Raw genomic sequence first — 72,089 nt, 5'->3', positions numbered from 1 at the left:
TATTTATCTAGAATCCCTCTAAATAGTATGTGGGGATAACACCATAATTATCAGAAATTAAACCATATTTGTGAAATAACCAATTGCATTTGGATTTTGGTATCTATATAAAATCTTTATAAACAATTTACATATCGGTATCACATCCCTATAAGATCCACAGAATTTCCATAGACAATACAACATCTGAATAAAATATAACATGCAGTGGGTCTTGCTACATTAGGACTGCACACAAGCCTCATATCTATACCTTATATATGTCCTACTATGATTTCACAGGGTCTACAATACAGTTACATTAGGACTGCACACAACAAGCCTCATATCTATACCTTATATATGTCCTACTATGATTTCACAGGGTCTACAATACAGTTACATTAAATCAGAAATGCACCTAAGGACATAGGGGTCTATTTATTAACAATATTTTTACTAAAATAATGTGAAAAAGGGTGTTTTCACACCCCTTTCACATTATTTTAGTATCACCTGAATGTATTAAAGGGCATTTGGAGCAGTTTTCATGAAAGACTGCTTCAAACCTTGCATTCCCCCTACTTATAATGGGAAATGTGATGTGGCCAAATTTACTAAAAAAAAAGGTGGAAAAAAAACGCAGTGTGCCCTGTGATAATCTCGCCAGCTCAGGCTGGCGAGTTTACAGGGCAGCACTGCGATAATGTGGCATTTGCCCAGCTTTATCTGCCCCTGGCAGAGAAAGCTGAGCGGGGACCCTGCAGAGTGATCAGCTATGTGTGTCCAAAGGACACACAAGCTGATTACAGTGTAAAAAGTTTTTTAAAAAAAGTAAAAAAAAACAAAAACCATACTCACCTGTCCAGGGAGCCGGTGTCCACTGCTCGGATGAGCGCTGCCGGGCGCCGAGTCCCCAATGTGCTGCAATGTGACCCTGGTGCAGTAAAGTGACACTGCAAAGTGGCAGCACACTTTACAGCACCAGGAGTCACCGCAGCGCACAGGATCCGGCGCCGGGCAGCCCAGCAGAAGCAGCGCGGACCGGCTCCCTGGGGGGCGGGAGACAGAGCTGCCATACATATAGCGGCCGCATGACTGACTGAGGGGTGCCGTCCCCCTCCTCCTCTTCCTAGTGGCCTAGCTCTGACTCTGTGATTGTGACTCTGCCCCCAGCATTAGCCACACAGGGGGTAATTCCAAGTTGATCGCAGCAGGATTTTTGATAGCAACTGGGCAAAACCATGTGCACTGCAGGGGAGGCAGATATAACATGTGTAGAGAGAGTTAGATTTGGGTGTGGTGTGTTCAATCTGCAATCTAATTTGCAGTGTAAAAATAAAGCAGCCAGTATTTACCCTGCACAGAAACAATATAACCCACCCAAATCTAACTCTTTCTGAACATGTTATATCTGCCTCCCCTGCAGTGCACATGGTTTTGCCCAGTTGCTATCAAAAATCCTGCTGCGATCAACTTGGAATTACCCCCACAGTCACAGAGTGACAGATCTGGGCAATTTTATAGGAGATTACTTACAAGTGTAAGGACTCTCTGGCAGCCATTTATTGCGTGCTCCCGGTGATCACAGCTCACTTCTGGTTTTGGGCGTGATGTCATCCCAGAACTAATGCCCGCCGGGTCACATGACTACTGCTGCACAGGTCTCCATGGTGATGCAGCAACAAAACGCTCACCCAGAGTACCTGTTTGTAAACAATAACAGTGCATATCTGTAAATTTTTATTTAATACACAAATTATAACAATGGCATAAATATTAGAGATGAGCGCCGGAAATTTTTCGGGTTTGTGTTTTGGTTTTGGGTTCGGTTCCGCGGCCGTGTTTTGGGTTCGACCGCGTTTTGGCAAAACCTCACCGAATTTTTTTTGTCGGATTCGGGTGTGTTTTGGATTCGGGTGTTTTTTTTCCAAAAAACCTAAAAAACAGCTTAAATCATAGAATTTGGGGGTCATTTTGATCCCAAAGTATTATTAACCTCAAAAACCATAATTTCCACTCATTTTCAGTCTATTCTGAATACCTCACACCTCACAATATTATTTTTAGTCCTAAAATTTGCACCGAGGTCGCTGGATGACTAAGCTAAGCGACCCTAGTGGCCGACACAAACACCTGGCCCATCTAGGAGTGGCACTGCAGTGTCACGCAGGATGGCCCTTCCAAAAAACACTCCCCAAACAGCACATGATGCAAAGAAAAAAAGAGGCGCAATGAGGTAGCTGTGTGAGTAAGATAAGCGACCCTAGCGGCCGACACAAACACCGGGCCCATCTAGGAGTGGCACTGCAGTGTCACGCAGGATGGCCCTTCCAAAAAACACTCCCCAAACAGCACATGACGCAAAGAAAAAAAGAGGCGCAATGAGTTAGCTGTGTGAGTAAGATAAGCGACCCTAGTGGCCGACACAAACACCGGGCCCATCTAGGAGTGGCACTGCAGTGTCACGCAGGATGGCCCTTCCAAAAAACACTCCCCAAACAGCACATGACGCAAAGAAAAAAAGAGGCGCAATGAGGTAGCTGTGTGAGTAAGATAAGCGACCCTAGTGGCCGACACAAACACCGGGCCCATCTAGGAGTGGCACTGCAGTGTCACGCAGGATGGCCCTTCCAAAAAACACTCCCCAAACAGCACATGACGCAAAGAAAAAAAGAGGCGCAATGAGGTAGCTGTGTGAGTAAGATAAGCGACCCTAGTGGCCAACACAAACACCGGGCCCATCTAGGAGTGGCACTGCAGTGTCACGCAGGATGGCCCTTCCAAAAAACACTCCCCAAACAGCACATGACGCAAAGAAAAAAAGAGGCGCAATGAGGTAGCTGTGTGAGTAAGATAAGCGACCCTAGTGGCCGACACAAACACCGGGCCCATCTAGGAGTGGCACTGCAGTGTCACGCAGGATGGCCCTTCCAAAAAACACTCCCCAAACAGCACATGACGCAAAGAAAAAAAGAGGCGCAATGAGGTAGCTGTGTGAGTAAGATAAGCGACCCTAGTGGCCGACACAAACACCGGGCCCATCTAGGAGTGGCACTGCAGTGTCACGCAGGATGGCCCTTCCAAAAAACACTCCACAAACAGCACATGACGCAAAGACAAATTAAAGAAAAAAGAGGTGCAAGATGGAATTGTCCTTGGGCCCTCCCACCCACCCTTATGTTGTATAAACAGGACATGCACACTTTAACCAACCCATCATTTCAGTGACAGGGTCTGCCACACGACTGTGACTGAAATGACGGGATGGTTTGGACCCCCACCAAAAAAGAAGCAATTAATCTCTCCTTGCACAAACTGGCTCTACAGAGGCAAGATGTCCACCTCATCATCATCCTCCGATATATCACCGTGTACATCCCCCTCCTCACAGATTATCAATTCGTCCCCACTGGAATCCACCATCTCAGCTCCCTGTGTACTTTGTGGAGGCAATTGCTGCTGGTCAATGTCTCCACGGAGGAATTGATTATAATTCATTTTAATGAACATCATCTTCTCCACATTTCTGGATGTAACCTCGTACGCCGATTGCTGACAAGGTGAGCGGCGGCACTAAACACTCTTTCGGAGTACACACTTGTGGGAGGGCAACTTAGGTAGAATAAAGCCAGTTTGTGCAAGGGCCTCCAAATTGCCTCTTTTTCCTGCCAGTATAAGTACGGACTGTGTGACGTGCCTACTTGGATGCGGTCACTCATATAATCCTCCACCATTCTTTCAATGGTGAGAGAATCATATGCAGTGACAGTAGACGACATGTCCGTAATCGTTGTCAGGTCCTTCAGTCCGGACCAGATGTCAGCATCAGCAGTCGCTCCAGACTGCCCTGCATCACCGCCAGCGGGTGGGCTCGGAATTCTGAGCCTTTTCCTCGCACCCCCAGTTGCGGGAGAATCTGAAGGAGGAGATGTTGACAGGTCGCGTTCCGCTTGACTTGACAATTTTCTCACCAGCAGGTCTTTCAACCCCAGCAGACTTGTGTCTGCCGGAAAGAGAGATCCAAGGTAGGCTTTAAATCTAGGATCGAGCACGGTGGCCAAAATGTAGTGCTCTGATTTCAACAGATTGACCACCCGTGAATCCTTGTTAAGCGAATTAAGGGCTCCATCCACAAGTCCCACATGCCTAGCGGAATCGCTCCGTGTTAGCTCCTCCTTCAATGTCTCCAGCTTCTTCTGCAAAAGCCTGATGAGGGGAATGACCTGACTCAGGCTGGCAGTGTCTGAACTGACTTCACGTGTGGCAAGTTCAAAGGGCAGCAGAACCTTGCACAACGTTGAGATCATTCTCCACTGCGCTTGAGACAGGTGCATTCCACCTCCTATATCAGGCTCAATTGTATAGGCTTGAATGGCCTTTTGCTGCTCCTCCAACCTCTGAAGCATATAGAGGGTTGAATTCCACCTCGTTACCACTTCTTGCTTCAGATGATGGCAGGGCAGGTTCAGTAGTTTTTGGTGGTGCTCCAGTCTTCTGTACGTGGTGCCTGTACGCCGAAAGTGTCCCGCAATTCTTCTGGCCACCGACAGCATCTCTTGCACGCCCCTGTCGTTTTTTAAAAAATTCTGCCCCACCAAATTCAAGGTATGTGCAAAACATGGGACGTGCTGGAATTTGCCCATATTTAATGCACACACAATATTGCTGGCGTTGTCCGATGCCACAAATCCACAGGAGAGTCCAATTGGGGTAAGCCATTCCGCGATGATCTTCCTCAGTTGCCGTAAGAGGTTTTAAGCTGTGTGCGTATTCTGGAAACCGGTGATACAAAGCGTAGCCTGCCTAGGAAAGAGTTGGCGTTTGCGAGATGCTGCTACTGGTGCCGCCGCTGCTGTTCTTGCGGCGGGAGTCCATACATCTACCCAGTGGGCTGTCACAGTCATATAGTCCTGACCCTGCCCTGCTCCACTTGTCCACATGTCTGTGGTTAAGTGGACATTGGGTACAACTGCATTTTTTAGGACACTGGTGAGTCTTTTTCTGACGTCCGTGTACATTCTCGGTATCGCCTGCCTAGAGAAGTGGAACCTAGATGGTATTTGGTAACGGGGGCACACTGCCTCAATAAATTGTCTAGTTCCCTGTGAACTAACGGCGGATACCGGACGCACGTCTAACACCAACATAGTTGTCAAGGCCTCAGTTATCCGCTTTGCAGCAGGATGACTGCTGTGATATTTCATCTTCCTCGCAAAGGACTGTTGAACAGTCAATTGCTTACTGGAAGTAGTACAAGTGGGCTTACGACTTCCCCTCTGGGATGACCATCGACTCCCAGCAGCAACAACAGCAGCGCCAGCAGCAGTAGGCGTTACACGCAAGGATGCATCGGAGGAATCCCAGGCAGGAGAGGAATCATCAGAATTGCCAGTGACATGGCCTGCAGGACTATTGGCATTCCTGGGGAAGGAGGAAATTGACACTGAGGGAGTTGGTGGGGTGGTTTGCGTGAGCTTGGTTACAAGAGGAAGGGATTTACTGGTCAGTGGACTGCTTCCGCTGTCGCCCAAAGTTTTTGAACTTGTCACTGACTTATTATGAATGCGCTGCAGGTGACGTATAAGGGAGGATGTTCCGAGGTGGTTAACGTCCTTACCCCTACTTATTACAGCTTGACAAAGGCAACACACGGCTTGACACCTGTTGTCCGCATTTCTGTTGAAATACTTCCACACCGAAGAGCTGATTTTTTTGGTATTTTCACCAGGCATGTCAACGGCCATATTCCTCCCACGGACAACAGGTGTCTCCCCGGGTGCCTGACTTAAACAAACCACCTCACCATCAGAATCCTCCTGGTCAATTTCCTCCCCAGCGCCAGCAACACCCATATCCTCCTCATCCTGGTGTACTTCAACACTGACATCTTCAATCTGACTATCAGGAACTGGACTGCGGGTGCTCCTTCCAGCACTTGCAGGGGGCGTGCAAATGGTGGAAGGCGCATGCTCTTCACGTCCATTGTTGGGAAGGTCAGGCATCGCAACCGACACAATTGGACTCTCCTTGTGGATTTGGGATTTCGAAGAACGCACAGTTCTTTGCGGTGCTACTGCTTTTGCCAGCTTGAGTCTTTTCATTTTTCTAGCGAGAGGCTGAGTGCTTCCATCCTCATGTGAAGCTGAACCACTAGCCATGAACATAGGCCAGGGCCTCAGCCGTTCCTTGCCACTCCGTGTGGTAAATGGCATATTGGCAAGTTTACGCTTCTCCTCCGACAATTTTATTTTAGGTTTTGGAGTCCTTTTTTTACTGATATTTGGTGTTTTGGATTTGACATGCTCTGTACTATGACATTGGGCATCGGCCTTGGCAGACGACGTTGCTGGCATTTCATCGTCTCGGCCATGACTAGTGGCAGCAGCTTCAGCACGAGGTGGAAGTGGATCTTGATCTTTCCCTAATTTTGGAACCTCAACATTTTTGTTCTCCATATTTTAATAGGCACAACTAAAAGGCACCTCAGGTAAACAATGGAGATGGATGGATACTAGTATACAATTATGGATGGACTGCCGAGTGCCGACACAGAGGTAGCTACAGCCGTGGACTACCGTACTGTGTCTGCTGCTAATATAGACTGGATGATAATGAGATGTAGTATGTATAAAGAAGAAAGAAAAAAAAACCACGGGTAGGTGGTATACAATTATGGATGGACTGCCGAGTGCCGACACAGAGGTAGCTACAGCCGTGGACTACCGTACTGTGTCTGCTGCTAATATAGACTGGTTGATAATGAGATGTAGTATGTATAAAGAAGAAAGAAAAAAAAAACCACGGGTAGGTGGTATACAATTATGGATGGACTGCCGAGTGCCGACACAGAGGTAGCTACAGCCGTGGACTACCGTACTGTGTCTGCTGCTAATATAGACTGGTTGATAATGAGATGTAGTATGTATAAAGAAGAAAGAAGAAAAAAAACCACGGGTAGGTGGTATACAATTATGGATGGACTGCCGAGTGCCGACACAGAGGTAGCTACAGCCGTGGACTACCGTACTGTGTCTGCTGCTAATATAGACTGGATGATAATGAGATGTAGTATGTATAAAGAAGAAATAAAAAAAAACCACGGGTAGGTGGTATACAATTATGGATGGACTGCCGAGTGCAGACACAGAGGTAGCTACAGCCGTGGACTACCGTACTGTGTCTGCTGCTAATATAGACTGGATGATAATGAGATGTAGTGTGTATAAAGAAGAAAGAAAAAAAAACCACGGGTAGGTGGTATACAATTATGGATGGACTGCCGAGTGCCGACACAGGGGTAGCTACAGCCGTGGACTACCGTACTGTGTCTGCTGCTAATATAGACTGGCTGATAATGAGATGTAGTATGTATAAAGAAGAAAGAAAAAAAAACCACGGGTAGGTGGTATACAATTATGGATGGACTGCCGAGTGCCGACACAGAGGTAGCTACAGCCGTGGACTACCGTACTGTGTCTGCTGCTAATATAGACTGGTTGATAATGAGATGTAGTATGTATAAAGAAGAAAGAAAAAAAAACCACGGGTAGGTGGTATACAATTATGGATGGACTGCCGAGTGCCGACACAGAGGTAGCTACAGCCGTGGACTACCGTACTGTGTCTGCTGCTAATATAGACTGGATGATAATGAGATGTAGTATGTATAAAGAAGAAAGAAAAAAAAAACACGGGTAGGTGGTGGTATACAATTATGGATGGACTGCCGAGTGCCGACACAGAGATAGCTACAGCCGTGGACTACCGTACTGTACTGTGTCTGCTGCTAATATAGACTGGATGATAATGAGATGTAGTATGTATAAAGAAGAAAGAAAAAAAAACCACGGGTAGGTGGTATACAATTATGGATGGACTGCCGAGTGCCGACACAGAGGTAGCTACAGCCGTGGACTACCGTACTGTGTCTGCTGCTAATATAGACTGGTTGATAATGAGATGTAGTATGTATAAAGAAGAAAGAAGAAAAAAAACCACGGGTAGGTGGTATACAATTATGGATGGACTGCCGAGTGCCGACACAGAGGTAGCTACAGCCGTGGACTACCGTACTGTGTCTGCTGCTAATATAGACTGGATGATAATGAGATGTAGTATGTATAAAGAAGAAATAAAAAAAAAACACGGGTAGGTGGTATACAATTATGGATGGACTGCCGAGTGCAGACACAGAGGTAGCTACAGCCGTGGACTACCGTACTGTGTCTGCTGCTAATATAGACTGGATGATAATGAGATGTAGTATGTATAAAGAAGAAAGAAAAAAAAACCACGGGTAGGTGGTATACAATTATGGATGGACTGCCGAGTGCCGACACAGAGGTAGCTACAGCCGTGGACTACCGTACTGTGTCTGCTGCTAATATAGACTGGCTGATAATGAGATGTAGTATGTATAAAGAAGAAAGAAAAAAAAACCACGGGTAGGTGGTATACAATTATGGATGGACTGCCGAGTGCCGACACAGAGGTAGCTACAGCCGTGGACTACCGTACTGTGTCTGCTGCTAATATAGACTGGTTGATAATGAGATGTAGTATGTATAAAGAAGAAAGAAAAAAAAAACCACGGGTAGGTGGTATACAATTATGGATGGACTGCCGAGTGCCGACACAGAGGTAGCTACAGCCGTGGACTACCGTACTGTGTCTGCTGCTAATATAGACTGGATGATAATGAGATGTAGTATGTATAAAGAAGAAAGAAAAAAAAAACCACGGGTAGGTGGTGGTATACAATTATGGATGGACTGCCGAGTGCCGACACAGAGATAGCTACAGCCGTGGACTACCGTACTGTACTGTGTCTGCTGCTAATATAGACTGGATGATAATGAGATGTAGTATGTATAAAGAAGAAAGAAAAAAAAAACCACGGGTAGGTGGTATACATTTATGGATGGACTGCCGAGTGCCGACACAGAGGTAGCTACAGCCGTGAACTACCGTACTGTGTCTGCTGCTAGTATAGACTGGATGATAAATAATGATATAAAAAATATATATATATCACTACTGCAGCCGGACAGGTATATATTATATAATGACGGACCTGCTGGACACTGTCTGTCAGCAGAATGAGTTTTTTATAGAATAAAAAAACACCACACAAGTCACACGACGAGTGTTTAACTTTTTCAGGCAGACAATCACAATATACTGGTGGTCAGTGTGGTCAGGTCACTGGTCAGTCACACTGGCAGTGGCACTCTGGCAGCAAAAGTGTGCACTGTTTAATATGTACTCCTGGCTCCTGCTATAACCTATAACTGCTCCCCAGTCTCCCCCACAATTAAGCTGTGTGAGCACAGTCAGATATTATACATAGATGATGCAGCACACTGGGCTGAGCACAGATATGGTATGTGACTGAGTCACTGTGTATCGTTTTTTTCAGGCAGAGAACGGATTATATTAAATAATAATAAAACTGCACTGGTGGTCTCACTGGTCAGTCACTAGTATAACTAACTAACTACTATCAGCAAAATTCTGCACTCTCTGAGTACTCCTCCTAAGCTCCAGTAAATGAAGTGTCTCACTCTCACTCTCCTATCTATTTCTAAACGGAGAGGACGCCAGCCACGTCCTCTCCCTATCAATCTCAATGCACGTGTGAAAATGGCGGAGACGCGCTGCTCCTTATATAGAATCCGAGTCTCGCGATAGAATCCGAGCCTCGCGAGAATCCGACAGCGTGATGATGACGTTCGGGCGCGCTCGGGTTAACCGAGCAAGGCGGGAAGATCCGAGTCGGTCGGACCCGTGTAAAAAAACATGAAGTTCGGGCGGGTTCGGATTCAGAGGAACCGAACCCGCTCATCTCTAATAAATATTAGTGTTAAAAGCCTTATTGTGCATATAACAAACAACAGACATATGCCCAACTCTGTAAACAAATAAACCAAGGTTGCCATCTAGTGGACATTTGTTAAAAAAACAACCACATCAAAACTTCTGCATATAAACACCTATATATTAATTGCCATGGTCAGATTTCATGCAATTGCTCCGCCCACCCTGTCCCTCTGTTTTTGACGAGGAAATCCGTTCTGCAGATGTGCATAATATAATATTTAAATATTTAAAAAAATACTTTTTCAACTTTATTAAATAAAATGCATTTTAAAAACCAATGTTGTTAACGCTTTTGAAGGGAAAAATCGTCAGTTAAGTGGATATAGTGCTAATTCCTTAAGACATTCCGAGTTGTTTGCTCGTTGCCATTTTTCGCAACGCAGCGATTAGGTGGAAAATGCGAATGCGCATGATACGCAGCGCGCATGCGCTAAGTTATTTAACACAAAACTTAGTAGATTTGCTGGTGTTCGTGCGGCGCTTTTCAGTTGCACTGCTGATCGGTGCGTGATTGACAGGAAAGGGGCGTTTCTGAGAGGTAACTGAGCGTTTTCCGGGAGTGTGCTAAAAAATGCAGGCGTGCCAGGGAAAAACGCAGGAGTGGCTGGAGAAATGGGGGAGTGGCTGGCCGTACGCAGGGTGTGTTTGTGACGTCAAACCAGGAACTAAACAGACTGAGGTGATCGCAATCTAGGAGTAGGTCTGGAGCACTCAGAAACTGCATGAAAATTTTTAGTAGCAATTCTGCTACTCTTTCGTTCGCAATTCTGCTAAGCTAAGATACACTCCCAGAGGGCGGCGGCTTAGCGTGTGCACTGCTGCTAAAAGCAGCTAGCGAGCGATCAACTCGGAATGAGGGCCATAGATGCATATATAAAATGTATTATGTGTCAATAAGTGCTGGATATTTTTAGGTGTGTCATATTGTTAAATGTAAACTGCTATGTGCATATAAAATGTGCCTGGTCAGTGTGTCACACGCCGGCCTCAACATGTATCTGACCTTGACCAGAAATTATATTATGTGCAAAAAAAGTTAACAAAAAAATATAAATAATGAAAATGGATCCAGGTTTGTTACATGCTCCACCAACAGTCATGATATATGATACTACCAATGTATTTATAAAAAAACAACTAAGATTCAGGCCTTCATTTAGTCCATTTGGACTCACAGTTTTTAATATATGAATCCATTTGCTTTCGAGTTGTAGCAAACGCTTTGCCCTGTCACCCCCTCTCATAGATGTAGGTACCTGATCTATAATACGATATCTGAGGTTGGCCATATAGTGCTTAGCCACTGCCTGTTTATTATTACCTTGAATGATAGCGGCTCTAATGGCAGCCCTACAGTATGTGTGTCATCCTCTCCCTGAACTGCCTTTAGGTTTTGTCCACATAGCACAACCGACATGGGCAAGACAAGAGATAAACAACATATTTGGATGAACATGTTACTGGGTACTTGATGAAGAGCGTTTTGCCTGTATGAGGGTGAGAATATTTGTTACCTGGAACCATAAAGCTGAAGGTGACACATCCAGTGCATTTGTAACAACCCCCTTCGCGGCTCAAGAAATGAGTTTTAGTACCTCCTATACCAATTATATCTGTGCGTACCAGTAATACCTCTTTCACACTGCAACCTCTGAACACGGGTTTTTGGCATATGAATGTGCATAAACCGTGTTCATTAGAGATGAGCGCCGGAAATTTTTCGGGTTTTGTGTTTTGGTTTTGGGTTCGGTTCCGCGGCCGTGTTTTGGGTTCGACCGCGTTTTGGCAAAACCTCACCGAATTTTTTTTGTCGGATTCGGGTGTGTTTTGGATTCGGGTGTTTTTTTCAAAAAACACTAAAAAACAGCTTAATCATAGAATTTGGGGGTCATTTTGATCCCAAAGTATTATTAACCTCAAAAACCATAATTTACACTCATTTTCAGTCTATTCTGAATACCTCACACCTCACAATATTATTTTTAGTCCTAAAATTTGCACCTAGGTCGCTGGATGACTAAGCTAAGCGACCCTAGTGGCCGACACAAACACCGGGCCCATCTAGGAGTGTCACTGCAGTGTCACGCAGGATGTCCCTTCCAAAAAACCCTCCCAAAACAGCACATGACGCAAAGAAAAAAAGAGGCGCAATGAGGTAGCTGTGTGAGTAAGATAAGCGACCCTAGTGGCCGACACAAACACCGGGCCCATCTAGGAGTGTCACTGCAGTGTCACGCAGGATGTCCCTTCCAAAAAACCCTCCCCAAACAGCACATGACGCAAAGAAAAAAAGAGGCGCAATGAGGTAGCTGTGTGAGTAAGATAAGCGACCCTAGTGGCCGACACAAACACCGGGCCCATCTAGGAGTGTCACTGCAGTGTCACGCAGGATGTCCCTTCCAAAAAACCCTCTCCAAACAGCACATGACGCAAAGAAAAAAAGAGGCGCAATGAGGTAGCTGTGTGAGTAAGATAAGCGACCCTAGTGGCCGACACAAACACCGGGCCCATCTAGGAGTGTCACTGCAGTGTCACGCAGGATGTCCCTTCCAAAAAACCCTCCCCAAACAGCACATGACGCAAAGAAAAATTAAAGAAAAAAGAGGTGCAAGATGGAATTGTCCTTGGGCCCTCCCACCCACCCTTATGTTGTATAAACAGGACATGCACACTTTAACCAACCCATCATTTCAGTGACAGGGTCTGCCACACGACTGTGACTGAAATGACGGGTTGGTTTGGACCCCCACCAAAAAAGAAGCAATTAATCTCTCCTTGCACAAACTGGCTCTACAGAGGCAAGATGTCCACCTCATCATCATCCTCCGATATATCACCGTGTACATCCCCCTCCTCACAGATTATCAATTCGTCCCCACTGGAATCCACCATCTCAGCTCCCTGTGTACTTTGTGGAGGCAATTGCTGCTGGTCAATGTCTCCGCGGAGGAATTGATTATAATTCATTTTAATGAACATCATCTTCTCCACATTTTCTGGATGTAACCTCGTACGCCGATTGCTGACAAGGTGAGCGGCGGCACTAAACACTCTTTCGGAGTACACACTTGTGGGAGGGCAACTTAGGTAGAATAAAGCCAGTTTGTGCAAGGGCCTCCAAATTGCCTCTTTTTCCTGCCAGTATAAGTACGGACTGTGTGACGTGCCTACTTGGATGCGGTCACTCATATAATCCTCCACCATTCTTTCAATGTTGAGAGAATCATATGCAGTGACAGTAGACGACATGTCCGTAATCGTTGTCAGGTCCTTCAGTCCGGACCAGATGTCAGCATCAGCAGTCGCTCCAGACTGCCCTGCATCACCGCCAGCAGGTGGGCTCGGAATTCTGAGCCTTTTCCTCGCACCCCCAGTTGCGGGAGAATGTGAAGGAGGAGATGTTGACAGGTCGCGTTCCACTTGACTTGACAATTTTCTCACCAGCAGGTCTTTCAACCCCAGCAGACTTGTGTCTGCCGGAAAGAGAGATCCAAGGTAGGCTTTAAATCTAGGATCGAGCACGGTGGCCAAAATGTAGTGCTCTGATTTCAACAGATTGACCACCCGTGAATCCTTGTTAAGCGAATTAAGGGCTCCATCCACAAGTCCCACATGCCTAGCGGAATCGCTCCGTGTTAGCTCCTCCTTCAATGTCTCCAGCTTCTTCTGCAAAAGCCTGATGAGGGGAATGACCTGACTCAGGCTGGCAGTGTCTGAACTGACTTCACGTGTGGCAAGTTCAAAGGGCATCAGAACCTTGCACAACGTTGAAATCATTCTCCACTGCGCTTGAGACAGGTGCATTCCACCTCCTATATCGTGCTCAATTGTATAGGCTTGAATGGCCTTTTGCTGCTCCTCCAACCTCTGAAGCATATAGAGGGTTGAATTCCACCTCGTTACCACTTCTTGCTTCAGATGATGGCAGGGCAGGTTCAGTAGTTTTTGGTGGTGCTCCAGTCTTCTGTACGTGGTGCCTGTACGCCGAAAGTGTCCCGCAATTCTTCTGGCCACCGACAGCATCTTTGCACGCCCCTGTCGTTTTTTAAATAATTCTGCACCACCAAATTCAAGGTATGTGCAAAACATGGGACGTGCTGGAATTTGCCCATATTTAATGCACACACAATATTGCTGGCGTTGTCCGATGCCACAAATCCACAGGAGAGTCCAATTGGGGTAAGCCATTCCGCGATGATCTTCCTCAGTTGCCGTAAGAGGTTTTCAGCTGTGTGCGTATTCTGGAAACCGGTGATACAAAGCGTAGCCTGCCTAGGAAAGAGTTGGCGTTTGCGAGATGCTGCTACTGGTGCCGCCGCTGCTGTTCTTGCGGCGGGAGTCCATACATCTACCCAGTGGGCTGTCACAGTCATATAGTCCTGACCCTGCCCTGCTCCACTTGTCCACATGTCCGTGGTTAAGTGGACATTGGGTACAGCTGCATTTTTTAGGACACTGGTGACTCTTTTTCTGAGGTCTGTGTACATTTTCGGTATCGCCTGCCTAGAGAAATGGAACCTAGATGGTATTTGGTACCGGGGACACAGTACCTCCAACAAGTCTCTAGTTGGCTCTGCAGTAATGATGGATACCGGAACCACGTTTCTCACCACCCAGGATGCCAAGGCCTCAGTTATCCGCTTTGCAGTAGGATGACTGCTGTGATATTTCATCTTCCTCGCAAAGGACTGTTGGACAGTCAATTGCTTGGTGGAAGTAGTAAAAGTGGTCTTACGACTTCCCCTCTGGGATGACCATCGACTCCCAGCAGCAACAACAGCAGCGCCAGCAGCAGTAGGCGTTACACGCAAGGATGCATCGGAGGAATCCCAGGCAGGAGAGGAATCGTCAGAATTGCCAGTGACATGGCCTGCAGGACTATTGGCATTCCTGGGGAAGGAGGAAATTGACACTGAGGGAGTTGGTGGGGTGGTTTGCGTGAGCTTGGTTACAAGAGGAAGGGATTTACTGGTCAGTGGACTGCTTCCGCTGTCACCCAAAGTTTTTGAACTTGTCACTGACTTATTATGAATGCGCTGCAGGTGACGTATAAGGGAGGATGTTCCGAGGTGGTTAACGTCCTTACCCCTACTTATTACAGCTTGACAAAGGCAACACATGGCTTGACACCTGTTGTCCGCATTTCTGTTGAAATACTTCCACACCGAAGAGCTGATTTTTTTGGTATTTTCACCAGGCATGTCAGTGGCCATATTCCTCCCACGGACAACAGGTGTCTCCCCGGGTGCCTGACTTAAACAAACCACCTCACCATCAGAATCCTCCTGGTCAATTTCCTCCCCAGCGCCAGCAACACCCATATCCTCCTCATCCTGGTGTACTTCAACACTGACATCTTCAATCTGACTATCGGGAACTGGACTGCGGGTGCTCCTTCCAGCACTTGCAGGGGGCGTGCAAATGGTGGAAGGCGCATGCTCTTCACGTCCAGTGTTGGGAAGGTCAGGCATCGCAACCGACACAATTGGACTCTCCTTGTGGATTTGGGATTTCGAAGAACGCACAGTTCTTTGCGGTGCTTTTGCCAGCTTGAGTCTTTTCAGTTTTCTAGCGAGAGGCTGAGTGCTTCCATCCTCATGTGAAGCTGAACCACTAGCCATGAACATAGGCCAGGGCCTCAGCCGTTCCTTGCCACTCCGTGTGGTAAATGGCATATTGGCAAGTTTACGTTTCTCGTCCGACAATTTTATTTTAGGTTTTGGAGTCCTTTTTGTACTGATATTTGGTGTTTTGGATTTGACATGCTCTGTACTATGACATTGGGCATCGGCCTTGGCAGACGACGTTGCTGGCATTTCATCGTCTCGGCCATGACTAGTGGCAGCAGCTTCAGCACGAGGTGGAAGTGGATCTTGATCTTTCCCTAATTTTGGAACCTCAACATTTTTGTTCTCCATATTTTAATAGGCACAACTAAAAGGCACCTCAGTTAAACAATGGAGATGGATGGATACTAGTATACTTATGGATGGACTGCCGAGTGCCGACACAGAGGTAGCTACAGCCGTGGACTAACGTACTGTGCCTGCTGCTAATATAGACTGGATGATTGATAATGAGATGAAATCAATATATATATGTATGTATATATAATATCACTAGTACTGCAGCCGGACAGGTAGATAATATATTTATTAGGTAATGATGACTGATGACGGACCTGCTGGACACTGTCAGCTCAGCAGCACCGCAGACTGCTACAGTAAGCTACTATACTCTATAGTAGTATGTACAAAGAAGAAAGGAAAAAAAAAAAACACGGGTAGGTGGTATACAATTATGGATGGACTGCCGAGTGCCGACACAGAGGTAGCTACAGCCGTGGACTAACGTACTGTGTCTGCTGCTAATATAGACTGGATGATTGATAATGAGATGAAATCAATATATATATGTATGTATATATAATATCACTAGTACTGCAGCCGGACAGGTAGATAATATATTTATTAGGTAATGATGACTGATGACGGACCTGCTGGACACTGTCAGCTCAGCAGCACCGCAGACTGCTACAGTAAGCTACTATACTCTATAGTAGTATGTACAAAGAAGAAAGAAAAAAAAAAACCACGGGTAGGTGGTATACAATTATGGATGGACTGCTGAGTGCCGACACAGAGGTAGCTACAGCCGTGGACTAACGTACTGTGTCTGCTGCTAATATAGACTGGATGATTGATAATGAGATGAAATCAATATATATATGTATGTATATATAATATCACTAGTACTGCAGCCGGACAGGTAGATAATATATTTATTAGGTAATGATGACTGATGACGGACCTTCTGGACACTGTCAGCTCAGCAGCACCGCAGACTGCTACAGTAAGCTACTATACTCTATAGTAGTATGTACAAAGAAGAAAGAAAAAAAAAAAACCACGGGTAGGTGGTATACAATTATGGATGGACTGCCGAGTGCCGACACAGAGGTAGCTACAGCCGTGGCCTAACGTACTGTGTCTGCTGCTAATATAGAGTCTAGACTGGATGATAAATTATTGATAATGAGATGAAATCAATATAATATCACTAGTACTGCAGCCGGACAGGTACTATATATATTTATTATGTAATGACTGATGACGGACCTGCTGGACACTGTCAGGTCAGCACAGCACCGCAGACTGCTACAGTAAGCTACTATAGTAGTATGTATAAAGAAGAATGAAAAAAAAAAAAACCACGGGTAGGTGGTATACAATATTATATATATATATATATATTATATACAATTATATATATATATATATATATATATATATATATTAAACTGGTGGTGATTGATTATTAAACTGGTGGTCACTTCAGGACAGGTCACGTTGCAACTTGCAACTAGTACTCCGAGGCCTAAGCAGACAATCACAAAATATATTATTATACTGGTGGTCAGTGTGGTCACAACAATGGCAGTGTGGCACTGACTCTGGCAGCAAAAGTGTGCACTGTACGTTATATGTACTCCTGAGTCCTGCTCTCAGACTCTAACTGCTCCCCACTGTCAGTGTTTCCCCCACAAGTCAGATAATACACTTACAGTCACACTATCTAATCTATAAATATCACTTCAGCAAGTAGTATAGTAGTATACAGTAGTACTCCTCCTAATAATGCTCCCCGAAAATACTGTGTCTCTCTCTTCTCTAAACGGAGAGGACGCCAGCCACGTCCTCTCCCTATGACTCTCAATGCACGTGTGAAAATGGCGGCGACGCGCGGCTCCTTATATAGAATCCGAGTCTCGCGATAGAATCCGAGCCTCGCGAGAATTCGACAGCGTGATGATGACGTTCGGGCGCGCTCGGGTTAGCCGAGCAAGGCGGGAAGATCCGAGCCTGCTCGGATCCGTGTAAAAAACCTGAAGTTCGGGCGGGTTCGGATTCAGAGGAACCGAACCCGCTCATCTCTAGTGTTCATGTGCAGTGTGAAAGGTGCCAGGGTTGAAGCTGGATCACTGTGCGGTGTGAACGGGAGCCGGGTCAATGCGACCCGTTTCCCGTTCACTCTCTATGTACGGGCGGTGCTTGCAGATCATGTGATCTCCAAGCGCCGCCCCAGCTGCATCACCGGTGATGTCAGCAACCCGGCAATATGCCGGGCTGCTGACTGCGGTGTGAAAGGTGCCGGAGGATGGGTCGCACCCTGGGAGCTCCCATATAAGGCTCCCGGGTACGACCCCCCTCAGGCGGTGTGAAAGGGGTATAAGCAGTGCTTAAAGTGGTCCTAGCGAGATGGTGGAGCTCCCCCCACCCCCTAACTCTCCCCCCCCCCCTTTACCGGGGCTACATCACTAGCCCCTGCCAGATTCCACTAGAGATGAGCGGGTTCGGTTTCTCTGAATCCGAACCCGCACGAACTTCATGTTTTTTTTCACGGGTCCGAGCGACTCGGATCTTCCCGCCTTGCTCGGTTAACCCGAGCGCGCCCGAACGTCATCATGACGCTGTCGGATTCTCGCGAGACTCGGATTCTATATAAGGAGCCGCGCGTCGTCGCCATTTTCACACGTGCATTGAGATTGATAGGGAGAGGACGTGGCTGGCGTCCTCTCCATTTAGATTAGGAGAGAGAGAGAGAGATTGACCTGAGGCTGATACTGTAGAAGAGAGTGCAGAGTTTAGTGACTGACCACAGTGACCACCAGCAGTGCAGTTGTTTTATTTAATATACCCGTTCTCTGCCTGAAAAAAACGGTACACACAGTGACTCAGTCACATACCATATCTGTGTGCACTGCTCAGCCCAGTGTGCTGCATGCCTGCATCATCTATGTATATATTATATATCTGACTGTGCTCAGCTCACACAGCTTATAATTGTGGGGGAGACTGGGGAGCACTGCAGTGCCAGTTATAGGTTATAGCAGGAGCCAGGAGTACATATTATATTAAAATTAAACAGTGCACACTTTTGCTGCAGGAGTGCCACTGCCAGTGTGACTGACCAGTGACCTGACCACACTGACCACCAGTATAGTTAGTAGTATACTATATTGTGATTGCCTGAAAAAGTTAAACACTCGTCGTGTGACTTCACTTGTGTGGTGTTTTTTTTTTTTATTCTATAAAAAACTCATTCTGCTGACAGACAGTGTCCAGCAGGTCCGTCATTATATAATATATATACCTGTCCGGCTGCAGTAGTGATATATATATATTTTTTATATCATTATTTATCATCCAGTCGCAGAAGACACAGTACGGTAGTTCACGGCTGTAGCTACCTCTGTGTCGGCACTCGGCAGTCCATCCATAATTGTATACCACCTACCCGTGGTTTTTTTTTCTTTCTTCTTTATACATACATACTACTACATCTCTTTATCAACCAGTCTATATTAGCAGCAGACACAGTACAGTACGGTAGTTCACGGCTGTGGCTACCTCTGTGTCGGCACTCGGCAGTCCGTCCATAATTGTATACCACCTAACCGTGGTTTTTTTTTCTTTCTTCTTTATACATACATACTACGACATCTCTTTATCAACCAGTCTATATTAGCAGCAGACACAGTACAGTACGGTAGTTCACGGCTGTGGCTACCTCTGTGTCGGCACTCGGCAGTCCGTCCATAATTGTATACCACCTAACCGTGGTTTTTTTTTCTTTCTTCTTCATACATACATACTACGACATCTCTTTATCAACCAGTCTATATTAGCAGCAGACACAGTACAGTACGGTAGTTCACGGCTGTGGCTACCTCTGTGTCGGCACTCGGCAGTCCGTCCATAATTGTATACCACCTAACCGTGGTTTTTTTTTCTTTCTTCTTTATACATACATACTACGACATCTCTTTATCAACCAGTCTATATTAGCAGCAGACACAGTACAGTACGGTAGTTCACGGCTGTGGCTACCTCTGTGTCGGCACTCGGCAGTCCGTCCATAATTGTATACCACCTAACCGTGGTTTTTTTTTCTTTCTTCTTCATACATACATACTACGACATCTCTTTATCAACCAGTCTATATTAGCAGCAGACACAGTACAGTACGGTAGTTCACGGCTGTGGCTACCTCTGTGTCGGCACTCGGCAGTCCGTCCATAATTGTATACCACCTACCCGTGGTTTTTTTTTTTCTTCTTTATACATACATACTACTACATCTCTTTATCAACCAGTCTATATTAGCAGCAGACACAGTACAGTACGGTAGTTCACGGCTGTGGCTACCTCTGTGTCGGCACTCGGCAGTCCGTCCATAATTGTATACCACCTACCCGTGGTTTTTTTTTCTTTCTTCTTCATACATACATACTACGACATCTCTTTATCAACCAGTCTATATTAGCAGCAGACACAGTACAGTACGGTAGTTCACGGCTGTGGCTACCTCTGTGTCGGCACTCGGCAGTCCGTCCATAATTGTATACCACCTACCCGTGGTTTTTTTTTCTTTCTTCTTCATACATACATACTACGACATCTCTTTATCAACCAGTCTATATTAGTAGCAGACACAGTACAGTACGGTAGTTCACGGCTGTGGCTACCTCTGTGTCGGCACTCGGCAGTCCGTCCATAATTGTATACCACCTAACCGTGGTTTTTTTTTCTTTCTTCTTCATACATACATACTACGACATCTCTTTATCAACCAGTCTATATTAGCAGCAGACACAGTACAGTACGGTAGTTCACGGCTGTGGCTACCTCTGTGTCGGCACTCGGCAGTCCGTCCATAATTGTATACCACCTACCCGTGGTTTTTTTTTCTTTCTTCTTTATACATACATACTACTACATCTCTTTATCAACCAGTCTATATTAGCAGCAGACACAGTACAGTACGGTAGTTCACGGCTGTGGCTACCTCTGTGTCGGCACTCGGCAGTCCGTCCATAATTGTATACCACCTACCCGTGGTTTTTTTTTCTTTCTTCTTCATACATACATACTACGACATCTCTTTATCAACCAGTCTATATTAGCAGCAGACACAGTACAGTACGGTAGTTCACGGCTGTGGCTACCTCTGTGTCGGCACTCGGCAGTCCGTCCATAATTGTATACTAGTATCCATCCATCTCCATTGTTTACCTGAGGTGCCTTTTAGTTGTGCCTATTAAAATATGGAGAACAAAAATGTTGAGGTTCCAAAATTAGGGAAAGATCAAGATCCACTTCCACCTCGTGCTGAAGCTGCTGCCACTAGTCATGGCCGAGACGATGAAATGCCAGCAACGTCGTCTGCCAAGGCCGATGCCCAATGTCATAGTACAGAGCATGTCAAATCCAAAACACCAAATATCAGTAAAAAAAGGACTCCAAAACCTAAAATAAAATTGTCGGAGGAGAAGCGTAAACTTGCCAATATGCCATTTACCACACGGAGTGGCAAGGAACGGCTGAGGCCCTGGCCTATGTTCATGGCTAGTGGTTCAGCTTCACATGAGGATGGAGGCACTCAGCCTCTCGCTAGAAAAATGAAAAGACTCAAGCTGGCAAAAGCAGTAGCACCGCAAAGAACTGTGCGTTCTTCGAAATCCCAAATCCACAAGGAGAGTCCAATTGTGTCGGTTGCGATGCCTGACCTTCCCAACACTGGACGTGAAGAGCATGCGCCTTCCACCATTTGCACGCCCCCTGCAAGTGCTGGAAGGAGCACCCGCAGTCCAGTTCCTGATAGTCAGATTGAAGATGTCAGTGTTGAAGTACACCAGGATGAGGAGGATATGGGTGTTGCTGGCGCTGGGGAGGAAATTGACCAGGAGGATTCTGATGGTGAGGTGGTTTGTTTAAGTCAGGCACCCGGGGAGACACCTGTTGTCCGTGGGAGGAATATGGCCGTTGACATGCCTGGTGAAAATACCAAAAAAATCAGCTCTTCGGTGTGGAAGTATTTCAACAGAAATGCGGACAACAGGTGTCAAGCCGTGTTTTCCCGTTGTCAAGCTGTAATAAGTAGGGGTAAGGACGTTAACCACCTCGGAACATCCTCCCTTATACGTCACCTGCAGCGCATTCATAATAAGTCAGTGACAAGTTCAAAAACTTTGGGTGACAGCGGAAGCAGTCCACTGACCAGTAAATCCCTTCCTCTTGTAACCAAGCTCACGCAAACCACCCCACCAACTCCCTCAGTGTCAATTTCCTCCTTCCCCAGGAATGCCAATAGTCCTGCAGGCAATGTCACTGGCAATTCTGACGAGTCCTCTCCTGCCTGGGATTCCTCCGATGCATCCTTGCGTGTAACGCCTACTGCTGCTGGCGCTGCTGTTGTTGCTGCTGGGAGTCGATGGTCATCCCAGAGGGGAAGTCGTAAGCCCACTTGTACTACTTCCAGTAAGCAATTGACTGTTCAACAGTCCTTTGCGAGGAAGATGAAATATCACAGCAGTCATCCTGCTGCAAAGCGGATAACTGAGGCCTTGACAACTATGTTTGTGTTAGACGTGCGTCCGGTATCCGCCGTTAGTTCACAGGGAACTAGACAATTTATTGAGGCAGTGTGCCCCCGTTACCAAATACCATCTAGGTTCCACTTCTCTAGGCAGGCGATACCGAGAATGTACACGGACGTCAGAAAAAGACTCACCAGTGTCCTAAAAAATGCAGTTGTACCCAATGTCCACTTAACCACAAGTGGAGCAGGGCAGGGTCAGGACTATATGACTGTGACAGCCCACTGGGTAGATGTATGGACTCCCGCCGCAAGAACAGCAGCGGCGGCACCAGTAGCAGCATCTCGCAAACGCCAACTCTTTCCTAGGCAGGCTACGCTTTGTATCACCGGTTTCCAGAATACGCACACAGCTGAAAACCTCTTTCGGCAACTGAGGAAGATCATCGCGGAATGGCTTACCCCAATTGGACTCTCCTGTGGATTTGTGGCATCGGACAACGCCAGCAATATTGTGTGTGCATTAAATATGGGCAAATTCCAGCACGTCCCATGTTTTGCACATACCTTGAATTTGGTGGTGCAGAATTATTTAAAAAACGACAGGGGCATGCAAGAGATGCTGTCGGTGGCCAGAAAAATTGCGGGACACTTTCGGCGTACAGGCACCACGTACAGAAGACTGGAGCACCACCAAAAACTACTGAACCTGCCCTGCCATCATCTGAAGCAAGAAGTGGTAACGAGGTGGAATTCAACCCTCTATATGCTTCAGAGGTTGGAGGAGCAGCAAAAGGCCATTCAAGCCTATACAATTGAGCACGATATAGGAGGTGGAATGCACCTGTCTCAAGCGCAGTGGAGAATGATTTCAACGTTGTGCAAGGTTCTGATGCCCTTTGAACTTGCCACACGTGAAGTCAGTTCAGACACTGCCAGCCTGAGTCAGGTCATTCCCCTCATCAGGCTTTTGCAGAAGAAGCTGGAGACATTGAAGGAGGAGCTAACACGGAGCGATTCCGCTAGGCATGTGGGACTTGTGGATGGAGCCCTTAATTCGCTTAACAAGGATTCACGGGTGGTCAATCTGTTGAAATCAGAGCACTACATTTTGGCCACCGTGCTCGATCCTAGATTTAAAGCCTACCTTGGATCTCTCTTTCCGGCAGACACAAGTCTGCTGGGGTTGAAAGACCTGCTGGTGAGAAAATTGTCAAGTCAAGCGGAACGCGACCTGTCAACATCTCCTCCTTCACATTCTCCCGCAACTGGGGGTGCGAGGAAAAGGCTCAGAATTCCGAGCCCACCCGCTGGCGGTGATGCAGGGCAGTCTGGAGCGACTGCTGATGCTGACATCTGGTCCGGACTGAAGGACCTGACAACGATTACGGACATGTCGTCTACTGTCACTGCATATGATTCTCTCACCATTGAAAGAATGGTGGAGGATTATATGAGTGACCGCATCCAAGTAGGCACGTCACACAGTCCATACTTATACTGGCAGGAAAAAGAGGCAATTTGGAGGCCATTGCACAAACTGGCTTTATTCTACCTAAGTTGCCCTCCCACAAGTGTGTACTCCGAAAGAGTGTTTAGTGCCGCCGCTCACCTTGTCAGCAATCGGCGTACGAGGTTACATCCAGAAAATGTGGAGAAGATGATGTTCATTAAAATGAATTATAATCAATTCCTCCGCGGAGACATTGACCAGCAGCAATTGCCTCCACAAAGTACACAGGGAGCTGAGATGGTGGATTCCAGTGGGGACGAATTGATAATCTGTGAGGAGGGGGATGTACACGGTGATATATCGGAGGCTGATGATGAGGTGGACATCTTGCCTCTGTAGAGCCAGTTTGTGCAAGGAGAGATTAATTGCTTCTTTTTTGGGGGGGGTCCAAACCAACCCGTCATATCAGTCACAGTCGTGTGGCAGACCCTGTCACTGAAATGATGGGTTGGTTAAAGTGTGCATGTCCTGTTTTGTTTATACAACATAAGGGTGGGTGGGAGGGCCCAAGGACAATTCCATCTTGCACCTCTTTTTTCTTTTCTTTTTCTTTGCGTCATGTGCTGTTTGGGGAGGGTTTTTTGGAAGGGACATCCTGCGTGACACTGCAGTGCCACTCCTAAATGGGCCCGGTGTTTGTGTCGGCCACTAGGGTCGCTAATCTTACTCACACAGTCAGCTACCTCATTGCGCCTCTTTTTTTCTTTGCGTCATGTGCTGATTGGGGAGGGTTTTTTGGAAGGGACATCCTGCGTGACACTGCAGTGCCACTCCTAAATGGGCCCGGTGTTTGTGTCGGCCACTAGGGTCGCTAATCTTACTCACACAGTCAGCTACCTCATTGCGCCTCTTTTTTTCTTTGCGTCATGTGCTGATTGGGGAGGGTTTTTTGGAAGGGACATCCTGCGTGACACTGCAGTGCCACTCCTAAATGGGCCCGGTGTTTGTGTCGGCCGCTAGGGTCGCTAATCTTACTCACACAGTCAGCTACCTCATTGCGCCTCTTTTTTTCTTTGCGTCATGTGCTGATTGGGGAGGGTTTTTTGGAAGGGACATCCTGCGTGACACTGCAGTGCCACTCCTAAATGGGCCCGGTGTTTGTGTCGGCCACTAGGGTCGCTAATCTTACTCACACAGTCAGCTACCTCATTGCGCCTCTTTTTTTCTTTGCGTCATGTGCTGATTGGGGAGGGTTTTTTGGAAGGGACATCCTGCGTGACACTGCAGTGCCACTCCTAAATGGGCCCGGTGTTTGTGTCGGCCACTAGGGTCGCTAATCTTACTCACACAGTCAGCTACCTCATTGCGCCTCTTTTTTTCTTTGCGTCATGTGCTGATTGGGGAGGGTTTTTTGGAAGGGACATCCTGCGTGACACTGCAGTGCCACTCCTAAATGGGCCCGGTGTTTGTGTCGGCCACTAGGGTCGCTTATCTTACTCACACAGTCAGCTACCTCATTGCGCCTCTTTTTTTCTTTGCGTCATGTGCTGATTGGGGAGGGTTTTTTGGAAGGGACATCCTGCGTGACACTGCAGTGCCACTCCTAGATGGGCCAGGTGTTTGTGTCGGCCACTAGTGTCGCTTAGCTTAGTCATCCAGCGACCTTGGTGCAAATTTTAGGACTAAAAATAATATTGTGAGGTGTGAGGTATTCAGAATAGACTTAAAATGAGTGGAAATTATGGTTTTTGAGGTTAATAATAATATGGGATCAAAATGACCCCCAAATTCTATGATTTAAGCAGTTTTTTAGTGTTTTTTTAAAAAAACACCCGAATCCAAAACACACCCGAATCCGACAAAAAAAATTCGGTGAGGTTTTGCCAAAACGCGGTCGAACCCAAAACACGGCCGCGGAACCGAACCCAAAACCAAAACACAAAACCCGAAAAATTTCAGGCGCTCATCTCTAGATTCCACACCCCTTGTCACTTTCCTTCAGTCATGCTAATTTTTTTTGCTGTTGTCTGCCCCTGCGCAAGGGTATTACTGCAATCTGCAGAATGGCCTGTTGTACTGTAGAAGTTTATTTACATACAGTGAAGGGAGGGTGGGAGCAGGTTGATCACATGTTGTGTGGGAGATGGTGGTGCAGCAGTGGGAGCAGGGTGATCACATCCAGTGGGGGTTGGTGGGGTGCAGTGGGAGCAGGGTGATCAGATAAGAGCGAAAAGTGGGTGTAGTGTGATTACATACAGTGGGTGCAGTGTGATTACATACAGTGGATGCAGAGTGATTTGAACACATAAAGTGAGTGAAGGGGGCAGAAATATAGGGAGGTCACATACAGTGAGGGAACAGAGACAGCAAGGTGATAACATACTGTACAAAGTAAGCAGGGAGATTATGGCCCTCATTCCGAGTTGATCGCTAGCTGTTTTCGTTCGCAGCAATTAGGCAAAAAAGTGGCACTTCTGCGCATGCGTGACGTACTTTCACAACAGCCGAAGTAGTTTCACACAAGGTCTAGCGACGCTTTTCAGTCGCACTGCTGGCCGCTGAGTGATTGACAGGAATGGGGCGTTTCTGGGAGGTAACTGACCGTTTTCAGGGAGTGTGCTTAAAAACGCAGGCGTGTCAGATACAAACGCAGGCGAGCATGGGAAAACGCAGGCGTGGCTGGCCGAACACAGGGCGTGTTAGTGACGTCAAAACAGGAACTAAATAGTCTGGAGTAATCGCAAGCTAGGAGTAGGTCTGCAGCTACTCAGAAACTGCTCGAAAATATTTTGGTGCCGCTCTGCGATCCTTTCGTTCGCACTTCTACTAAGCTAAGATACACTCCCAGAGGGTGGCGGCTTAGCGTTTGCACGGCTGCTAACAGCAGCTAGCGAGCGAACAACTCGGAATGAGGGCCAATGGTGGTCATTCCGAGTTGTTCGCTCGGTAATTTTCTTCGCATCGCAGCGATTTTCCGCTAATTGCGCATGCGCAATGTTCGCACTGCGACTGCTACAAGTAAATTTGCTATGCAGTTAGGAATTTTACCCACGGCATTACGAGGTTTTTTCTTCGTTCTGGTGATCGTAATGTGATTGACAGGAAGTGGGTGTTTCTGGGCGGAAACTGGCTGTTTTATGGGTGTGTGTGTAAAAACGCTGCCGTTTCTGGGAAAAACGCGGGAGTGTCTGAAGAAACGGGGGAGTGTCTGGGCGAACGCTGGGAGTGTTTGTGACGTCAAACCAGGAACGAAACTGACTGAACTGATCGCAGTTGCCGAGTAAGTGTGGAGCTACTCAGAAACTGCTAAGAAGTGTCTATTCGCAATTCTGCTAATCTTTCGTTCGCAATTTTACTATGCTAAGATTCACTCCCAGTAGGCGGCGGCTTAGCGTGTGCAAAGCTGCTAAAAGCAGCTTGCGAGCGAACAACTCGGAAAGACCACCAATATACGGAGGAGAGTATAGACAGTGGTTACAGGTAGAGATGTGCAGTGTGCATTTTTCGTGTTTTGGTTTTGGATTCGGTTCCATGGTCGTGTTTTAGATTCGGACGCATCTTGGCAAAACCACCCTTTCGGATTTTTGGCGGATTCGTATGCATTTTGGATTCGGGTGTTTTTTCTTTTCAAAAAACCCTCAAAAACAGCTTAAATCATAGAATTTAGGGGTAATTTTGATCCTATAGTATTATTAACCTCAATAACCATAATTTCCACTCATTTCCAGTCTATTCTGAACACCTCACCCTCACAATATTATTTTTAGTCCTAAAATTTGCACCGAGGTCGCTGGATGACTAAGCTAAGCAACCCAAGTGGGCAGCACAAACACCTGGCCCATCTAGGAGTGGCACTGCAGTGTCAGACAGGATGGCACTTAAAAAAATAGTCCCCAAACAGCACATGATGCAAAGATAAATAAAAAAAGAGGTGCAAGATGGAATTGTCCTTGGGCCCTCCCACCCACCCTTATGTTGTATAAACAGGACATGCACACTTTAACAAACCCATCATTTCAGCGACAGGGTCTGCCACACGACTGTGGCTGAAATGACTGGTTGGTTTGGGCCCCCACCAAAAAAGAAGCAATTAATCTCTCCTTGCACAAACTGGCTCTACAGAGGCAAGATATCCACCTCATCCTCATCCTCCGATTCCTCACCCTTTTCACTGTGAACATCCTCCTCGTCCCCACTGGAATCCTCCATCACAGGTCCCTGTGTACTTTCTGGAGGCAATTGCTGGTAAATGTCTCCACATCATCTTGAGGAAGTATCCTCCTACGTCGATCGCTGACAAGGTGACTGGATGCACTAAATACTCTTTCGGAGAACACACTGGAGGGGGGGCAACTTAGGTAAAATAAAGCCAGTTTATGCAAGGGCCTCTAAATTGCCTCTTTTTCCTGCCAGTATACGTACGGACTGGCTGACATGCCTACTTGGATGCTGTCACTCATATAATCCTCCACCATTCTTTCAATGGTGACAGAATCATATGCAGTGACAGTAGACGACATGTCAGTAATCGTTGGCAGGTCCTTCAGTCCGGACCAGATGTCAGCACTTGCTCTTGACTGCCCTGCATCACCATCAGCGGATGGTTTTGGAAATGTTATCCTTTTCCTGGCAGCTCCAGTGGCGGTAGAAAATGAAGGAGGAGCTGTTGGCGGGTCACGTTCCGCTTGACTTGACAATTGTCTCACCAGCAGGTCTTTGAACATCTGCAGACTTGTGTCTGCCGGAAAGAGAGATACAACGTAGGCTTTAAACCTAGGATCGAGCACGGTGGCCAAAAGGTAGTGCTCTGATTTCAACAGATTGACCACCCGTGAATCCTGGTTAAGCGAATGAAGGGCTCCATCCACAAGTCCCACATGCCTAACGGAATCGCTCCGTTTTAGCTCCTCCTTCAATCTCTCCAGCTGCTTCTGCAAAAGCCTGATGAGGGGAATGACCTGACTTAGGCTGGCAGTGTCTGAACTGACTTCACGTGTGGCAAGTTCAAAGGGTTGGAGAACCTTGCAGAACATAGAAATCATTCTCCACTGTGCTTGAGTCAGGTGCATTCCCCCTCCTTTGCTTATATCATAGGTGGATGTATAGGCTTGAATGGTCTTTTGCTGCTCCTCCATCCTCTGAAGCATATAGAGGGTTGAATTCCACCTCGTTACCATCTCTTGCTTCAGATGATGGCAGGGCAGGTTCAGGAGTGTTTGCTGTCTTCGGCACGTGGTGGCAGAATGTCGAAAAAGTGGGCCGCAATTTTTCTGTTCACCGACAGCATTTGCTGTACGCCCCTGTCATTTTTCAAATAATTCTGCACCACCAAATTAATTGTATGTGCAAAACATGGGACGTGCTGGTATTTGCCCACATGTAATGCACGCACAATATTGGTGGCGTTGTCAGATATCACAAATCCCCAGGAGAGTCCAATTGGGTAAGCCAATCTGCGATGATGTTCCTCAGTTTCCGTAAGTTGTTGTCAGCTGTGTACCTCTTATGGAATGCGGTGGTACAAAGCGTAACAGGCCTAGGAACGAGTTGGTGTTTGCGAGATTCCGCTACTGGTGCCGCCGCTGTTGTTGCTGCGGGAAGCAATATATCTACCCAGTGGGCTGTCACAGTCATATAGTCCTTAGTCTGCTCTGCTCCACTTGTCCACATGTCCATGGTTAAGTGGACAGTGGGTACAACTGCATTTTTTAGGACACTGAGGACACTTTTTCTGACGTCTGTTTACATTCTCTGTATCGCCTGCCTAGAGAAGTGGAACCTAGATGGGATTTGGTACCGGGGACATACTACCTCAAGCAATTCTCTAAGTCCCTGTGAACTAACGGTGGATACCGGACGCACGTCTAACACCAAGATAGTTGTCAAGGCCTGAGTTATCCGCTTTGCAACAGGATGACTGTTGTGATATTTCAAGTGGTCTTCCGACTTCCCCTCTGGGATGACGATCAACTCCCAGCAGCAACAACAGCAGCGCCAGCAGCAACAGCAGCAGTAGGCGTTCCACTCAAGGATCCATTGGAGGAATCCCAGTTTAGGAGAGGACTCGTCAGACTTGCCAGTGACATGGCCTGCAGGACTATTGGTGCACTGTCGAAGGAGGAAATTGACATTGAGGGAGTTGGTGGCGTGGTTTGCAGGAGCTTGGGTACAAAATTTTTGAACTTGTCAATGACTTCTGATGAATGCGCTCCAGGTGATGTAAAAGGGAGGATGTTCCTAGGTGGTTAACATCCTTACCCCTACTTATTACAGCTTGGCAAAGGCAACACACGGCTTGACAAATGTTGTCCGCATTTCTGTTGAAATAATTCCACACCAAAGAGGTGATTTTTTTTTTTGTATTTTGACCAGGCATGTCAATGGCCTTATTCATCCCACGGACAACAGGTGTCTCCCCGGACGCCTGACTTAAACAAACCACCTCACCATCAGAATCCTCCTCGTCAATTTCCTCCTCAGCGCCAGCAACACCCATATCCTCATCCTGGTGTACTTCAACAGTGACATCTTCAATTTGAATATCAGGAACTGAACTGTGGGTTCTCCTTCCAGCACTTGCAGAGGGCGTGCAAATGGTGGAAGAAGCCACCTCTTCCCGTCCAGTGTTGGGAAGGTCAAGCATCGCAACCGTCACAATTGGACTCTCCTTGGGGATTTGTGATTTAGAACGCACAGTTCATTGCTTTGCTTTTGCCAGCTTAACTCTTCTAATTTTTCTAGCGGGAGGATGAGTGCTTCCATCGTCATGTGAAGCTGAACCACTAGCCATGAACATAGGCCAGGGCCTCAGCCATTCCTTGCCACTCCGTGTCGTAAATGGCATATTGGCAAGTTTACGCTTCTCCTCAGACGATTTTTAATTGAGATTTTTGGGTCATTTTACTGAACTTTTGCTTTTTGGATTTTACATGCTCTCTACTATGACATTGGGCATCGGCCTTGGCAGATGACGTTGATGGCATTTCATCATCTCTACCATGACTAGTGGCAGCAGCTTCAGCACTAGGTGGAAGTGGATCTTGATCTTTCCCAATTTCACCCTCCAAATATTTGTTCTCAATTTTTTAATGTGTGGAATTATATGCCAGCATCTGGAATCTGGAATTAGACGGCAGTAATGTCTGGAATTAGATACCACTAGATAGATACCAGATACCACTGTCTGTGACTGGACTGATGATAACCTATGCACAGTGACAGGACACTACCACCGCACCCTACAGCAGCAAGATGCAGCACAAGACAATGAGCAGTGATACTGAGCACTGATGATGATACTACTGAGAACTGACACTGAGCAGCAAGATGCAGCTGAAGACACTGGACTAGTATTAGTAATGTACTGTAGTAGTAGTAGTAGTAGTACTGAGCACCGCAATGCAGCACAAGACAATGGGCAGTGATGATGATACTACCGAGAACTGACACTTAGCAGCAAGATGCAGCTCAAGACACTGGACTAGTATTAGTAATGTACTGTAGTAGTAGTAGTAGTACTGAGCACCACAATGCAGCACAAGACAATGAGCAGTGATACTGAGCACTGATGATGATGATACTACTGAGAGCTGACACTGAGCAGCAAGATGCAGCTCAAGACACTGGACTAGTATTAGTAATGTACTGTAGTATTACTGAGCACCACAGTGCAGCACAAGACAATGAGCAGTGATACTGAGCACTGATGATGATACTACTGAGAACTGACACTGAGCATCAAGATGCAGCTCAAGACACTGGACTAGTATTAGTAATGTACTGTAGTAGTAGTAGTAGTAGTAGTAGTAGTAGTAGTAGTAGTAGTAGTAGTAGTAGTAGTAGTACTGAGCACCACAATGCAGCACAAGACAATGAGCAGTGATACTGAGCACTGATGATGATACTACTGAGAACTGACACTGAGCATCAAGATGCAGCTCAAGACACTGGACTAGTATTAGTAATGTACTGTAGTAGTAGTAGTAGTAGTAGTAGTAGTAGTAGTAGTACTGAGCACCACAATGCAGCACAAGACAATGAGCAGTGATACTGAGCACTGATGATGATACTACTGAGAACTGACACTGAGCAGCAAGTTGCAGCTCAAGACACTGGACTAGTATTAGTAATGTACTGTAGTATTACTGAGCACCACAATGTAGCACAAGACAATGAGCAGTGATACTGAGCACTGATGATGATACTACTGAGAGCTGACACTGAGCAGCAAGATGCAGCTCAAGACACTGGACTAGTATTAGTAATGTACTGTAGTATTACTGAGCACTACAATGCAGCACAAGACAATGAGCAGTGATACTGAGCACTGATGATGATACTACTGAGAACTGACACTGAGCAGCAAGATGCAGCTCAAGACACTGGACTAGTATTAGTAATGTACTGTAGTATTACTGAGCACCACAATGTAGCACAAGACAATGAGCAGTGATACTGAGCACTGATGATACTACTGAGAACTGACACTGAGCAGCAAGATGCAGCACAAGACACTGGACTAGTATATTAGTAATGTACTGTAGTATTACTGAGCACCACAATGTAGCACAAGACAATGAGCAGTGGTACTGAGCACTGATGATGATGATACTACTGAGAGCTGACACTGAGCAGCAAGATGCAGCTCAAGACACTGGACTAGTATTAGTAATGTACTGTAGTATTACTGAGCACTACAATGCAGCACAAGACAATGAGCAGTGATACTGAGCACTGATGATGATACTACTGAGAACTGACACTGAGCATCAAGATGCAGCTGAAGACACTGGACTAGTATTAGTAATGAACTGTAGTAGTAGTAGTAGTACTGAGCACCACAATGCAGCACAAAACAATGAGCAGTGATACTGAGCACTGATGATGATACTACTGAGAACTAACACTGAGCAGCAAGATGCAGCTCAAGACACTGGACTAGTATTAGTAATGTACTGTAGTAGTAGTAGTAGTAGTAGTAGTAGTAGTGAGCACCACAATACAGCACAAGACAATGAGCAGTGATACTGAGCACTGATGATGATACTACTGAGTACTGACACTGAACAGCAAGATGCAGCACAAGAGAGACACTGTACTTGTATTACTGAGCAGCAATAAGCACTGATACTGAGCACTGATATTAAGATTTGCCACTGAGAGAACGTAGCCACATCCTCTCTGCTCTCTCTACAATGCATGGGTGAAAATGCCAGCTACGCACGGCTCTTTATATGGAATCCGAATATCGCGAGAATCCGACAGCAGGATGATGACGTTTTCCCTCGGTTTTCCGAGTGAGGCGGGAACCACCGAGCCTGCCTCGGACCCGTGTAAACCACGTGGAGTCCGGGGAGGGGGGGGGGGGGGGATTGTTCGGTTCTCGGAGAACTGAACCCACTCATCTCTAGTTACAGGGTGTTCACAAATAAGGGGGCTAAGGGAGCAGGGAAATCACATATAGTAGAAGTAACACCTAGGGTCAGTGACGGTTACAATAAACAATGTTGAAAATGTTAAAATAAGCATAATGAGATTAGTCTCATATAACTTAAATGTAACTATATAAGCCATAATTAGCATTTAGTGTAGCTGCACTGCAGCAGACTCAATATACTGTATCATAGTCATACTACTAGTGCAAGGAAGGAGCACAGTAACTAGCTCTGATGACAAATCTTTCAGAGATTATATCTTGGTGTCCGCGTGGGTCTTCTTAGGCCGTCTCGTCCTCATGCAGCAGCTGCAGGAGACACAGACTTGTGATGACGTCACTATGCTGTCATTCCCGTTGCCACAAAAGAGGGCCAAATACATCACTGTATGTAGCGTTGCGCTGCCCAACCACTAAATCTAGTGATATGGATGGCGCACAGCGGTGTAGCCAAAGGGAAGCCAGCCTAAGCCTCCTCTGCACCCTGCTTAATATGTTAGGCAGCATCATCAGCTGTGGCTGGGTAAGGTGGGCGGACACTAGGTGGAAGCGGGGGAGCCAGATACTGTAGAAGCCTGTGCAGAGCCGACTCCCGAGTTTAGTGTCCAGTCCTTCATGATAATGTGTCCAATCTGCCTGGTAATTAGAAGTGGTGGGCGGGCAGGGGCATTCACTTTATGGTCGCAGAATGGAGTACATAGGGTTGGCCAGCTGATGGGGAGGGGGGTCTTCTTTCCCCTTTCTGCCGACTAAATGGAACCTCCCTCAATCTGAGATTTGGAGATATCTACAATTAAAACATTTTGTGCAAAGTGGGGAACTGCGTATGGCTTCCATTAGACCAGGGGTGGGGAACCTTTTTTCTACCAAGGGCCATTTGGATATTTATAAAATCTTTCCGACCCATACAAAAATGATCAACTTAAAATTTAGCCTGCCCACAGTAGTTATGCCTCAGTAGATTTGCCCCCACTAGTTATGTCCCAGTAGTTATGCCCCAAGTCAGTAGTTATGCCCCCAGACAGCAGTTAAGCCCCCAGTAGATATGTCCCATTAGATACACCCTCAGTAGTTATGCCCCCAGTAGATATGCCCCCATAGTTATGCCCCAGTAGTTATACCCCAGTTGTTATACCCCAGTAGTTATACCACCAGTATTTATGCCCCCAGAAGTTATACCCCCAGTAGTTTTGCCCCAGTCAGTTGTTATGCCCCTTTAGATATGCCCCCAGTCAGTTGTTATGCCCCATTAAATATGCCCCCTGTAGTTATGCCCCATTAGATATGCCCCAATCAGTATGCCCCCTGTAGTTATGCCCCATTAGATATGCCCCATAGTGGCGCCGCTTACACACACATATTAAAAGGAAAAAAAACACAATACTCACCAGCTCCGCTCTTGCTTCTGGGCCGCCCGCTCCTCGGAACTATGGGAGAGACGTCATGACGTCTCTCCCATAGTGCCGCACACTGCCTGAGCCAGAAGTCGGAGCTCAGGAGTGAGCACCTGCCTCCGGCTGCCGCTGAGAGGAAGGAGCCGTGCGCCTGCTGGTAACAAAATCTCAGCAGGTGCCCGGCATCTCCCTTGGTTAGGTGAGCCTGACCAGGTCAGAACAAGTGGCTTTGTGAGCCTTATATGGCCCACGGGCCGGAGGTTCCCCACACCTGCATTAGACCATTGACCCCTTTTGAGAACATGTGTCTGACACCTATACGCCCAGCGCACTTTCTCTTGAAGGGGTATGGACTCCTGATTCAGCATACGCATTCTGCCCTCCCTAACTTCGCCAAAGATTGGATGCATGACCTACACGTAGATTTAGAGTGGACTAAAATCTTTCAGAACATATTTGCTAGTTTGGTTATTCTGTTAGCGAATCTCAATTTAAGGTTCTATCACGCTGTTATTGGTGTCTCCTTTCTTTTGCTATGATGTACCCAGGGGCGCCAGACACCTGCTGGCATTGCAATGCAGAGGTTGGCTCCCCTCTGCACATTTGGTGGGACTGCCAATGCCCACAGCATTTCTGGGACCAAGTAATATCCATCTCAAGGCTGATTGTGGGTGCAGAGGTCCCTTCTACCCATTGGCGTTTCTATAATGGGTGTAATGTGTGCGGTGTACATGGGCCCCTGAGTCCAGGGGGGGCCCACACCGCACACATTGCACCCATGTTAATACTTACCTTGCCGGAGTCCAGCATTGGGTGTTGCGATCACGGCGGAAATCCCCACCTCCTCTCTTCCCTCCCCTCTGTCACAGCAGTCTTCAGCACCGCCCCTCCCTTCTTCCCTCCCTGTCCCCTTTCATCAATGGTGGATTCAGGTAGGGAGAAAGTGTGGGGGGTATAAAGCAGTGAGCCAAATGGCTCAGGAGGCACTGGCTAGCACCAGAGCAAGATTTACATGCAATATATGAGCCAAAGGGTACATCTGGACATTATACAAAGGTGCTGCAGTATAAACTCCTGGAAATTTGAATAGTTTTGATCAGAGATGTGCGGAAAAGATAGACAAGTGAGGCGCTGCCTCACCTGCCATAGATTTTTTACTCCAGAGTTTTGGCTATAAAAATTATTAGAATAATGCAAAGAGGATATTTCAAACAATATTTTTGTATTTTTCATATACTTTATACAGTCAAAACTCTTGCACAAACATTAGTATGACAGGAAAGGCTCTGCTTCACCTGCCTCACCTGCCTCACCCCACCGCACGTCACTGGTATAAAGTGCCATTTCACTGTTTGTTATGGTGAGGGGATATAAATTGGTATGTTACTGTGTGCTGGGGTGGGGGTGGGGGGGTATAAATTGGTATGTTATTGTGTGCTGGGATGAGGGGGTATAAATTAGTATGTTACTGTGTGCTGGGGTGGGGGGGTATAAAGTGCCATTTCACTGTTCGCTGGGTGAGGGGATATAAATTGGTATGTTACTGTGTGCTTTGGTGGAGGGGTATACATTGGTTACTGTGTGCTGGGGTGGGGGAGTATAAAGTGGCATGTTACTGTGTGCTGGTTTGGTGGGTATAAAGGGGCATATTAATGTGTGCTGGGGTGGGGGATAAAAGTAGAATATTAGTGTCTGCTGGGGTGGGAGGTGTATAAAGTGGCATATAAAGTGTGATGGGTAGCGGCGGTAGTGTAGTGTGTGCGGGGAGTGGGCTGCAGGGTAGCTGTTGAGGGGGAATTCATTGCTTAATTAGTTATTGGGGGAGGTAGATGAAAGAAATTTCCTTATAAGCCATGTCTCGCACAGGCTTATCACGGCTTATTGAATAGCGCCCCCAGAGACACAATTGCCAGCGATCAATGACCACCATACTGTATGTTGTGTAAAGGTCACTAGGAGTGACCGATTTTACTTATGGGCTACAGGGCGGCATTCCCCCAGTAAAATCTGCCACCCGCATGGACTGCCTAGCTGTGGCAGTGACTTCCCATAGGAAGCACTCCCTGCAAATCACAGCCAGACAGGCAGTCCAAGGGGGAAGTGTTTTATCTCCGTAGGACTGTTAGTCCGAACTTGTTATGTTCATATTTTTTTAATGTTTAATGCAGTTTTTCCACTTCCTGCCACCCGCTGCCTCTCCACAGCCGTCGCCTCTCTCTCCTCTCACCCACTCACTATCATCCTCTCCCCATAACCTCTCTCTCCTGTCACTTTTTCCCTGTCACCCCCAGCCCATCACCTTTCTCTCCAGTCACCGTCTCCCTGTCATCCAACCCTCTCCCCCTCACCTCTCCCTCTTGTTACCCTCTCCCTATCATCCACCCCTCTCCCCATCACCTCTCTCTCCTTTCACCTTCTCCAAGTAACCCACCCCTCTTTGCATCACTTCTCTCCCCTGTCGAACTCTCCCTGTCACCCACTGATTCTCACCTTTTCCCCATCACCTCTCTCTCCTGTCACCCACTGACTCTCACCCTCTCCCCGTCATTCTTTTTTCTCACCCTCTGCTTGTCACCCTCTACCTTTCATTGTCACCTTCCACCTGTCACTGTTACCCACTGCCTCTCCTTAGCTTCACTCTGTGCCCGACTCACACTATCTCTCCCTGTTACTCCGTAGTTACTCTCTCCCTGTCACCCACTGACTCACACCCTCTACCCGTCACCCTTTCTCTCCTGCCATCCTCTCTCTGTCACACACTGACTCTCATCCATTCCCTGTCACCCTCTAACTCTTTTCACATTTCAAACTATGAAACATTGTAAAGAGACATGTCAAAAGGACAGATAGATGTTTTCTTTCTCAGCTTAAAGGCTAATCATGGCAAATGACACTTGTTTGTCATGATAAGCTTGCCTGTGAGTATGCGTAGGTGTGCATGCACCCGTGATCCATACGATCGCATGGTGTGTGCACTCCCACGAACTGGATGCAGCGATATGGCTGCTTGTTGGTAGGATGACAGTGGCTACATATGTATTTGTCAGAGGGCGCAAAATTTAGAGTTTGCAGGAGGGCGCCGAACATCCTAGCACCGGCCCTGCTAGCATATATGCCATAGTAATGAGCGACACCACCGTCATGGCATTACTGCATGCAACACTGTGTCCACACTGGCTCTTCTATTCCACTCGCTGCTACCAAGGTCACTGAAAAGCAGAAGGAAACCAAACTATGCTTGCAACATGACTTGGTTGCATACTCCTTACCCACCCCTTATGCTTAGTGTAATACATGTATATTTATTTCATTCCATTTTAAGATTATATATACATAAGTGTACCAAACCACAAGATTTCTGTTGATGTGCCTGGGTATGTGGCACACAGCCTGGAGCTGATGGTGGAGTTTGCTGTGTGTGGCGCACAGCCTGAAGCTGGCATTGGAGCTTGTAGTATATCGCGCTAAACCTGGAGCTGATAGTGAAGCTTGCTGTATCTGGCACACAGCCTGGAGATGACAGCAGGAGACAACACACGCACAGGAACTAGAACTGGAACTGTTGCACAGGTACACTGCCAGGAGCTTGGAAGTAGTTCTAGCAATAAGTTCACTGTCAGAGCTGGTTTAAATAGGGTGCTCTTGTTCCAAATTGGCTGAGCAGACCATGTGTGCAGGCAGTAGACTATGGTTGGTAGTTTGTCAGTCAGGTGATATTGGCCAAGATGGCAACGCCCATACTCAGATGGTGTATGACTCCAGTATGGATGCCAACCATCCAGCTGGTTGGCAAGCATGAAGCTCAGGGGTGTCTCCAGCAGCCAGAAGTATGATGATGAACCATGATGTGTGACAACCTCTTCTTTATGTAACACCAGCAAATCATTGTTATTACTTGTCCAGTATTACCTTAAACCATTTATTTGTCTTCCTGCCTACCCTCAGCTCTAAGATAATCAAAGATCTTGGTGAAATACTGGGGGTCAGCATTGATGTGCAGCATCTTTGAGCTTATCTGGTCAATAACAGAGAGGCAACAGCTCCAAAAGGCTTCCTTCTAGCTATCGACTAGGATAGGCTTCAGTGGGTAAGAGGTATCACTGCCCACGTATACGTATGCCAGATACAGACATGTTGACAGAGATGCCAGTAGTTCCAGCTCACTGTCCAGCTGTAATTGAATGATCTCTCAGCAGTGCATGTAGAGAAAGAGTACATTTGTCGGGGTGATGAAGCCTATATCCTGCATGCATCCAATGAGAGACTGGTCTATACTCATCAGCCATAGAACAATATCTGCAGGTGACAGATGCTTCAGCTTATTACCTCTCTGACAGATGTACTCCCCGAGACAGCTCAGCAGCTCGCTGGTGGATGATTGCACCATCAGGAATTTTGGATACGAGCACTCTTGCTGGCCTTTAGCTGTCTCACAGACATTAGATGCAGGCTTCTTAGCAAGAAGAATTGTGGGAGACCTGTGTGTAGGTTGATAAATCAACACAGGATAGGGAATCCTTCAGGCTCTCACTGATGAGGTGGGTAACATTGGTTTGGTCATTTTTTTTTTCATTGTCTCCTTTTAGCCATAAATAGCTAAAAAGTGCCAGAGGAGTGAATGTCTCTCAAAAGATTTTCTAGGCTTGCTGTTTTGGACAGCAGTGCAATGCGCTCCACTTGATGGGTCTACATCTCACTTGGGAAACAATACACATTTAATATTTGAAGTGCCGCTAATATGAAGTGCACTTAATATTAGTGCTGCCTTAAATTGCCTCCTACAGATTAAATGCACAGCACAAGAAAATACAGGTTTATATAAGTTAAGAACAACGGGGGGTCATTCCGAGTTGTTCGCTCGCAAGCTGCTTTTAGCAGCTTTGCACACGCCAAGCCGCCGCCTACTGGGAGTGAATCTTAGCTTCTTAAAATTGCGAACGAAAGATTCGCAATATTGCGAAAAGACATCTCTGTGCAGTTTCTGAGTAACTCGAGACTTACTCGGCATCTGCGATCAGTTCATTGCTTGTCGTTCCTGGTTTGACGTCACAAACACACCCAGCGTTCGCCCAGACACTCCTCCGTTTCTCCAGCCACTCCCGCGTTTTTCCCAGAAACTGTAGCGTTTTTTCGCACACACCCATAAAACGGCCAGTTTCCGCCCAGAAACACCCACTTCCTGTCAATCACATTACGATCACCAGAACGAAGAAAAAAACCTCGTAATGCCGTGAGTAAAATACCTAACTGCATAGCAAATTTACTTGGCGCAGTCGCACTGCGGACATTGCGCATGCGCATTAGCGACTAATCGCTCCGTTGCGTGTAAAAAAATAACGAGCGAACAACTCGGAATGACCCCCAACGCTTTTTGGCCTATCCCTTTTCTTCATCCCATTATAGACTATGACACCACCACAGGTATTGCAGATCCAGTATGTGTCCACCATCACTAAAAATCCAAGAGACACAATACTCCATGAGACTTCAGATTACATAGAACACAGACTCCTCCTACAAGAGCTCATAACTGATACACCCAACCCATAAATAATGCACATCTACCAAATGATTCAAAGCATCAGCTCTTTTCCATAGGAAGACTCCTAAAATGAATGAATTATTTGGCATCAATCCTATAAGAAGGTTCTGTATACATACTTAATAGGACTAACATTTGTTCTGCTCTATTTATTCTCAGAAGCATTCCATTTCAAAATCAGTGTTTACAGAGTTTGTAAATGCATTTATTTTTGATTCAGCTAACGCTTTCTTTTTATTATCTGACTAATTATAGCCAGTATTAATTAAGGTGACTATAACACAGTAGTTAATGCCGTATAGTATTACACCAGATTGTGTAGATCACCCTGTGTGATTTTGACCTACAGTACGCAAACTGAAAAGGTGAATGCAAGTATAAACCCAACTGCAAACTTGTGCACACCTGACTCTTTCCACTCTGTAGAAAACAGCAGAGAAAAGGAGCATTCCCAAAAAAGCCCATGGGCCTGATTCACTATCGATAGCTACTGAGGCTGAGATAGCGATGTTCACAAATCTGCTCTTGCTAAAATTTGTGTGTGAAGAGCTGCACAGGGGGTTTGTCATTGTTTTCCCATACAGACAGGCTGGACATGATGAGGTAAATCAGGCAATGTATTAAAGATGTGGGGTCACTGCCAGGTCACTGTCTACTCAGGGCCTGGTTAACAATGGGGGTGAGGGTGCACCTCCAACCCCCATATGTACCTCCCCTTCATCACCCCCATACGTATGTCCCCTCCGTCACCCTGTGTGTACGTCCCCTCCATCACTCCCGTACGTACATCCCCCTCCATCACTCCCGTACGTACATCCCCTCCATCACTCCCGTACATACATCCCCTTCGTCACCCCTGTGTACGTCCCCTCCGTCACCCTGTGTGTACGTCCCTCCGTCACCCCTGTGTTTACGTCCCCTCCGTCACCCCTGTGTGTATGTCCCCTCCGTCACCCCTGTGTGTACGTCCCCTCCATCACCCCTGTGTGTACGTCCCCTCCGTCACCCCTGTGTGTACGTCCCCTCCGTCACCCCGCGCGTGTGTCCCCCAGCGCGTGTGTCCCCCCTCCGTCACCCCGCGCGTGTGTCCCCCCTCCGTCACCCCGCGCGTGTGTCCCCCCTCCGTCACCCCGCGCGTGTGTCCCCCCTCCGTCACCCCGCGCGTGTGTCCCCCCTCCGTCACCCCGCGCGTGTGTCCCCCCTTCGTCACCCCGCGCGTGTGTCCCCCCTCCGTCACCCTGTGTATGCGCGCCACTGTCACCCTGCATGACAAAAAAGAGGGATGTGTTTCGTGGGGATGGCATATCCTGAGAGACCACACCCCTTGGAGTGAAACCACACTGCTCTTCTGTCAGCACACGCGCCTATGGCGAGTGCAAATATACCTAGAATTGGTCAACTCGCCCTTGCCCTGTCATACTGCTCCTACTGTAATTTTCTTCTGGATCTGCCCCTGCTCCCAACCCCCACCCCTCCCTTTCTGCTACTCCTGGCTGCACCTGTAAATTGCTGCAGCCCTGCTGGAGGGAAGTTAGGCAGCCACCGGTCACTAAGACCCAGCGGCTTGCTGGAGTCCCAACAGGCGCAGCCTGTTTACAATGGCAGTTAACTCCAGCTAGCGGTACACATAACATTAGACCCCGCACAGACAAGAAACACACTACAGTGGTAGCCGACCAGGTCAGTGGCTACTGGGGTGAGGGGAAAATTGTGTCCATGTGCACTGTTTGTCCCTCTGTCATCCTACATATATGCTCTACCTGGTGCAATGTGTATAACGTGCTCTGTATGGTGCAATGTGTATAACGTGCTCTGCATGGTGCAATGTGTATAACGTGCTCTACCTGTTGCAATGTGTATAACGTGGTCTACCTGGTGCAAGGTGTATAATTTGTTCTGCCTGGCGCAAAGTGTATACCATGCTCTACCTGGCGCAAAGTGTAGACATGCTCTATCTGGTGCAATATGTACAACATGCTATACCTGGCACAGTGTGTATAGGAGTTTCTACCTGGTGCAATGTGTATAAGCGGCGCTACTGTGTGGTGTAATGTGAATTGGCACTATTATGTGGCCACGCCCCTTCCCCACGAAGCCACGTCCCTAAAATTTTGTGGCGTGCGCTTTACTTTCCTGCGTTTAATTAGGCCTTCTGGGCAGTAATCCCGCCCACTTCACAGACTCCACCCCTCAACAGAACCCCACCCCTATTAGGGCTGCTTCCATAAATTTCCCTGGCTGGTTTTCGATCCCAATCCGTCCCTGGACCTGCCTATTTCTACAGTACCTAGGAAAGATTACCCCAGGGAGCATGGACACATACTACGTCCGTTGAAGCTTGAAGAGGGCTATTTGCACCAAATGCTGTGCAGAGATTATCAATTTAATTATAATAACCCCTACAAGGATTACAAATATTCAATTTCACACAGCAGGATCCCTTGGGAATAATAAAAGGAATAAGCCGCACAGTGCTGTAACTGGACATTTTAGCCCTGTGTGCAAGAAACACCATTGGTGCCCCCCCCCCCCCCCAACCTATATTTAAAAACGGGCCAGTGCACAGCGTAGGCGCGCGCCAAAATTATAGGGGCCTTACACACATTATACCAGGTAGAGCCTCTGTCACACATTATGGCAGGTAGCGCCCCCTTTTATACATTATGGTAGGTAGAGTCCCCCTTTTTATACATTACAGCAGCAGAGTCCCCCTTTTTACACATTACAGCAGCAGAGTACCCCCTTTTTTCACATTACAGCAGCAGAGTCCCCATTCTTACACATTACGACAAGCAGTGTCCTCTTGTTACACATTACAGCAGCAGTCCCCCTTTTTACACATTACAGCAGCAATGTCCCCCTTTTTACACATTACGGCAGCAGTCCCCCTTTTTACACATTACGACAAGCTGAGTCCCCCTTTTTACACATTACCGCAGCAGAGTCCCCCTTTTTACACATTACGACGGGCAGAGTTGTCTTTTTACACATTACGGCTGCAGAGTCCTCTTATTACACATTACGGCGGCAGAGTCCCCCATTTTACACATTACGGCGGCAGAGTCCCCCATTTTACACATTACGGCAGCAGAGTCCCCCTTTTTACACATTATGGCAGCAGAGTACAAGGGGGGGGGGGCGCAACCAACATATATAGACCAAAAGAGGTGGCACTTTAAGGGACTTAGAAATCACAAGAAACAGCAGTCAAAGCCCACCCCCCATTCCCCAATCTGCCAGCCCAGCTACCTGTTTTTGTGGAGAGATGTAAGGGACATCAAAGCCTGCTCCCCGCCGGGGATCAGACACCACGATCTCTCATCCCAGGCGGCTGCTGTAGGTCTCAGAGAGGAGGAGCCAGGGGTGGAGAGGGGCGGGGAGGAGAGGATCCCCCTCCTCTTCTCATGCTGAAAATCCCCCATTATTCTGCCCGCCCGACTCCGGCATACTTTAATGAGAAGCAGAAGCTGTCGGCGGGTGCGGCAGCACTCCCTTGTAGCAGCGGCGGCCGATGGTAGTAAGTGTGCCATAGTGGCCGTGCGGGTGTGCTGCCAGATGGTGCGCTCTCAGTGCATTTGCGCTGTGGGCAAGGCACTATTGGCACACATCTAGTTATGGCCCTAAAGCCGTATTTTGCGCATCCACCGCAGACTGGGAATCCTATTCATCACTCACTAAAGACTTGTATATTGGGGCAATTGAGTGTTTTTATGTTTTTTGTGTGTCTTACTGTTACTATGTTTGTTTATCCATTGCATGTTTGTTATCCCTATTTCCATATACCGGTATTAGGATTCACTTTTTAGTAATCACATAAGCAATTTCCTTTTAGGAATTTTTTATCCTATACATCAATTTTTCACAACGTTTCATTTTAATTATTAACCACTCTACACACCACTGTGTCCTAATTAACCAGATATTGTTTTTAATTATCCATCATTTTTCAATAAAGGATAAATTAAAATTTTCATAAATACATATCTGCGGGGGATGGGGGATTAGGTTTAGGCACCACTGGAGGCGTGATTAGAGTCAGGCACTAAAGGGGAAGGTTATGGTTAGGCTGCCGGTTAGGGGGTAGGGGAGAGGGGGGTTCATAATTTTTAAAACACATGCAACATACATGTATACACACACACACACACACACACACACACAATATATACAGCACTGATCCCACCGCCATATCATTAGCCACACACCCGCTGTGCTGGTCACATCCCCTGCAGTGGCACTCAATAGGCCCTTCAGAAATTTCAGCTCCAGGCCCATGAGGACCTTAATCTGGCACTGAGGGGGAGGGAGTGTTCATGCAAGTGCTGCTCATGCACATAGTATGCTCAATCTACATCTAATCTCGCTTTAAATATGCTATAGTAAACAAATGGCTTTTAAATGTTTTGTTCATATATTAAATCTAGCCACAGATCAAGATAACGTATGCACATTCTACCAACTGGCCAGTCATTGAACATACTCTCAGGCTTCTTAAAATCCATTCCCTTCATCATGTGAAGGAACCCTCATGTGTAAGATGGATGTTGTGTTATTGGGCCTAATTCAGACCTGATCGCAACGCTCACTAGGGTTTTTTTGCACTGCTGCGAGCAGATAGTCGCCGCCCATAAGGGAGTGTATTTTTGCTTTGCAAGTGTGCGAACGCATGTGCAGCCAAGCGGTACAAAAAAACCTTTGTGCAGTTTCTGAGTTGCCCAGGATTTACTCAGCCGCTGCGCTCACTTCAGCTTGTCCGGGACCGGAATTGACGTCAGGAGCCCTTCCTGCAAACGCATGGACACGCCTGTGTTTTTCCAACCACTCTCAGAAAACGGTCAGTTGACACCCACAAACGCCTTCTTTGTCAATCTTCTTGCGATCGGCTGTGCGAATGGATTCTTCGTAAAATCCATCGCACAGCAACGATCCGCTTTGTACCTGTGCAACTGACCTGCGCATTGTGGTGCATACTCATGCGCAGTTGTGTCCTGATTGCAGCACTGCAAAAAACGCTAGCGAGCGATCAGGTCTGAATGACCCCCATTGTTCTGATCACCATTTTTCAGAACATTGCCATTAGGAGTGGTGTGCCTTTGGAGGAGAAAATCAAGGTGCTCACCAGAAGTAAGACAACATCCACCTTGAGGCTAAAACCTCTCAGGAGTGTCTCTCCATCCAAGGTAGGTGTTGATACATCTGTACCCCCAGAGTCATGCTGCCCAGGTACAGGTGTGACCAGGACCTGGGTCCCTGGGAATTAGATGTGATGCACCCCTCTTTAACTGTAACGATGTGCAGGTTCAGATATACTCGTTTATTTTCACCAAACTTATCACAAGTTTGGATTTATCTTACTGGCTATCCAAAACACGTGAGAGCCGATAGCCAATAAGATGCCTTTTTTGAAATCCAGGTAAATCCAGGTAGATCTAAACCCGCACATCTCTACTCAATTGCAGATATTAATAATCACCCAAATTGTACACCTACTAGTACAGTACTTCATATGGTGTTGTTCAATATTCCTTTAATATCCATAGAGATTTTCTCTATGGCTTCCAGAAGCAGGCCCGGCGCTACGCGCTCAGCAAAGGGATGCAAGGCAGCCAGTAGGCGCCAGGGTTGGAGAGGCGCTCTCCTTGCTTTGCATCCCCGCTGCTGCATTGGGCCCCCTGCACCTGCTGCCGGCTGCTGTGCCTGTCACACTATTTGACAGGCAGCGGCGCCAGCAGCATGAAGCTTCCCCCTACTCCCCTGACAGTGTCATCGTTTAGTCCAGTGTCTGTGTGTGTTCAGTCCAAAAAGGGGCGGGGCTTACCGGTGCTGAGCGGCAGAGCTACACGGGACCATGGCCATGCTGGAGAGGAAGACAGAAAAATGTGAAACTGCTACAGAATACAGATCCGGCCAGCCAGATGGTGAGTTGAGCGAGAGTGAGTGAGAAAGTGTGTGTGTGTATCTACAGAATGTGTGTATTTGTACTGTATGTGTGTAATGTATGTACAGTATGTGTGTGTATGTATATGTGGATGTGGTGTATGTGTGACTGTGCAGCATAATGTGTGTAGGCGTCACTGCTACAGGGGGCGTTGCGTCTTGTATAAGCATCACTGGTACAGGGGGCATTACGTGTGCAAGTGTCACTAGTACAGGGGGCACTATGTGTGTAAGCGTCACTGGTACAGGGGGCGTTACGTGTGTAAGCGGCACTGGTACAGGGGGTGTTACATGTGTAAGCGGCACTGATACAGGGGTCATTACGTGTGCAAGTGTCACTGGTACAGGGGGCGTTATGTGTGTAAGCGTCACTGGTACAGGAGGCGTTACGTGTGTAAGCGGCACTGGTACGGGGGGGGCGTTACATGTGTAAGCGGCACTGGTACGGGGGGGCGTTACGTGTGTAAGCGTCACTGATACAGGGGGCATTGCATGTGTAAGCGTCACTGCTGCAGGGGGCGTTACGTGTGTAAGCGTCACAGGTGCAGGGAGCATTGCGTGTGTAAGCGTCACTGGTGCAGGGGGCGAACACCCTAGCACCGGCCCTGTCCAGAAGGTATATAGATGGGTAATGTAAGGGTCCAGCAGGTGTACAGGAGGTTGCTGTCCGTGTTTCCCTGGATGCCATCTTAGACCAGCAATTACTCCGGCAGATCTTCCACAGTGGGTGTGTGCTCTGCATAGGGGTAACAAAATGTCGCTTATCATAGTAATAGAGTTTATTTCTGTACTAAATGATTTAAATTTAAAATAAGTGTAGACAATTACTTCTATAAATATTACATTTTATTAATACACCTTAGTGGTCTGGTATTGACTGTACATGTACAGCAGCCATTGCTGGGGAGGGATCCTACAGAACCCTTTCCTGGTATTTTGTATGTAGTGTAGCCCATAAACTATAGCAGCATTTTGGATCTAGATAAATCTGACAGTATAGCAGCCCCTATAGAAACCTATATGGGCTGCTTCTGCTGTCAGAATTGGAACAACTGTGGCAGACATTGGAGATTTCTGCCACAGTCCCTCCAGGGCCAGACTGCCTATCTGGCACTTCTGGCATATGCCAGACGGGGCGATGGGCTGGTGGGCCGGTCTGTTCCCATAGAGATCTGGGAAGGCCGCGTGCAGCACAGCCTCCGGCTCTCTGGTTTAGCTGCCCCCACCTGTCTCCATGGAATTGGGGGCGTGCCATGAGTCCACGCCCCCCCTGACTCACAGCATGCCCCGTACATCATGTCAGCGTTCCCTCCGTGACGTGCACGTGCCCCCCCGCTTGACATGTGCGCGCATTCACAAATGCCGGACTGAAACGGAGCCCCAATCAGTCCCTGGGTCTCTCCACGGTACATATATTTGTGGGTATCCTACCAGAACGGGGGAAAGGGGGGGGGGGGGGTTTATGAGTGTTTGGGGATCCCGCAAATATTGTTTTATAAATGTGCCTCTTGGTGGCAGATTTAATTGCCTGCAGGGTTTTTCTATTCATTTACAGAACAGAAAATGGGATGTGTGATTTTCTATAGAAATCGCTGCGTCTTTTTTTCACGCACCTCCGGAGCAAGTCTGATTTTTCCTAAAATTAACGATTCGCTTTGACACTCTGGGAGTCATGGGAACCTCTGGAGACCCCTTTTATTATTATTATTATTATTATTATTATTATTTTACATGCCGCATACCAACGGTAATTCAAAATTGGGCATGAGGTACACAAGGTTTTTTTTATTATTAATTCCCCTATTACTTTTTTAGGAAACTGATAATTTGATAACAAAATGGGTTTTTCCTTTTTTGTGACAACACACTTAGGGGAACATGTACTAAGCAGTGATAAAAGAGGAGAAGTGAGCGAGTGGAGAAGTTGCCCATGGCAACCAATCAGCATTGACGTAACATTTATAATTTGCATACTACAAAAGTATACAGAGCAGCTAATTGGTTGTCATGGGCAGCTTCTCCACTGGCTCACTTCTCCACTTTTATCACCACTTAGTACATGTCTCCCTTAAGGCTTTATTTATAAATTATCGGATTTTAGACCCAATAATTATAATTTCTTATAATCTATTTGAGTGGAACTAACTAGTTTCACATTTTCCTTGGTGGAAGATTTGTGAGGATTAGCTCTAATGCCTGGAGGACAGATCTGTATTTTATTAGTGATGTGCACCGGACATTTTTCGGGTTTTGTTTTTTCGGTTTTGGATTCGGTTCCGCGGCCGTGTTTTGGATTCGGACACGTTTTGGCAAAACCTCCCTGAAATTTTTTAGTCGGATTCGGGTGTGTTTTGGATTCGGGTGTTTTTTTACAAAAAACCCTCAAAAACAGCTTAAATCATAGAATTTGGGGGTCATTTTGATCCCATAGTATTATTAACCTCAATAACCATAATTTTCACTCATTTCCAGTCTATTCTGAACACCTCACACCTCACAATATATAATATATATATTTTTAGTCCTAAAATTTGCACCGAGGTCGCTGGATGACTAAGCTAAGCGACCCAAGTGGCCGACACAAACACCTGGCCCATCTAGGAGTGGCACTGCAGTGTCAGACAGGATGGCAGATTTAAAAAATAGTTCCCAAACAGCACATGATGCAAAGAAAAAAGAGGTGCAATGAGGTAGCTGTGTGACTAAGCTAAGCGACCCAAGTGGCCGACACAAACACCTGGCCCATCTAGGAGTGGCACTGCAGTGTCAGACAGGATGGCAGATTTAAAAAAAATCCCCAAACAGCACATGATGCAAAGAAAAAAAGAGGTGCAATGAGGTAGCTGTGTGACTAAGCTAAGCGACCCAAGTGGCCGACACAAACACCTGGCCCATCTAGGAGTGGCACTGCAGTGTCAGACAGGATGGCACTTCAAAAAATAGTCCCCAAACAGCACATGATGCAAAGAAATAAATAGGTGCACCAAGGTCGCTGGATGGCTAAGCTAAGCGACCCAAGTGGCCGACACAAACACCTGGCCCATCTAGGAGTGGCACTGCAGTGTCAGACAGGATGGCAGATTTAAAAAATAGTCCCCAAACAGCACATGATGCAAAGAAAAAAAGAGGTGCAATGAGGTAGCTGTGTGACTAAGCTAAGCGACCCAAGTGGCCGACACAAACACCTGGCCCATCTAGGAGTGGCACTGCAGTGTCAGACAGGATGGCAGATTTAAAAAATAGTCCCCAAACAGCACATGATGCAAAGAAAAAAGAGGTGCAATGAGGTAGCTGTGTGACTAAGCTAAGCGACCCAAGTGGCCGACACAAACACCTGGTCCATCTAGGAGTGGCACTGCAGTGTCAGACAGGATGGCAGATTTCAAAAATAATCCCCAAACAGCACATGATGCAAAGAAAAAAAGAGGTGCAATGAGGTAGCTGTGTGACTAAGCTAAGCGACCCAAGTGGCCGACACAAACACCTGGCCCATCTAGGAGTAGCACTGCAGTGTCAGACAGGATGGCACTTCAAAAAATAGTCCCCAAACAGCACATGATGCAAAGAAAAAAAGAGGTGCACTAAGGTCCCTGGATGGCTAAGCTAAGCGACCCAAGTGGCCGACACAAACATCTGGCCCATCTAGGAGTGGCACTGCAGTGTCAGACAGGATGGCACTTCAAAAAATAGTCCCAAAACAGCACATGATGCAAAGAAAAGTGAAAGAAAAAAGAGGTGCAAGATGGAATTGTCCTTGGGCCCTCCCACCCACCCTTATGTTGTATAAACAGGACATGCACACTTTAACAAACCCATCATTTCAGCGACATGGTCTGCCACACGACTGTGACTGAAATGACTGGTTGGTTTGGGCCCCCACCAAAAAAGAAGCAATCAATCTCTCCTTGCACAAACTGGCTCTACGGAGGCAAGATGTCCACCTCCTCCTCATCCTCTGATTCCTCACCCCTTTCACTGTGTACATCTCGCTCCTCACAGATGATTAATTCGTCCCCACTGGAATCCACCATCTCAGGCCCCTGTGTACTTTCTGGTGGCAATTGCTGGTGAATGTCTCCACGGAGGAATTGATTATAATTCATTGCTGACAAGGTGAGCGGCTGCACTAAACACTCTTTCGGAGTACACACTGGAGGGGGGGTAACTTAGGTAAAATAAAGCCAGTTTGTGCAAGGGCCTCCAAATTGCCTCTTTTTCCTGCCAGTATACGTACGGACTGTCTGACGTGCCTACTTGGATGCGGTCACTCATATAATCCTCTACCATTCTTTCAATGGTGACAGAATCATATGCAGTGACAGTAGACGACATGTCAGTAATCGTTGGCAGGTCCTTCAGTCCGGACCAGATGTCAGCACTCGCTCCAGACTGCCCTGCATCACCGCCAGTGGGTGGGCTCGGAATTCTTAGCCTTTTCCTCGCAGCCCCAGTTGCGGGAGAATGTGAAGGAGGAGCTGTGGACATGTCACGTTCCGCTTGACTTGACAATTTTCTCACCAGCAGGTCTTTGAACCTCTGCAGACTTGTGTCTACCGGAAAGAGAGATACAACGTAGGCTTTAAACCTAGGATCGAGCACGGTGGCCAAAATGTAGTGCTCTGATTTCAACAGATTGACCACCCGTGAATCCTGGTTAAGCAAATTAAGGGCTCCATCCACAAGTCCCACATGCCTAGCAGAATCGCTCTGTTTTAGCTCCTCCTTCAGTCTCTCCAGCTACTTCTGCAAAAGCCTGATGAGGGGAATGACCTGACTCAGGCTGGCAGTGTCTGAACTGACTTCACGTGTGGCAAGTTCAAAGGGTTGCAGAACCTTGCACAACGTTGAAATCATTCTCCACTGCGCTTGAGTCAGGTGCATTCCCCCTCTTTTGCCTATATCGTAGGTAGCTGTATAGGCTTGAATGGCCTTTTGCTGCTCCTCCATCCTCTGAAGCATATAGAGGGTTGAATTCCACCTCATTACCACCTCTTGCTTCAGATGATGGCAGGGCAGGTTCAGGAGTGTTTGCTGGTGCTCCAGTCTTCGGCACGCGGTGGCTGAATGCCGAAAGTGGCCCGCAATTCTTCGGGCCACTGACAGCATCTCTTGCACGCCCCTGTCGTTTTTTAAATAATTCTGCACCACCAAATTCAATGTATGTGCAAAACATGGGACGTGCTGGAGTTTGCCCACATGTAATGCACGCACAATATTGGTGGCGTTGTCCGATGTCACAAATCCCCAGGAGAGTCCAATTGGGGTAAGCCATTCTGCGATGATGTTCCTCAGTTTCCGTAAGAGGTTGTCAGCTGTGTGCCTCTTATGGAAAGCGGTGATACAAAGCGTAGCCTGCCTAGGAACGAGTTGGCGTTTGCGAGATGCTGCCACTGGTGCCGCCGCTGCTGTTCTTGCTGCGGGAGGCAATACATCTACCCAGTGGTCTGTCACAGTCATATAGTCCTGAGTCTGCCCTGCTCCACTTGCCCACATGTCCGTGGTTAAGTGGACATTGGGTACAACTGCATTTTTTAGGACACTGGTGACTCTTTTTCTGAGGTCTGTGTACATTCTCGGTATCGCCTGCCTAGAGAAATGGAACCTAGATGGTATTTGGTACCGGGGACACAGTACCTCAAGCAATTCTCTAGTTTCCTGTGAATTAACGGTGGATACCGGAAACACGTTTAACACCGCCCAGGCTGCCAAGGCCTGAGTAATCCGCTTTGCAGCAGGATGACTGCTGTGATATTTCATCTTTCTCGCAAAGGACTGTTGGACAGTCAGTTGCTTACTGGAAGTAGTACAAGTGGTCTTCCGACTTCCCCTCTGGGATGACGATCGACTCCCAGCAGCAACAACAGCAGCGCCAGCAGCAGTAGGCATTACACTCAAGGATGCATCGGAGGAATCCCAGGCAGGAGAGGACTCGTCAGACTTGCCAGTGACATGGCCAGCAGGACTATTGGCTTTCCTGTCTAAGGAGGAAATTGACACTGAGGGAGTTGGTGGTGTGGTTTGCAGGAGCTTGGTTACAAGAGGAAAGGATTTAGTTGGCAGTGGACTGCTTCCGCTGTCACCCAAAGTTTTTGAACTTTTCAATGACTTCTGATGAATGCGCTCCAGGTGACGTATAAGGGAGGATGTTCCGAGGTGGTTAACGTCCTTACCCCTACTTATTACAGCTTGACAAAGGCGACACACGGCTTGACACCTGTTGTCCGCATTTCTGTTAAAATAATTCCACACAGAAGAAGTGATTCTATTTGTAATTTGACAGGGCATGTCAATGGCCATATTCGTCCCATGGACAACAGGTGTCTCCCCGGGTGCCTGACTTAAACAAACCACCTCACCATCAGAATCCTCCTTGTCAATTTCCTCCTCAGCGCCAGCAACACCCATATCCTCATCCTGGTGTACTTCAACAGTGACATCTTCAATTTGACTATCAGGAACTGGACTGCGGGTGCTCCTTCCAGCACTTGCAGGGGGCGTGCAAATGGTGGAAGGTGCCACCTCTTCCCGTCCAGTGTTGGGAAGGGCAGGCATCGCAACCGACACAATTGGGGATTTGTGATTTAGAAGAACGCACAGCTCTTTGCTGTGCTTTTGCCAGCTTAAGTCTTTTCATTTTTCTAGCGAGAGGATGAGTGCTTCCATCCTCATGAGGATCTGAGCCACTAGCCATGAACATAGGCCAGTGCCACACCGTGTCGTAAATGGCATATTGGCAAGTTTACGCTTCTCATCAGACGCTTTTAATTTAGATTTTTGGATAATTTTACTGAACTTTTGTTTTTTCGATTTTACATGCTCTCTACTATGACATTGGGCATCGGCCTTGGCAGACGACGTTGATGGCATTTCATCGTCTCGGCCATGACTAGTGGCAGCAGCTTCAGCACGAGGTGGAAGTGGATCTTGATCTTTCCCTATTTTACCCTCCACATTTTTAGTTCTATACTTTTTAATGTGTGGAATTATATGCCAGTAATATATCAATAGCAATGGCCTACTGTACCGTACTCCTATATATTATATACTGGTGGCCAGCAAAATTATGCACTGTCCTCCTTCTATATATACTGCGCACAACTTAAATGCACCACAGGTATGGATGGATAGTATACTTGACAACACAGAGGTAGGTAGAGCAGTGGACTACTGTAACATACTGCTATATATTATATACTGGTCAGCAAAATTGTGCACTGCCCTCCTACTATATATACTGTGCACAACTTAAATGCACCACAGGTATGGATGGATGGTATACTTGACGACACAGAGGTAGGTAGAGCAATGGACTACTGTACCGTACTGCTATATATTATATACTGGTGGTCAGCAAAATTATGCACTGTCCTCCTACTATATATACTGCGCACAACTTAAATGCACCACAGGTATGGATGGATAGTATACTTGACGACACAGAGGTAGGTAGAGCAATGGACTACTGTACCGTACTGCTATATATTATATACTGGTGGTCAGCAAAATTATGCACTGTCCTCCTACTATAATATATACTGCACACAACTTAAATGCACCACAGGTATGGATGGATAGTATACTTGATGACACAGAGGTAGGTAGAGCAGTGGACTACTGTACCGTACTGTATATATTATATATTGATGGTCAGCACAATTATGCACTCTCCTCCTACTATATATACTGCGCACAACTTAAATGCACCACAGGTATGGATGGAGAGTATGCTTGACAACACAGAGGTAGGTAGAGCAGTGGACTACTGTAGCATACTGCTATATATTATAAACTGGTCAGCAAAATTATGCACTGCCCTCCTACTATATATACTGCGCACAACTTAAATGCACCACAGGTATGGATGGATAGTATACTTGACGACACAGAGGTAGATAGAACAGTGGACTACTGTACCGTACTGCTATATATTATATACTGGTGGTCAGCAAAATTATGCACTGTCCTCCTACTATATATACTGCGCACAACTTAAATGCACCACAGGTATGGATGGATAGTATACTTGACGACACAGAGGTAGGTAGAGTAGTGGACTACTGTACCGTACTGCTATATATTATATACTGGTGGTCAGCACAATTATGCACTGTCCTCCTACTATATATACTGCGCACAACTTAAATGCACCACAGGTATGGGTGGATAGTATACTTGATGACACAGAGGTAGGTAGAGCAGCATACTACTGTACCGTACTGCTATATATTATATACTGGTGGTCAGCACAATTATGCACTGTCCTCCTACTATATATACTGTGCACAACTTAAATGCACCACAGGTATGGATGGATAGTATACTTGACAACACAGAGGTAGGTAGAGCAGTGGACTACTGTAACATACTGCTATATATTATATACTGGTCAGCAAAATTATGCACTGCCCTCCTACAATATATACTGTGCACAACTTAAATGCACCACAGGTATGGATGGATAGTATACTTGATAACACAGAGGAAGGTAGAGCAGTGGAATACTGTACCGTACTGCTATATATTATATACTGGTGGTTAGCAAAAATATGCACTGTCCTCCTACTATATATACTGCGCACAACTTAAATGCACCACAGGTATGGATGGATAGTAAACTTGACAACACAGAGGTAGGTAGAGTAGTGGACTACTGTACCGTACTGCTATATATTATATACTGGTGGTCAGCACAATTATGCACTGTCCTCCTACTATATATACTGCGCACAACTTAAATGCACCACAGGTATGGATGGATAGTATACTTGACGACACAGAGGTAGGTAGAGCAGTGGACTACTGTACCGTACTGCTATATATTATATACTGGTGGTCAGCAAAATTATGCACTGTCCTCCTACTATATATACTGTGCACAACTTAAATGCACCACAGGTATGGATGGATAGTATACTTGATGACACAGAGGTAGGTAGAGCAATGGACTACTGTACCGTACTGCTACATATTATATACTGGTGGTCAGCAAAATTATGCACTGTCCTTTTACTATATATACTGCGCACAACTCAAATGCACCACAGGTATGGATGGATGGTATACTTGACGACACAGAGGTAGGTAGAGCAATGGACTACTGTACCGTACTGCTATATATTATATACTGGTGGTCAGCACAATTATGCACTGTCCTCCTACTATATATACTGTGCACAACTTAAATGCGCCACAGGTATGGATGGATAGTATACTTGACAACACAGAGGTAGGTAGAGCAGTGGACTACTGTAACATACTGCTATATATTATATACTGGTCAGCAAAATTATGCACTGCCCTCCTACAATATATACTGTGCACAACTTAAATGCACCACAGGTATGGATGGATAGTATACTTGATAACACAGAGGAAGGTAGAGCAGTGGAATACTGTACCGTACTGCTATATATTATATACTGGTGGTTAGCAAAAATATGCACTGTCCTCCTACTATATATACTGCGCACAACTTAAATGCACCACAGGTATGGATGGATAATAAACTTGACAACACAGAGGTAGGTAGAGTAGTGGACTACTGTACCGTACTGCTATATATTATATACTGGTGGTCAGCACAATTATGCACTGTCCTCCTACTATATATACTGCGCACAACTTAAATGCACCACAGGTATGGATGGATAGTATACTTGACGACACAGAGGTAGGTAGAGCAGTGGAATACTGTACCGTACTGCTATATATTATATACTGGTGGTCAGCAAAATTATGCACTGTCCTCCTACTATATATACTGTGCACAACTTAAATGCACCACAGGTATGGATGGATAGTATACTTGATGACACAGAGGTAGGTAGAGCAATGGACTACTGTACCGTACTGCTACATATTATATACTGGTGGTCAGCAAAATTATGCACTGTCCTTTTACTATATATACTGCGCACAACTCAAATGCACCACAGGTATGGATGGATGGTATACTTGACGACACAGAGGTAGGTAGAGCAATGGACTACTGTACCGTACTGCTATATATTATATACTGGTGGTCAGCAAAATTATGCACTGTCCTCCTACTATCTATACTGCGCACAACTTAAATGCACCACAGGTATGGATGGATAGTATACTTGATGACACAGAGGTAGGTAGAGCAGTGGACTACTGTACCGTACTGTATATATTATATACTGATGGTCAGCACAATTATGCACTCTCCTCCTACTATATATACTGCGCACAACTTAAATGCACCACAGGTATGGATGGAGAGTATGCTTGACAACACAGAGGTAGGTAGAGCAGTGGACTACTGTAACATACTGCTATATATTATAAACTGGTCAGCAAAATTATGCACTGCCCTCCTACTATATATACTGCGCACAACTTAAATGCACCACAGGTATGGATGGATAGTATACTTGACGACACAGAGGTAGGTAGAGCAATGGACTACTGTACCGTACTGCTATATATTATATACTGGTGGTCAGCAAAATTATTCACTGTCCTCCTACTATATATACTGCACACAACTTAAATGCACCACAGGTATGGATGGATAGTATACTTGATGACACAGAGGTAGGTAGAGCAGTGGACTACTGTACCGTACTGTATATATTATATATTGATGGTCAGCACAATTATGCACTCTCCTCCTACTATATATACTGCGCACAACTTAAATGCACCACAGGTATGGATGGAGAGTATGCTTGACAACACAGAGGTAGGTAGAGCAGTGGACTACTGTAGCATACTGCTATATATTATAAACTGGTCAGCAAAATTATGCACTGCCCTCCTACTATATATACTGCGCACAACTTAAATGCACCACAGGTATGGATGGATAGTATACTTGACGACACAGAGGTAGATAGAACAGTGGACTACTGTACCGTACTGCTATATATTATATACTGGTGGTCAGCAAAATTATGCACTGTCCTCCTACTATATATACTGCGCACAACTTAAATGCACCACAGGTATGGATGGATAGTATACTTGACGACACAGAGGTAGGTAGAGTAGTGGACTACTGTACCGTACTGCTATATATTATATACTGGTGGTCAGCACAATTATGCACTGTCCTCCTTCTATATATACTGCGCACAACTTAAATGCACCACAGGTATGGGTGGATAGTATACTTGATGACACAGAGGTAGGTAGAGCAGCATACTACTGTACCGTACTGCTATATATTATATACTGGTGGTCAGCACAATTATGCTTTGTCCTCCTACTATATATACTGTGCACAACTTAAATGCACCACAGGTATGGATGGATAGTATACTTGACAACACAGAGGTAGGTAGAGCAGTGGACTACTGTAACATACTGCTATATATTATATACTGGTCAGCAAAATTATGCACTGCCCTCCTACAATATATACTGTGCACAACTTAAATGAACCACAGGTATGGATGGATAGTATACTTGATAACACAGAGGAAGGTAGAGCAGTGGAATACTGTACCGTACTGCTATATATTATATACTGGTGGTTAGCAAAAATATGCACTGTCCTCCTACTATATATACTGCGCAAAACTTAAATGCACCACAGGTATGGATGGATAGTAAACTTGACAACACAGAGGTAGGTAGAGTAGTGGACTACTGTACCGTACTGCTATATATTATATACTGGTGGTCAGCACAATTATGCACTGTCCTCCTACTATATATACTGCGCACAACTTAAATGCACCACAGGTATGGATGGATAGTATACTTGACGACACAGAGGTAGGTAGAGCAGTGGACTACTGTACCGTACTGCTATATATTATATACTGGTGGTCAGCAAAATTATGCACTGTCCTCCTACTATATATACTGTGCACAACTTAAATGCACCACAGGTATGAATGGATAGTATACTTGATGACACAGAGGTAGGTAGAGCAATGGACTACTGTACCGTACTGCTACATATTATATACTGGTGGTCAGCAAAATTATGCACTGTCCTTTTACTATATATACTGCGCACAACTCAAATGCACCACAGGTATGGATGGATAGTATACTTGATGACACAGAGGTAGGTAGAGAAGTGGACTACTGTACCGTACTGTATATATTATATACTGGTGGTCAGCACAATTATGCACTGTCCTCCTACTATATATATTGCGCACAACTTAATGCACCACAGGTATGGATGAAGAGTATGCTTGACAACACAGAGGTAGGTAGAGCAGTGGACTACTGTAACATACTGCTATATATTATATACTGGTCAGCAAAATTATGCACTGCCCTCCTACTATATATGCTGCGCACAACTTAAATGCACCACAGGTATGGATGGATAGTATACTTGACGACACAGAGGTAGGTAGAGCAGTGGACTACTGGGCCGTACTGCTATATATTATATACTGGTGGTCAGCAAAATTATGCACTGTCCTCCTACTATATATACTGCGCACAACTTAAATGCACCACAGGTATGGATGGATAGTATGCTTGATGACACAGAGGTAGGTAGAGCAGTGGACTACTGTACCGTACTGCTATATATTATATACTGGTGGTCAGCACAATTATGCACTGTCCTCCTACTATATATACTGCGCACAACTTAAATGCACCACAGGTATGGATGGATAGTATAGTTGACGACACAGAGGTAGGTAGAGCAGTGGACTACTGTACCGTACTGCTATATATTATATACTGGTGGTCAGCAAAATTATGCACTGTCCTCCTACTATATATACTGTGCACAACTTAAATGCACCACAGGTATGGATGGATAGTATACTTGATGACACAGAGGTAGGTAGAGCAGTGGACTACTGTACCGTACTGCTATATATTATATACTGGTGGTCAGCAAAATTATGCACTGTCCTCCTACTATATATACTGTGCACAACTTAAATGCACCACAGGTATGGATGGATAGTATACTTGATGACACAGAGGTAGGTAGAGCAGTGGACTACTGTACCGTACTGTATATATTATATACTGGTGGTCAGCACAATTATGCACTGTCCTCCTACTATATATACTGCGCACAACTTAAATGCACCACAGGTATGGATGGAGAGTATACTTGACAACACAGAGGTAGGTTGAGCAGTGGACTACTGTAACATACTGCTATATATTATATGCTGGTCAGCAAAATTATGCACTGCCCTCCTACTATATATACTGCGCACAACTTAAATGCACCACAGGTATGGATGGATAGTATACTTGACGACACAGAGGTAGGTAGAGGAGTGGACTACTGTACCGTACTGCTATATTTTATATACTGGTGGTCAGCAAAATTATGCATTGTCCTCCTACTATATATACTGCGCACAACTTAAATGCACCACAGGTATGGATGGATAGTATACTTGATGACACAGAGGTAGGTAGAGCAGTGGACTACTGTACCGTACTGCTATATATTATATACTGGTGGTCAGCAAAATTATGCACTGCCCTCCTACTATATATACTGCGCACAACTTAAATGCACCACAGGTATGGATGGATAGTATACTTGACGACACAGAGGTAGGTAGAGGAGTGGACTACTGTACCGTACTGCTATATTTTATATACTGGTGGTCAGCAAAATTATGCATTGTCCTCCTACTATATATACTGCGCACAACTTAAATGCACCACAGGTATGGATGGATAGTATACTTGATGACACAGAGGTAGGTAGAGCAGTGGACTACTGTACCGTACTGCTATATATTATATACTGGTGGTCAGCAAAATTATGCACTGTCCTCCTACTATATATACTGCGCACAACTTAAATGCACCACAGGTATGGATGGATAGTATACTTTACAACACAGAGGTAGGTAGAGCAGTGGACTACTGTACCATACTGCTATATATTATATACTGGTGGTCAGCACAATTATGCACTGTCCTCCTACTATATATACTGCGCACAACTTAAATGCACCACAGGTATGGATGGATAGTATACTTGACGACACAGAGGTAGGTAGAGCAGTGGACTACTGTACCGTACTGCTATATATTATATACTGGTGGTCAGCAAAATTATGCACTGTCCTCCTACTATATATACTGTGCACAACTTAAATGCACCACAGGTATGGATGGATAGTATACTTGATGACACAGAGGTAGGTAGAGCAATGGACTACTGTACCGTACTGCTACATATTATATACTGGTGGTCAGCAAAATTATGCACTGTCCTTTTACTATATATACTGCGCACAACTCAAATGCACCACAGGTATGGATGGATGGTATACTTGACGACACAGAGGTAGGTAGAGCAATGGACTACTGTACCGTACTGCTATATATTATATACTGGTGGTCAGCAAAATTATGCACTGTCCTCCTACTATATATACTGCGCACAACTTAAATGCACCACAGGTATGGATGGATAGTATACTTGATGACACAGAGGTAGGTAGAGCAGTGGACTACTGTACCGTACTGTATATATTATATACTGATGGTCAGCACAATTATGCACTCTCCTCCTACTATATATACTGCGCACAACTTAAATGCACCACAGGTATGGATGGAGAGTATGCTTGACAACACAGAGGTAGGTAGAGCAGTGGACTACTGTAACATACTGCTATATATTATAAACTGGTCAGCAAAATTATGCACTGCCCTCCTACTATATATACTGCGCACAACTTAAATGCACCACAGGTATGGATGGATAGTATACTTGACGACACAGAGGTAGGTAGAGCAATGGACTACTGTACCGTACTGCTATATATTATATACTGGTGGTCAGCAAAATTATGCACTGTCCTCCTACTATATATACTGCACACAACTTAAATGCACCACAGGTATGGATGGATAGTATACTTGATGACACAGAGGTAGGTAGAGCAGTGGACTACTGTACCGTACTGTATATATTATATATTGATGGTCAGCACAATTATGCACTCTCCTCCTACTATATATACTGCGCACAACTTAAATGCACCACAGGTATGGATGGAGAGTATGCTTGACAACACAGAGGTAGGTAGAGCAGTGGACTACTGTAGCATACTGCTATATATTATAAACTGGTCAGCAAAATTATGCACTGCCCTCCTACTATATATACTGCGCACAACTTAAATGCACCACAGGTATGGATGGATAGTATACTTGACGACACAGAGGTAGATAGAACAGTGGACTACTGTACCGTACTGCTATATATTATATACTGGTGGTCAGCAAAATTATGCACTGTCCTCCTACTATATATACTGCGCACAACTTAAATGCACCACAGGTATGGATGGATAGTATACTTGACGACACAGAGGTAGGTAGAGTAGTGGACTACTGTACCGTACTGCTATATATTATATACTGGTGGTCAGCACAATTATGCACTGTCCTCCTACTATATATACTGCGCACAACTTAAATGCACCACAGGTATGGGTGGATAGTATACTTGATGACACAGAGGTAGGTAGAGCAGCATACTACTGTACCGTACTGCTATATATTATATACTGGTGGTCAGCACAATTATGCACTGTCCTCCTACTATATATACTGTGCACAACTTAAATGCACCACAGGTATGGATGGATAGTATACTTGACAACACAGAGGTAGGTAGAGCAGTGGACTACTGTAACATACTGCTATATATTATATACTGGTCAGCAAAATTATGCACTGCCCTCCTACTATATATACTGTGCACAACTTAAATGCACCACAGGTATGGATGGATAGTATACTTGATAACACAGAGGAAGGTAGAGCAGTGGAATACTGTACCGTACTGCTATATATTATATACTGGTGGTTAGCAAAAATATGCACTGTCCTCCTACTATATATACTGCGCACAACTTAAATGCACCACAGGTATGGATGGATAGTAAACTTGACAACACAGAGGTAGGTAGAGTAGTGGACTACTGTACCGTACTGCTATATATTATATACTGGTGGTCAGCACAATTATGCACTGTCCTCCTACTATATATACTGCGCACAACTTAAATGCACCACAGGTATGGATGGATAGTATACTTGACGACACAGAGGTAGGTAGAGCAGTGGGCTACTGTACCGTACTGCTATATATTATATACTGGTGGTCAGCAAAATTATGCACTGTCCTCCTACTATATATACTGTGCACAACTTAAATGCACCACAGGTATGAATGGATAGTATACTTGATGACACAGAGGTAGGTAGAGCAATGGACTACTGTACCGTACTGCTACATATTATATACTGGTGGTCAGCAAAATTATGCACTGTCCTTTTACTATATATACTGCGCACAACTCAAATGCACCACAGGTATGGATGGATAGTATACTTGATGACACAGAGGTAGGTAGAGAAGTGGACTACTGTACCGTACTGTATATATTATATACTGGTGGTCAGCACAATTATGCACTGTCCTCCTACTATATATACTGCGCACAACTTAATGCACCACAGGTATGGATGAAGAGTATGCTTGACAACACAGAGGTAGGTAGAGCAGTGGACTACTGTAACATACTGCTATATATTATATACTGGTCAGCAAAATTATGCACTGCCCTCCTACTATATATGCTGCGCACAACTTAAATGCACCACAGGTATGGATGGATAGTATACTTGACGACACAGAGGTAGGTAGAGCAGTGGACTACTGGGCCGTACTGCTATATATTATATACTGGTGGTCAGCAAAATTATGCACTGTCCTCCTACTATATATACTGCGCACAACTTAAATGCACCACAGGTATGGATGGATAGTATGCTTGATGACACAGAGGTAGGTAGAGCAGTGGACTACTGTACCGTACTGCTATATATTATATACTGGTGGTCAGCACAATTATGCACTGTCCTCCTACTATATATACTGCGCACAACTTAAATGCACCACAGGTATGGATGGATAGTATAGTTGACGACACAGAGGTAGGTAGAGCAGTGGACTACTGTACCGTACTGCTATATATTATATACTGGTGGTCAGCAAAATTATGCACTGTCCTCCTACTATATATACTGTGCACAACTTAAATGCACCACAGGTATGGATGGATAGTATACTTGATGACCCAGAGGTAGGTAGAGCAGTGGACTACTGTACCGTACTGCTATATATTATATACTGGTGGTCAGCAAAATTATACACTGTCCTCCTACTATATATACTGTGCACAACTTAAATGCACCACAGGTATGGATGGATAGTATACTTGATGACACAGAGGTAGGTAGTGCAGTGGACTACTGTACCGTACTGTATATATTATATACTGGTGGTCAGCACAATTATGCACTGTCCTCCTACTATATATACTGCGCACAACTTAAATGCACCACAGGTATGGATGGAGAGTATACTTGACAACACAGAGGTAGGTTGAGCAGTGGACTACTGTAACATACTGCTATATATTATATACTGGTCAGCAAAATTATGCACTGCCCTCCTACTATATATACTGCGCACAACTTAAATGCACCACAGGTATGGATGGATAGTATACTTGACGACACAGAGGTAGGTAGAGGAGTGGACTACTGTACCGTACTGCTATATTTTATATACTGGTGGTCAGCAAAATTATGCATTGTCCTCCTACTATATATACTGCGCACAACTTAAATGCACCACAGGTATGGATGGATAGTATACTTGATGACACAGAGGTAGGTAGAGCAGTGGACTACTGTACCGTACTGCTATATATTATATACTGGTGGTCAGCAAAATTATGCACTGCCCTCCTACTATATATACTGCGCACAACTTAAATGCACCACAGGTATGGATGGATAGTATACTTGACGACACAGAGGTAGGTAGAGGAGTGGACTACTGTACCGTACTGCTATATTTTATATACTGGTGGTCAGCAAAATTATGCATTGTCCTCCTACTATATATACTGCGCACAACTTAAATGCACCACAGGTATGGATGGATAGTATACTTGATGACACAGAGGTAGGTAGAGCAGTGGACTACTGTACCGTACTGCTATATATTATATACTGGTGGTCAGCAAAATTATGCACTGTCCTCCTACTATATATACTGCGCACAACTTAAATGCACCACAGGTATGGATGGATAGTATACTTTACAACACAGAGGTAGGTAGAGCAGTGGACTACTGTACCATACTGCTATATATTATATACTGGTGGTCAGCACAATTATGCAATGTCCTCCTACTATATATACTGCGTACAATTTAAATGCACCACAGGTATGGATGGATAGTATACTTGACAACAGAGGTAGGTAGAGCAGTGGACTACTGTAACATACTGCTATATAATATATACTGGTCAGTAAAATTATGCACTGCCCTCCTACTATATATACTGCGCACAACTTAAATGCACCACAGGTATGGATGGATAGTATACTTGATGACACCTAGGTAGGTAGAGCAGTACTACTGTACCGTACTGCTATATATTATATACTGGTGGTCAGCAAAATTATGCACTGTCCTACTACTATATATACTGTGCACAACTTAAATGCACCACAGGTATGGATGGATAGTATACTTGACGACACAGAGGTAGGTAGAGCAATGGACTACTGTACCGTACTGCTATATATTATATACTGGTGGTCAGCAAAATTATGCACTGTCCTCCTACTATATATACTGCGCACAACTTAAATGCACCACAGGTATGGATGTATAGTATACTTGATGACACAGAGGTAGGTAGAGCAGCGGACTACTGTACCGTACTGCTATATATTATATACTGGTGGTCAGCACAATTATGCACTGTCCTCCTACTATATATACTGCGCACAACTTAAATGCACCACAGGTATGGATGGATAGTATACTTGATGACACAGAGGTAGGTAGAGCAGTGGACTACTGTAACATACTGCTATATATTATATACTGGTCAGCAAAATTATGCACTGCCCTCCTACTATATATACTGCGCACAACTTAAATGCACCACAGGTATGGATGGATAGTATACTTGACGACACAGAGGTAGGTAGAGCAGTGGACTACTGTACCGTACTGCTATATATTATATACTGGTGGTCAGCAAAATTATGCACTGTCCTCCTACTATATATACTGCGCACAACTTAAATGCACCACAGGTATGGATGGATAGTATGCTTGATGACACAGAGGTAGGTAGAGCAGTGGACTACTGTACCGTACTGCTATATATTATATACTGGTGGTCAGCACAATTATGCACTGTCCTCCTACTATGTATACTGTGCACAACTTAAATGCACCACAGGTATGGATGGATAGTATAGTTGACGACACAGAGGTAGGTAGAGCAGTGGACTACTGTACCGTACTGCTATATATTATATACTGGTGGTCAGCAAATTTATGCACTGTCCTCCACTGTGCACAACTTAAATGCACCACAGGTATGGATGGATAGTATACTTGACGACACAGAGGTAGGTAGAGCAATGGACTACTGTACCGTACTGCTATATATTATATACTGGTGGTCAGCAAAATTATGCACTGTCCTCCTACTATATATACTGTGCACAACTTAAATGCACCACAGGTATGGATGGATAGTATACTTGATGACACAGAGGTAGGTAGAGCAGTGGACTACTGTACCGTACTGTATATATTATATACTGGTGGTCAGCACAATTATGCACTGTCCTCCTACTATATATACTGCGCACAACTTAAATGCACCACAGGTATGGATGGAGAGTATACTTGACAACACAGAGGTAGGTTGAGCAGTGGACTACTGTAACATACTGCTATATATTATATACTGGTCAGCAAAATTATGCACTGCCCTCCTACTATATATACTGCGCACAACTTAAATGCACCACAGGTATGGATGGATAGTATACTTGACGACACAGAGGTAGGTAGAGGAGTGGACTACTGTACCGTACTGCTATATTTTATATACTGGTGGTCAGCAAAATTATGCATTGTCCTCCTACTATATATACTGCGCACAACTTAAATGCACCACAGGTATGGATGGATAGTATACTTGATGACACAGAGGTAGGTAGAGCAGTGGACTACTGTACCGTACTGCTATATATTATATACTGGTGGTCAGCAAAATTATGCACTGTCCTCCTACTATATATACTGCGCACAACTTAAATGCACCACAGGTATGGATGGATAGTATACTTTACAACACAGAGGTAGGTAGAGCAGTGGACTACTGTACCGTACTGCTATATATTATATACTGGTGGTCAGCACAATTATGCAATGTCCTCCTACTATATATACTGCGCACAATTTAAATGCACCACAGGTATGGATGGATAGTATACTTGACAACAGAGGTAGGTAGAGCAGTGGACTACTGTAACATACTGCTATATAATATATACTGGTCAGTAAAATTATACACTGCCCTCCTACTATATATACTGCGCACAACTTAAATGCACCACAGGTATGGATGGATAGTATACTTGATGACACAGAGGTAGGTAGAGCAGTACTACTGTACCGTACTGCTATATATTATATACTGGTGGTCAGCAAAATTATGCACTGTCCTACTACTATATATACTGTGCACAACTTAAATGCACCACAGGTATGGATGGATAGTATACTTGACGACACAGAGGTAGGTAGAGCAATGGACTACTGTACCGTACTGCTATATATTATATACTGGTGGTCAGCAAAATTATGCACTGTCCTCCTACTATATATACTGCGCACAACTTAAATGCACCACAGGTATGGATGTATAGTATACTTGATGACACAGAGGTAGGTAGAGCAGCGGACTACTGTACCGTACTGCTATATATTATATACTGGTGGTCAGCACAATTATGCACTGTCCTCCTACTATATATACTGCGCACAACTTAAATGCACCACAGGTATGGATGGATAGTATACTTGACAACACAAAGGTAGGTAGAGCAGTGGACTACTGTAACATACTGCTATATATTATATACTGGTCAGCAAAATTATGCACTGCCCTCCTACTATATATACTGCGCACAACTTAATTGCACCACAGGTATGGATGGATAGTATACTTGATGACACAGAGGTAGGTAGAGCAGTGGACTACTGTACCGTACTGCTATATATTATATACTGGTGGTCAGCAAAATTATGCACTGTCCTCCTACTATATATACTGCGCACAACTTAAATGCACCACAGGTATGGATGGATAGTATACTTTACAACACAGAGGTAGGTAGAGCAGTGGACTACTGTACCGTACTGCTATATATTATATACTGGTGGTCAGCACAATTATGCAATGTCCTCCTACTATATATACTGCGCACAATTTAAATGCACCACAGGTATGGATGGATAGTATACTTGACAACAGAGGTAGGTAGAGCAGTGGACTACTGTAACATACTGCTATATAATATATACTGGTCAGTAAAATTATGCACTGCCCTCCTACTATATATACTGCGCACAACTTAAATGCACCACAGGTATGGATGGATAGTATACTTGATGACACCTAGGTAGGTAGAGCAGTACTACTGTACCGTACTGCTATATATTATATACTGGTGGTCAGCAAAAATATGCACTGTCCTACTACTATATATACTGTGCACAACTTAAATGCACCACAGGTATGGATGGATAGTATACTTGATGACACAGAGGTAGGTAGAGCAGTGGACTACTGTACCGTACTGCTATATATTATATACTGGTGGTCAGCACAATTATGCACTGTCCTCCTACTATATATACTGCGCACAACTTAAATGCACCACAGGTATGGATGGATAGTATACTTGACGACACAGAGGTAGGTAGAGCAGTGGACTACTGTACCGTACTGCTATATATTATATACTGGTGGTCAGCAAAATTATGCACTGTCCTCCTACTATATATACTGTGCACAACTTAAATGCACCACAGGTATGGATGGATAGTATACTTGATGACACAGAGGTAGGTAGAGCAGTGGACTACTGTACCGTACTGTATATATTATATACTGGTGGTCAGCACAATTATGCACTGTCCTCCTACTATATATACTGCGCACAACTTAAATGCACCACAGGTATGGATGGAGAGTATGCTTGACAACACAGAGGTAGGTTGAGCAGTGGACTACTGTAACATACTGCTATATATTATATACTGGTCAGCAAAATTATGCACTGCCCTCCTACTATATATACTGCGCACAACTTAAATGCACCACAGGTATGGATGGATAGTATACTTGACGACACAGAGGTAGGTAGAGGAGTAGACTACTGTACCGTACTGCTATATTTTATATACTGGTGGTCAGCAAAATTATGCATTGTCCTCCTACTATATATACTGCGCACAACTTAAATGCACCACAGGTATGGATGGATAGTATACTTGATGACACAGAGGTAGGTAGAGCAGTGGAATACTGTACCGTACTGCTATATATTATATACTGGTGGTCAGCAAAATTATGCACTCCCCTCCTACTATATATACTGCGCACAACTTAAATGCACCACAGGTATGGATGGATAGTATACTTGACGACACAGAGGTAGGTAGAGGAGTGGACTACTGTACCGTACTGCTATATTTTATATACTGGTGGTCAGCAAAATTATGCATTGTCCTCCTACTATATATACTGCGCACAACTTAAATGCACCACAGGTATGGATGGATAGTATACTTGATGACACAGAGGTAGGTAGAGCAGTGGACTACCGTACCGTACTGCTATATATTATATAGTGGTGGTCAGCAAAATTATGCACTGTCCTCCTACTATATATACTGCGCACAACTTAAATGCACCACAGGTATGGATGGATAGTATACTTTACAACACAGAGGTAGGTAGAGCAGTGGACTACTGTACCATACTGCTATATATTATATACTGGTGGTCAGCACAATTATGCAATGTCCTCCTACTATATATACTGCGCACAATTTAAATGCACCACAGGTATGGATGGATAGTATACTTGACAACAGAGGTAGGTAGAGCAGTGGACTACTGTAACATACTGCTATATAATATATACTGGTCAGTAAAATTATGCACTGCCCTCCTACTATATATACTGCGCACAACTTAAATGCACCACAGGTATGGATGGATAGTATACTTGATGACACCTAGGTAGGTAGAGCAGTACTACTGTACCGTACTGCTATATATTATATACTGGTGGTCAGCAAAATTATGCACTGTCCTACTACTATATATACTGTGCACAACTTAAATGCACCACAGGTATGGATGGATAGTATACTTGACGACACAGAGGTAGGTAGAGCAATGGACTACTGTACCGTACTGCTATATATTATATACTGGTGGTCAGCAAAATTATGCACTGTCCTCCTACTATATATACTGCGCACAACTTAAATGCACCACAGGTATGGATGTATAGTATACTTGATGACACAGAGGTAGGTAGAGCAGCGGACTACTGTACCGTACTGCTATATATTATATACTGGTGGTCAGCACAATTATGCACTGTCCTCCTACTATATATACTGCGCACAACTTAAATGCACCACAGGTATGGATGGATAGTATACTTGATGACACAGAGGTAGGTAGAGCAGTGGACTACTGTAACATACTGCTATATATTATATACTGGTCAGCAAAATTATGCACTGCCCTCCTACTATATATACTGCGCACAACTTAAATGCACCACAGGTATGGATGGATAGTATACTTGACGACACAGAGGTAGGTAGAGCAGTGGACTACTGTACCGTACTGCTATATATTATATACTGGTGGTCAGCAAAATTATGCACTGTCCTCCTACTATATATACTGCGCACAACTTAAATGCACCACAGGTATGGATGGATAGTATGCTTGATGACACAGAGGTAGGTAGAGCAGTGGACTACTGTACCGTACTGCTATATATTATATACTGGTGGTCAGCACAATTATGCACTGTCCTCCTACTATGTATACTGTGCACAACTTAAATGCACCACAGGTATGGATGGATAGTATAGTTGACGACACAGAGGTAGGTAGAGCAGTGGACTACTGTACCGTACTGCTATATATTATATACTGGTGGTCAGCAAATTTATGCACTGTCCTCCACTGTGCACAACTTAAATGCACCACAGGTATGGATGGATAGTATACTTGACGACACAGAGGTAGGTAGAGCAATGGACTACTGTACCGTACTGCTATATATTATATACTGGTGGTCAGCAAAATTATGCACTGTCCTCCTACTATATATACTGTGCACAACTTAAATGCACCACAGGTATGGATGGATAGTATACTTGATGACACAGAGGTAGGTAGAGCAGTGGACTACTGTACCGTACTGTATATATTATATACTGGTGGTCAGCACAATTATGCACTGTCCTCCTACTATATATACTGCGCACAACTTAAATGCACCACAGGTATGGATGGAGAGTATACTTGACAACACAGAGGTAGGTTGAGCAGTGGACTACTGTAACATACTGCTATATATTATATACTGGTCAGCAAAATTATGCACTGCCCTCCTACTATATATACTGCGCACAACTTAAATGCACCACAGGTATGGATGGATAGTATACTTGACGACACAGAGGTAGGTAGAGGAGTGGACTACTGTACCGTACTGCTATATTTTATATACAGGTGGTCAGCAAAATTATGCATTGTCCTCCTACTATATATACTGCGCACAACTTAAATGCACCACAGGTATGGATGGATAGTATACTTGATGACACAGAGGTAGGTAGAGCAGTGGACTACTGTACCGTACTGCTATATATTATATACTGGTGGTCAGCAAAATTATGCACTGTCCTCCTACTATATATACTGCGCACAACTTAAATGCACCACAGGTATGGATGGATAGTATACTTTACAACACAGAGGTAGGTAGAGCAGTGGACTACTGTACCGTACTGCTATATATTATATACTGGTGGTCAGCACAATTATGCAATGTCCTCCTACTATATATACTGCGCACAATTTAAATGCACCACAGGTATGGATGGATAGTATACTTGACAACAGAGGTAGGTAGAGCAGTGGACTACTGTAACATACTGCTATATAATATATACTGGTCAGTAAAATTATACACTGCCCTCCTACTATATATACTGCGCACAACTTAAATGCACCACAGGTATGGATGGATAGTATACTTGATGACACAGAGGTAGGTAGAGCAGTACTACTGTACCGTACTGCTATATATTATATACTGGTGGTCAGCAAAATTATGCACTGTCCTACTACTATATATACTGTGCACAACTTAAATGCACCACAGGTATGGATGGATAGTATACTTGACGACACAGAGGTAGGTAGAGCAATGGACTACTGTACCGTACTGCTATATATTATATACTGGTGGTCAGCAAAATTATGCACTGTCCTCCTACTATATATACTGCGCACAACTTAAATGCACCACAGGTATGGATGTATAGTATACTTGATGACACAGAGGTAGGTAGAGCAGCGGACTACTGTACCGTACTGCTATATATTATATACTGGTGGTCAGCACAATTATGCACTGTCCTCCTACTATATATACTGCGCACAACTTAAATGCACCACAGGTATGGATGGATAGTATACTTGACAACACAGAGGTAGGTAGAGCAGTGGACTACTGTAACATACTGCTATATATTATATACTGGTCAGCAAAATTATGCACTGCCCTCCTACTATATATACTGCGCACAACTTAAATGCACCACAGGTATGGATGGATAGTATACTTGATGACACAGAGGTAGGTAGAGCAGTGGACTACTGTACCGTACTGCTATATATTATATACTGGTGGTCAGCAAAATTATGCACTGTCCTCCTACTATATATACTGCGCACAACTTAAATGCACCACAGGTATGGATGGATAGTATACTTTACAACACAGAGGTAGGTAGAGCAGTGGACTACTGTACCGTACTGCTATATATTATATACTGGTGGTCAGCACAATTATGCAATGTCCTCCTACTATATATACTGCGCACAATTTAAATGCACCACAGGTATGGATGGATAGTATACTTGACAACAGAGGTA

General features: G+C 45.3%; 1 pseudogene; it reads right to left on the bottom strand.

The window, feature by feature from the left end:
- Positions 1–38,438: 38,438 nt before the first annotated feature.
- LOC134910949 (cyclin-dependent kinase 5 activator 1-like) lies at positions 38,439–45,504 on the bottom strand (annotated as a pseudogene).
- Positions 45,505–72,089: the final 26,585 nt, after the last annotated feature.

The sequence above is a fragment of the Pseudophryne corroboree genome, chromosome 4 (genome assembly GCF_028390025.1).
Source record: "Pseudophryne corroboree isolate aPseCor3 chromosome 4, aPseCor3.hap2, whole genome shotgun sequence".
NCBI lineage: Eukaryota > Metazoa > Chordata > Amphibia > Anura > Myobatrachidae > Pseudophryne > Pseudophryne corroboree.
This window is presented reverse-complemented; position numbering and strand designations above follow the sequence as displayed.